The sequence below is a fragment of the Miscanthus floridulus genome, chromosome 7 (assembly GCF_019320115.1).
Source record: "Miscanthus floridulus cultivar M001 chromosome 7, ASM1932011v1, whole genome shotgun sequence".
Taxonomy (NCBI): Eukaryota; Viridiplantae; Streptophyta; class Magnoliopsida; order Poales; family Poaceae; genus Miscanthus; species Miscanthus floridulus.
This window is the reverse complement of record NC_089586.1, coordinates 30121272-30176843: the sequence shown is the minus strand read 5'-3', so window position 1 is coordinate 30176843 and position 55572 is coordinate 30121272. Positions and strand designations below refer to the sequence as shown.

Below are 55572 nucleotides of genomic sequence, written 5' to 3'. Positions count from 1 at the left end.
CCCGCGCTAGTACCGAATCAATCCGCAGTCCATAGCACTATTCCTACAGTCTGGACTTAAGCAATCTAACCCTTGGAACAAACCTTCTTCACAACGGCCAGGTCCCTAGGCACCCACACATGCATTGGTGCAGCTACGACGGCACTGGGTGATCACACTAGCCAACCAGGACCCGTTTCGACCAAGCTAGCAAGCCAAACAACACCTATGACCCTAGAGCCTATCCTAGCCAAAGTTACAGGGGCAGTAGAGCTCGCGGAAGCAGCGACCACGACGCACGGCCATGTGCGACGGTGGCGTGACCACGCCGACCACCCTAAGCCACCATGGGGAGAGATGGCTAACTCAACAGAACCACTATCATACCCTGACTGCTCCTATTGTGACGGTTTGGCCGGGGATAGACCGGGTGTGTCTGGCCATGCACGCACAACAAGCTCCACGGTGGTGGCGGTGGTGCAACCATGTCAGCGGTGCCGGGAAGGCAGTGGCAGTGAAAGTAGGGTGTGCATGGGATGGAGGGGATCTAGGTGGAACTCGTGGTGGAGGTGAATTGGAGAGAGGTGGTGCGGCGGGGAGCTGCCCTCGGTTGTGGCCGGTCCTGGCCTTAATGACACAGCAGAGGGGGAAATGGCCAATTGAAACTCGGTCGGGCTCACTTGAAGGCCAGAGGTGACTGGGCGGTAGTAGGGCTCCAACACTAGCGCCTGGCATGAGTAATTGCACTGATAATGACCATGCATTGTGAATTTGGCTTGGGCGTAGCTCAGTCCCACCTGCCGTCCTAGGCGGCCACAGCAGTGCACGTGAGAGATGCAGGGACGAGACAGCACGATGCGTCATGAAGCCATTTAACAAAGAAGGACATGGTGAGGGAACGGTAGCTCCACGTGTGGCGCAGTGCAAGGCCAGCAGTGGCCTTGGCCCGATGTGCCATGCGTAGGAGCTCCATGCCACAACAACAGGGCACGACTGACCCAAGCAGGGATAGGCGCGTGTGCAAACAAAAGTGGCCTCGATCCCATACTGACATAGCACACATGGAGTAGAGAGATCAGTGCCGTCATGGCACCCATGTGTGAGATGATGTGCACACAGCGGCGCAACACCGACAGCAACTGGCCGAGCAGAGCCAATCAAACAGGGGCGGCCCCATGGCACCAGTAGCGACGCCAGTGGCAGTGACACGACGAGGCAGGTGGCCTGGCAGTAGCAGACCGGCCATGGCATCGGGCCCACCTAGCATAGTGTGCACGTGTGGCATGCGTGTACAGGTGTGTTGGACGGCCGATGCTACGACGAAGAGTGCCGAGGCACGGTGACCGCGCCCAGACACTGAAACCGTCCGGAAACGTGCCATGCACAATTTTTAAAGCATCCGAATAAACCTAAAACATTGATCTAATCAACAAACCACCTATGCAATTCTTAAGAGGGCACATTAGGCTACTAAAACCAGCCATGAAACCACACCACTCCTTAACCCAATTCTTCTACAAAAAATCACCAAACCTAGCTTTGTCAAACCACTTTTCAGACTTACAAAATCGACTACGTCTTGATCGGATTCGCATGAAATTCGATTTTCAAGCTATTAGGTATGCTAGCTAGTGAATTGATTTTTCGACCGCATGTATTTCATTGTCATCTACAAGGTTTGTACTTCTAACTTTATTAAAGTTCCACACATACGTGCTATAGTGTTTTCGTTCAATAAAAATTCATGAACATTCTTACATGATAATTTCATAAGTCATAACACCCTTTCGTTACGCATTTCCGTTGGTCGTTTTAAGTTACATAAATTGATTTACACACTATATCCCATGCATTAACACATAACCATGATGCTCATGACATGTTTTAGAAAAAGATTTTACAGTGTAACACTGAGGGTGTTACACTTGTCGCCCCTATGTTTCGGACAGCTCTAGCCACAACACCGGAGGGGCGCCGGTGGAGGAGGCAACCAAGGTAGCAACAACACTTGGCCGACCGAGCATTGGCGAGGTAGCCAAGGCTCCTAGCGGCAGTGATGGCTCTACTAGCCCCTCTATCTAGACGCTCGACCCCCAGAAGGGGTCGATCTAATTGAGGTAAGTTCCGATCTTTCCCCATGAGGGAAGGCCAACACCGAGCCATCCACCTAGAAGCACTATCTCCTAAGCCATGACCCACCTACCGACCTCCTTCATTGGCCTACCTCTCCAACAACAAAAACTAAGATAAGTCTTGTTCACTTGATCATCTTGCTTTGCTTGTCTCTATAATTGTCTCCTTTAACCCGAGCCACCCAAGTGGTAGCTCGGCTGCACTAGAGCTAACCATCTGCTGACCTTTCTAAAGGAGGACTACTATAGAAGGTCCCCGAGCAAGGCAAGGATAGGACAGATGGAGCAAGAGGACCAGTTAAGGGATCGGCAAGGCGCTAACAGAACGACCTCGACCACCATGTTACTAGCTATGTCATCTTCCCCTTCTCTTATGTCCATTCCATTTTCTTTGCACGATGGTCTAGAGGCCCTCAGAAGGGGCATCATTGAGGGTTCTAAGGCTGGCCCACTGGGCTTCAAGGCCACCCAAAGCATCTAAAGTGCCAGGGACACTCGGGAGACAAGCCCACGTGGCTATAGCTAGGACACCGAGAAGCATCCTGACCGTCTCGACAAGTGATGTCCGAGTACCGACCCCAAGCCGCTCATGGTGACCCATCAAGAAAGGCAGCATGCCCTCGAGTACTAATAGATGGGCTTAGGAACTATATGAGTGGCTTGATCAGGAAGCTAAGGATCCCCCTCTGGGGGACATGACCAGGGCATGGAACAACCATAAACCTAGGGTTCTCACAGACTTACCCGCTAGTAGCACGGGCGTGGTGATCTTGGCCAATGAGGCCATCATTGTAATAGCCCATCCCATTAAGGGACTAAGTCTTTGAGCATGACTCAAGAGCAATGGGATTACAAACGAAAGTAATTTCATTTTATTAATTGGGAACGACCCAATTATATTATACGGCGGCAAAAACCGCTAGAAGGTGCATGGTGCTAACGCCGTGGCAAGGCATAGGAGAAGGCCCACTGGCAACTAGCCATTCAAGTGACCCTACCTCCCCTAGAGGGATTGTCTTCATTGAGACTGAAGGGGAGGTTGGGGTCTCTAAGCCTAGAAGCTCGGTCAGCCACCCGCAGGAGGGGCGGAGCACACTGAGAAGAGGTAGAGATCTCCTAGCTGTAGCTTGGAGATTGGCCTCACCCCCAGCAGCTAAAGTTCTCTAGGGAGCACCATGTTTGGCCTAACCATGGGCCAGAGCTAACATGACATAGCCCACGGATGATGCAAGGTGGCTCAGGCAACCATGCGGCACCGCCTTGCCCCTGCTGACGCCGCCTCTAATGACGAGGATATGGAGATGGCACAAGATGGCAGGTTAGGTGGCCTACCATTCGGCATCAGCATGGGCGTAGCACTGCACTACGAGGAGCCAATGGGCCATAGGCTCGGTGGCCACAGGCCGTGCCCCTCGGCTCGCTTGAGGCCTTCTACCCTTGAAGAAGCAATCACTCGGCACACCAAGATAGGCTCACCTAGAGGGAAGCATTGTACTTCATCATTGCCATCGCTGCTGAAGAGATGGATCTAAGAGGAAGAAGAGAAGGGGCCAAAGGAAGGGGATTGAAGATGCTACGTCCCCTGGGGTTCCCCTTTATAGCCCAGATGATGCACTAAGAGCGGCTCTAGGCCCTCCGATCAGCCATCAACTGCTTGAGGGGTCCTTGGGAAATTAGCCAGGCGTCTCTTCAATCCCCACAGCATGCCTCAGGTGATTGCATGATGATGGTCGCACAATAAAGGTGGAGTCAGGGAACCACTGACAACGAGTCAAGTCTCTACTCCACATATGCCTCCTCATGGGACTTGAGGGGATCTAACTCCCCTCGGGCCCACCGGCTATCATCGATGACCTAGATCAACACGCACCAAGTGCCATGGCTCCTCCTCCCCTAGATTTGCTCCACATGACCCTGATGTTCCATCTCCCAAACAAAGTGGTATGGCATAGGGGTGCACGCCATAACTCCTCCACCAGGCATGATGGCCCAGACGCCATCAACCGCCTACACAAGACGTCAATGAAAGGGATGTGCCTAGAAGCCACTACTCCCACTAATAGGGAGGCCCCATGACAGCCTTGAGGGCTACACCAGCTCCCTAGATAGAGCAACCTGACCCCCTGATTGATGGGTGCTCGGGTGATGCACCCCCAAAACCAACCAACTCCCTAGAGTTGGGGTGGGAGCCATAGAGCAATGGGCCCAATGAGGGCCTCTGTCCAAGGCTTGGTGTACTCCCTATACCCTAATCTATGACCATAGAAGGTCAGCCCTAGAAGGCCGACTTCGAGTGATTAGATGGCCCTAAGCCACAGCCCTAACGCTCTTGATCACCTAACCCATGGTAGGCTCTGGTCAAAAAGGAGGGTGCCCCAGGCCCAAGATTGGCAACTCCTAGATGAGCTCACTAGACCCTCACTCGAGTCAAAGACCTACATGACATAAGCTCACAAAGGGGTCAACACCATCATCGCTCGACCTCAACAGCCGAGCAATGCCCATCACATTAGAGAAGAAGGCCCCAAGCAGGGCATAGCGCTCTTATTAGCGGAAGCCATCCTCGCCAAGGAGGGTTTGGTCACTAGAAGATTGAATTTAGCCCTTCGTCGCCATCACACCAAGTGAGGCCACGAAGGGCTCAGGGGCTCCTGATGAGATCCTAACATATGGGTATATTAAGCCTCGAGTCCAATGGTTCCCGAACAAAGAAGACCCCCCGACTAACCCCTCCAGGATCTCCTACAAGCTTGGGGGCTATACCCATTAGGTACGCTCATGCACACCCTCTGAAGGAGAAACCCTACTGAGCCTAACTATACTGTGACCTCCACATGGGGCTCGGGGGCTTGCCTGAGCCTAGAAGCTCCTAATCTATGCCAGCACTCTAGCTCGGGCCTTAGCTCCTGCCCGACCAACGATGGCAGCCAAGGCCTCGGGGGCTCCCTGGCACTATCATTTGGGCATGGCATTGCCGGCCACTTTTCTGACAAGGTCCTACATAGGGAATGACACAAGAAGACAAAGCTTCCCCATGGCCTCCAAGGGCTCAAAGGGTCCTAGGCCCACACATCAGCCCTTGGAGCTGACCTCCTTCACCGCCAAGAAGACTCTAGAAGGTCCACCTAAGGGGACGGCATTCCAAGCTGACATAGCCTTACATGTAGAGTGCCAAAATAGAGTAGCCGGACAATGCCCAAGGCTTCTTTGACTCCATGGCACCGCCATGGTCCACAGCGCATCGCTGCAAGGCCTTCCTAGACTCTAGTGCATGTAGACCATAGACTCATTCCCCTAAATCGCTATGTACCCGACCTATCTAGTTATATAAGAGATAAGGTCAGACTTAGGAGGGGGGACAATCATTAGAAGATCATTCCATTCCATTCCTTGGCCTTTGCTCAGCATCGGGAGAAAGACAACCCAGAGAGCGACACCGAGAGCTCCTCCATCGCATCTGGTTGTCTTCCTCCTCTCTGACGAGGGGAAGGCTCCCCCGGCGGTAAGGCAACCTTAGGATTAGCACCGAGCTAACCCCCTACCAAATCTCTCTATAACCCTATTGTAACCCCCCCCCAATTTTGGGTGCTTTTGAGTATAAGGATCGTAAGCTGCTGGACATAGGGCACCAATTGGCCCAAACCAGGATAAACCATTGTGTCCTCTCTATGATTCTTATGTTCTTGAGTCCACCCAAGCCATCGAAGACCCATACTCTGACACGGACTCGAACAATAATGCTTGTCGTGGTTCTGACCGTGTGAGTTTAGAAAGGAATCGTACTTGCATATCATTGTATTGAGGAGAATGAAGAGTTTATCATACAAATCTCCATCATACAGATATATACATATCATTGATCTACCTAGAATCTACCATATACTTGTGAAGAACCTATCACACTCATTGTGGATCCTACACTATCACTGCAAAACATAGCCCACTCCTCCCAACCTTCCCATCTTGTGTGGTCGCCGCAGCCTCTGCCTCTGCACTGATGTCCATCCTAGTGACACACCAGCATGGCTAGAGGAGGCAGAGGACTAGACTCATTGAGCGTCGGCCACCCAGCCAAGTCCTATAACACAAACATGGCATGTTGGAGGCGCCATGTACATTTCTCATTCTTCCACATCACATTTGCCTCTAGGCCTGCTTCATCACCTTCGACCTTTCTCAACCACCGCCGGGCAATGTTGTCATTGCTGACACTGCTATTGGACCTATGGATCACAAGGGAGAGAACAAATGCAGCAACATCATGGCCTACCACGGCAGAGCGCTTAGGCATGTCAAGCCGCAGCATGAGCGTGTTGTGGTCTTCCATGAAGACGGCGTGCATCCTAGCATAGAAGCAAACCTCTAGGTTGCCGATGCTAGCAAGCCTAGCGATGAGCTTGGCATAGTACTCATGGTCATAGAACCAGTTCTAGGTCCCACATTGGATCCCATGCAGTAGCACCCACCACAGTGGTTTGCTCTGTCCCACTATGGCGTTGCCGCACACCCTACACATCTACGAATAGGTTGCCCATAGGCTGCCAAGATCTTCCATGGGATCCGCTATAGCCGTAGCAATGCGGCTAGCAATCTCAACAGCCACATCCATCTAGAGCTTCTCCATGGAACGAGGACATGCACAATGGTGGCAAAAGATGGATCCTTGGGTTAGGGAGAGATGTCATAGCAGAGCGAAGCACTAGGATGAGGGGGATCCGAGTGGAGCAAGGTGAGTTCCAAAAAAACCATCTTGGGATTTTATGATCGCTCCATTCTTGAAGGTTCCATGGCACGGGGATGTCGAACGTCTCGAGGAAGTCAATCATCATGCTCCGAACCATGTGAATCGCGTAAACCGTGTATGAAAATGCAACAAAAATTCAGAATGAAAGAATCTTTTCTTACTATCTTATGATTACTAATTAGAGGCGCCAACAGTGTAAACCATGTGAACCACATAAACCGTATATGTAAACCATGTGAACCCCCTAATTTTTTGCATGTAAATTACTCACCTATGTCATTACAAAAGATAATTCAAAGCAGTCGATAAGAATAAAATAGGCTAGCGGTTCGTCACTTCGTCTCCCCCAAATCACATGGTTAGCGCTAGAGGGGCCAAGCCACGTGGACACATCAATTTTCTCTGTCCAACTTCCAACACCGTTCCATCACCATTACTTCTGTCGGGAGAAGAGTGCCCCACAAAGATCGTGCGAGACATGGCCTTGCCTTAACTCCTGCTCTCGCTCAGAACAATTGAAGGGAACTCCAACGAGCGCTTATCTATGGTAGAACCTCCTAAATTATAGGGCCCACGTGCACCTGTCATTGTCCAATAACTTCTGACGACTGTGCATATGTTCCCGGTAACTTAAGAAGCCTGTTGGGTGTCCTTGGGAAACCTGAATCATCCACAATTTCTTCCGAGCAGGATCCATCACAGAGTCATTGCAGTATTACAACAGTTTATTCATTAATATGTATCAGAGTAAAATAGCGGAAGTCTTACAATAACTTAGTTACAAAGCAGTTGTTTCACAAACTAAGTATGATTATTATTACAAACCATAGTAGTGGAGTAGCCTAAGTAACATAAAACAAAACACACAATAAAGTGCCCTGCCCAAGGGCCACACATTTACTTGTCATCGTCAATTTGAAAAACCGTCATGCAGCATGGTCCAAAGCTGACCTATGCATGAGGCTCACCTGCAACAAGGGTTAAAGAACCCTGAGTACAAAAGTACTCAACAAGACTAAACCGACGTAAAAACAAAGAAAACTCAGGAATGCAGGTTCAGGGAGTCAAGGTAAGGCTTTAGCAAGAATCAAAGTTCTTTTATGTAAAAGCTCTCTAACAAGATTCTTTCTTTCAACATATAACCCTCATACAGATCATATATAAAGCTAACATGATCCATATTGAGATCATGAACTTCATATCAAACTCTTTCTCAAATACTACTCAAGTTCCATTTGTTAACTACGATGATGATCAGTGAGTTCAGTCTCCATAATCGAGGAGGAACGATAATTTGAACCGATTATAACCCAGCTAGGGATTCTCTACCACACGACATATGCAGGTCCCTGACCTACATATACCAACCTACCCTCAGATTATCTAAAATAAGAATAGGTCCGCGCCACCCAAGAGCACAGTACTCCACCAATCTAGCCCATTGCCACGTGGGTACATGCTACTCTCGCCATCTCTCCACTCCCAGTGCGCGAGTAGCCATTCTTATAATAGAATAGCCGAGTCTAGGCTTACCAGAGTCTGTGGCTAGTACTACAAAGTCTCACCTCATGCAATTCAACAATGGACAGTTCTTAACCGACATAGGCAGAAAGAACCCGCTCACAAGACATCCATGTTTTGTGGCTCTCATACACCGAGTCTGCCCGGTCTAGAATTATTACTCCACATGATTATATCTCATGCTAACATAAATACCCAATAGTATTCAAAAATCCATTTATATCTTACAGGTGATAGGTAATCACCCGACTTCTATCTGTCTAAGCATGGCTAAGCATAATTAGGCATTCTCGGATTGAAGCTGGAAACAAGGTTGATATGGAAAAACAAGGTTGGTAACACACCTATTAGGTTTCCACTCAACTCCTAATCACTTAATGCAACATTTAATAATAAAAGCGATACAAATTTGTAAAACACAAGGTAGGTTTAAATGCATCTGAGGCTTGTCATGATTGTTGAAAAAGTTAGGTTCCGAAGATGTTCCACAGATATCAAACCCGACCTCAATAGGTGGATTAACTTCCTCAACAACTTGGTTGACTACCACGTTCTCACTTTTGTTCACTACACATAGTAATAATGCCATGTTTAAAATGATGCGAAATATAAAACATGATGCTTGACGATAGATGCAAAAGTTAATAACTTGAATACAACTTTCCTTCGTGGTATAGTTACAAGCCAAAAACTAACTAAACCTTTTTATAAACTCAAACACTTACTTTAAAAGCCAAGGATCATTTTATGCTTATGACCCAAGGTCATCACTCAATCCCAAATTCAAACAAAACCTAAGTCATTAAGAGTTAATATTTGTTTTTATTAATTAACAATTAATTCAAAATTATGAAATAAATCAACTTTTTCCAATTGAGCTCAAAATTTTTTGTGAAGGCTCATCACATGATAACTAAGTGTGAAAACAATTTTCATAATTTTTGGATAATTATACAAGCCTAGAAAAATCATGAAAACTCATTACTTAATTAATTTGAGCAATTTTTATCACATTAAAGTAACATTTAATATTTTGCCTAAAAAGTTTACATCTCAGAGAGGTCACACAAAAATTTTCATAATTTTTGGAGCTCTATTTAATTCTACACAAAATAAACAAATCACAACACTATTTAATCATTTCTTCAAAATAGAAAAATTCATTTTCAAATAAACGGTCACTAACATCGGGGTCCCACCCGTCAGTGAGAGCAGCGTGACGGCGAGCCTCTGACCGGTGCATTCTTGCCAGTGATGAGGTCTCTGATGGTGGGACTCAGACCAGCATGATCTCCGTGACATTACACACGAACCAGTGGCACAGGTTGAAACTCTAGGTCACTAGAGCGACCTTACCAGCGACGATGGTAGCTCAGCGGAGCATGGCCGACGTGCGCCTAGTGATTTAGTACCTCACTAGCAAAACTAAGGTCATCGGCGTACTCAACACCTCCTAACGGACTTAGCCAAGCACTCAATTGAACTAAGACACACCACAACGCAGGTAGCGACGCGCATAGCGGCACAACGGAGCAAAATCTGCCAGCGTCCCATGGTCCCGTGGCTACGGCATAGTAGAGGTTAAGAAGACTGCACAAGCATGAATAGTGGCTCACCTCAAAGCTGATGCGCTCGAGAACGATGGCTGCGGCGAGTCAGAGCTAAGTCATCGACGTTGGGGACGATGGCGGCGGCGTGTACTCATGGTGAAGCTCCGTTCTGAGTAAAGCAGCTGACCAAACAATCAATGATCAAGCTCATGAGCATCACAAGAGAATGAAGATCAAGAAATAGCAAAAGCTGAAGTAAGAATCCCACCCAAACTCCCTGTCCATGGTGGAACTGATCTCGGCGGAGCCTTGCCGGGGTTGGAGAAGATGGGGTTACGCCGGGCAAACCAAAGGGAAAGAAGCTAGGCAAGTGGGTGATCTAGAGGTGCTAGGTGATGGCAATCATGGTGACGTGCTCGGCTAAGACTAGGAGGGCGAGATGGCTCTAGCGCGAGCTCAACGGAGCAAGGCGGCGCTGACGGGAAAAACAGAGGAAAGGAGGAAGAGCGACTGGAGGGCACTCCAGACTTAACAAGTGAGCGAAGAGCGGCAGTGAGCGGTGCGCTTGACATGCCATGGAAGCACGGACACGTCGAAGCCAGAGGTGGCACCTGCGGGCACGCGTAGAAGCCGGTGGAAACTCATCGACGGTGAGTGTCTGCCTACTTGCACTGTTCAAGGTATTTACCAAATTGCCATTCGCTTCATTTCTTAAATTACTCTCAAATTTGTATGTAAACTAAAAAATCTCCAAAAATAAAAGTTGTTTCAAATTCAAAGTTCTACAACTTTGCTTTAATAACCATACCCAAATTCTATCTAGATTTGAAAATGCAAGTTTAAAATCAAAAGGGGACACTTTAAGAATTTATCCCCTTTCAAATTACTTCAAATTTTATATAACAACTTTGAAAACTCTAAAAACCAACTTTGTACACATTGACAAGCTCTACACTTTTCCTTTTAGGCTCAACCCCAAAATGTGCTTAGATTTTGAATTAGATTTTCCAGGGTAGAATTTAAATGATGGAAATTAGGGTTTTGGAATTCAAATTTAATACTAGAGTTATGAACTTGATTCATCTATACAAGTCAACACATATAATCATAAAAGTAAACTTGTTTTAGTGAGTGCATATCAAAGTTTTCACTAACTCAAAAATGATGTGCAATGCATATGATGACATGGCATATTTTAGTGTTTAAAACACCAGAGCTGTTACATTATCTCACCCATCCTTATATAAAAGCGAAGGCTAAGGTGGGGAAGCAAGTACACGATTCCTTTTCCAAACTCATTACACTTACCTATCTTATCATTCCATCTTCTTTGTTCGACGCTCTGCCTCAACACCCCATCTTGCAGATCTCATCTAATGGCGGATCGAGCAACGAAGTGCCTAATGGAAGAGTTGTTGGAGGTTGTCCCTGCTCGTCCTTGCATTCGTGCGATGCTGTGATAGGACAGGGATGGTAGCTCGGCGGTGCCACCACCGGAGAGCTGATCCCTGCTTCTGGCTATCTCCTCCTCCGACAATGGGGGGGATGATGTCCTCGAGTTGATGGAGCAGCTAAACGTGGCCACCTCCATCCTTCATGGGGAGAGCCCAGAGGCAGACCGGCTGCACCTCTTTGTTGCCACCATGAAGCGAGAAATGGCCATGATGGACCTTGCCACCACTGAGGCCCAGGCGCACCTAGCTAGTAAGGCATTTGACACGATATGATCTTGCTTTTTCACTACAAGGGACGTCATGTCTTTAGTTGTAGCATTTTCTTGTCTCCTTTTCAGCCATCTAGGAGCAACTGATCACCGCATAGGGTGAGGAGGCGGAGGTGATCCACCTTTGCTAGGTAGTTGAGCACAATGCTCGTGTCTCCTCCTAGATGGTGGCCGAGAACAACAGGCGCTACTAGGACCTCCACGCGATAGGAGGCAACACCGTCCACATGCTTTTGCCTCCTACGCCTGCTGGGATGACCCTGGCGGACCACCTCTGCATCATGCCACCACGTGTTGTGGAGGTGGCCACATACTACATTTGCCTAGGGGCCACTTTAGCCATGGCCGTCGCCTAGCTTCGGCTAGGTGAGGACCTGAGCATGGTGGAGTTCGGGTTTCTAGGAGAGACGAGCTATCGGTAGCGCGAGAACCTGATCGACGAGTTCTCCACCATGGGCGATGGTGTCTTGGACATGGTGGATGTAGAGGACATCATTCATAATGCTCCCCATGAGTAGTTCGATTGTAACATGCCTCCGCAACTTAAATAAAAATGTTCATAATATTTAGTAGTTATTACTTTGAGTTCATCTCTATTTGTTGTGACTTGAACATTCCATTTGTGTGCCTTAGAGTTCGCAGACCATATGACACATCCATCGTTGGTGTTAACATCTCCCAATCATCATCGCTGATAGCCTTCACTGTCGCTTTCATCTATTTCGAAGCCCACACGTGAGTCCTACGTGTCACTCCCGCACGCATTTACAAAGTTTTGCAGAAATTTGCACTCTCGCATCTGATATAGTTGCTTAACAGGACGCTCCCAATCATATCTTTCTCCTCCTTAGTGTTGTTATTCCTCATCACCGCCCCTACTCCTAGTGCCAAACTGCCCGACCGCCCCTACTCAGCGGCGTGCAAGCCGCCAGTCAACGCTAACAAGCTAATCCTCTACACCGATACACCTCACTAGCAGGTAGACATCATAGATCCACTAGTTATTCCTCATCACCGCCATCACCACTCGAGCTCAATGCCACAAGATCCAAAGGCAATGGTAATGCTTTCACACTTCCCTTATGCATTGTTCTTGGATTTTTATTCCCTTCTTCACTCATATGAGTATGAATGAACCTTCCATCTGATTATTAATGAGCTCACAAACACATCTCCATAGTCGCTCCTTCTCTAATTTAGGCAACAATGCCACTGCTTCCATCGTTGTCCCCGCTCCACCAGATCCTCGTCAAGATGGAGGAGGAGGCCCACAATAAGAGGAACGAAGTGGCCATCCTCATAGACCATGTTTTGGTCCTCATTCTCAGCCGCCTCACTGCCCACCCCTTGTGCAGCTGCAAGCATGTCTATCGCTCCTGGAATAGCCTCATCTTAGGATCTGAGTACCGTAAGGAGCTACCCCAAATTCTTGCTGGATTCTTCTACCACAACTAGAAATGCAAACACAACTTCACCAGCATCAATGGTGAATACCCCTCCTTATCCTTCTTTCCCTTCCCCATTCAGGATGTCATGATGTCAGATTACTCCTGATGCCTCATCCTCTTCTGGTACTCTGGGTTTCTCTATGTTGTCTGCAATCTAGTGACTAAAAAATGGTTGTTACTACCAGGTAGCAGCCATTCTTGTGGTTTAGCTCGCTTGGGGTTCGATCTGTCAGTCTCCTTGCACTTCCATGTGTTTGAATATGGGATCAACGATGATGACTCAGGTGTCAACATCTACTCATCTAAAATTGGAGCATGGATCTTTAAAGAATCTGAATGGGGCAAGGGTATTATAGTATCCACATATGGGCAAGGTGTGTTTGTTAATGGTTTTATGCACATGCTGGAGTCACCCAGATAGTTGCTGTTGATATGGAGGGAAAGACATGGAGGAAAATTCATAGGCCAACTAGTGATGCAATCTCCATCCATGAAGCTTAGGCTTAGTTGTGTTTATGTACTACTGATACTTTGAATAGGTATGAGCTTTCAATCTGGATCCTTGAAGACTATGGTACTAGTAAATAGACATTGAAGCATAAGATGACCATGTTGGAGCTATTTGGAAAGAAGAATATTGAAATTGGTACCGAAGTTTGTGATGTGGCTTATAGAGTGATTGTAGTTCATATAGAACGGAATTTGATTTTTCTTGTTGGGGAGGACAAATCACTCCTTACATATGACATGAACCATAGTAAAGTTCATGTCCTCCCTACCCAGGCCATCGGCTATCCTAGAAGTACCTAGAAACTATTATGTATGAGCGGTGGACCTCACTATCTTCCTTATGTTTCCTTGTTCATGGAGTCATTAGCAGAGCAATAATGGTGCATATGCTATATTTTTGTTGTAATTACGTCATGCCTTTGTTCAGGTAGGTAGTTGTTTTGATTCTATATATAGGCCAATTTGGGCTTCATAACTAAAGGAATGGTGTGTTGAGTATTATTAATTGTGTTGCTTTGTGTAGGTGGAGTTTGAGTGCTTTTGAACAATTTTCCTACATTGGCTAGGAGGAAGAAGAGGGGTTCCATGGTGCATTGCCTACCAATTCAAAGGATGCACTAATTATATTAATTTTTGCCAAGCAAGTAGGAGTGCCACATAGGAGGAGCACAGCTATGTTGTTTCATTATGTAAGTCTATAGAGATCAGTACCTTTAGTTTATAATCTATGTACTGCTTGTCTTAGGACATTAGTTGAGAAAGATATTATGGTAAGCGTCCATTGTTATTGTAAGAGGTAAACAACACCATCGCTATACGTATTATGTGGCAGGGATAAAAGTGTATCACCACCTAATCATTTAGTAACCAGACACCGACTAAACAATCATCAAAGATGGATCATGGTGCAAGGTGACGATGACCATGACCTTTGTACTGACGGTTCATACGCTGAAGCGACGGTGATGTTTACCTCTACAGACATCTCGGTCATCGAAGCGGTAATGAAGTTGCACCATAGACAATCGAGTCAAAGTAGAAGGTGTTGGCGACCACTACACCAGCGGTCAATGTGCCCACACGACAGTGATGATAGCTGAAAGGATCAAGATGCCCAAGAAGGGGGGTGAATTGGGCTAATTCTAAATTTCTTTGCAATAATTAAGTCTTACGGTTAGCCCAATTAACCCCTTGTGCCTAGAAAGTGTTTTTAATGATCTATTACATAAAAGTTTAGCAATTTATGTTCCAATCCTACTCTAGCATGGCAATTCTATGAATGTAAATGACAAGAATTGAATTGCTCAAAGTAAAAAGAGAAGGAGAAACACGGTGATGTTTTGCTGAGGTATCGGAGAGTCACCACTCCCCACTAGTCCTTGTTGGAGCACCTGCGCAAGGGTGTAGCTCCCCCTTGATCCGCGCAAGGATCAAGTGCTCTCTACGGGTTGATTCTTTGATACTCCATCGCGGTGAATCACCTACAACCGCTCACAACTTGAGTTGGGTCATCCACAAGCTCCACCGGATGATCACCAAGCTCCCAATCACCACCAAGCCATCTAGGTGATGGCGATCACCAAGAGTAACAAGCACGAACTCTCACTTGACCACAACAAGCCTAATGAGAAGGATAGATGCACACTTTGCTACTCTTGCTTTCACTAATGAGGACTCTCTTTGGGATTCTCAAATCTCAATCACCTCACTAGGACCTTGCTCTTCTTGGCACTCTCAAAGGTGTTTCTCAGCTGTTGGAATGAGCAAAAGTACCCCCTCACACGAATGGAGGAAGTATTTATAACCTTGGTTGAAAAAACGAACCGTTATGTGCCTCTGCGGGGTGACCGGACGCTTCGGTCATGTTGACCAGATGCTCCGGTCAGTTCTCCCCGATCTCTAGTGTTTAAGTTGTGACCGGACACTGGATAGTGTGCGGTCAGCACTGATGAATGCGTCTGGTCATGATTTTCCCTCTTTGGAACCTTACTGGAGTTGACCGGACGCTGACACCCAGCGTCCGGTCACACACCTCTTAACGTCCGGTCACATCCAGACGATTTCACCTTGATCAAATGAACTGGCCAAACTCTATGCAGCGTCCAGTCACTCCGAAACCAGCGTCTAATCAGCATTTGACCCTCCATTCACTTTCAACTCTCGATCATATGTGAATGAAGTTTGCTCCAATGGATCTAAGGGCTTTTTAGGAGCTACCTAGTGCTAGATTTAGCAAGTGTGCACCACACCCAACCCACTAGACTCACCTATGTCAAGCTACCCATCCATACCCCCCTTAATAGTACGGCCAAAGGAAAAAAACAAAGTCCTAAACTACTCTAAGTGTCTCCTCAACACTAAACGACACTTAGAACTAGTCTATCCTTAACCTTGTCATCCATCCTTTGAAAATCGAAATGATTTTCATCGTAGGGGCTTGACCACCATGATTGCCCAACCGATCTCCATTACCATGACCTAACTTAATTACCTCTGCACAATACACGTTAGTCATAGTAATCATGTATTGTTATTAATCACCAAAACCTAACTAGGGGCCTAGATGCTTTCAATCTCCCCCTTTTTAGTGATTGATGACAATACCACCTCGAGTATGTGAAAGAGATGAGGTTTTTAACATGCTTGGTTCATATAAGCTTTTAACAATAAGAACAAAAGAGTTAGGCAAGCTTATATGACCCAAGCCAACATAATGTACTCCAAAGATATGAAATAAGCATGAGTACAATTAATAAAGCTCATCTGCATCAGAGTAAAACGCAGAAGCAAAGCAAATGAGCATAACACAAGTGATATGACATATAAAAGATTCAAAGTAGAGAGCACACATGTCAAGATATCACTATCACATAAATATAATTTGATGCATAAAAGTAAACACACGAATGCATAATAGTGTATCACACATAAAAACCAAATATAATAGATAAACTAAGCTCTCCGATTCAAAGTAGAGAGCACACATGTCAAGATATCACTATCACATAAATATAGTTTGATGCATAAAAGTAAACACACGAATGCATAATAGTGTATCACACATAAAAACCAAATATAATAGATAAACTAAGCTCCCCCTAAGTTGCTCCCCCTAAGTCTAACATACTCAATCCCTCTCCCCCTTTGGCGTCAAACACCAAAACCTAAGGGTCAGTCGGTGGGGCTGTAGCAAATGAGTCAGGCGCTATGGTGCAAGGAGTGAGCTAGAACTATGTGCCATCATCATCTAATCCTGAGCTCTGAGCAGTCTGACCCTCTATAGCTGGAAGCGATGCTAAAGCAGTCTGGGTCGGATCTATAATTGGCGCTGTCTGCTCTGATGATGCAACTAACAAAGGGAGAATCTCTGTAGTCCTGGTAATAGGTGCAACTATGGAAGGACCTAGGACATGTAGCTCTAGCAGAGTAGGCTACCCTATCAACTTACTGAATGAAGCACTAAGGCTCCTAAAAACTAGGGTGAGCACTGACGAACTCTGAGGCGGAGTAAAGCCCACATAAAGAGGAGTGAACTGCAGGGCTAGCACTGATGAAGCAAACCATTGGGACACCTGCTCTATAGGTGAAGGAAACTATGATGTTGGTTGTCCTTGACTCTAAAGCCCACTGGGCTATACAATTGGAGTCATAGAAGTGGTGGCAGGCTAACCAAGCTAGGCTGAAGGCTATGGTGGTGGAGCCCCAATAGCTATCACTACATGCTGCATAAACCCAAGTAATTGCTACTGTATGAGAAGCTGCTATTGATGCATGGCCTACTACTGCTGCTGTATTGCCTGCTGCTGCTGCTGGATCACCTGCTGCTGTTGCTAGAACTCATCCTGCCTAGTCTAGAACTGTGCGAAAGTAGCAGCGGTCTCCTAGGCCTGGCGAGACTGATCCTGCCTCATCCACTCAAGTATGGCAAGTAGAGTGGGGTCTGTCTGCGATGTAGGTGGAGCTAAACTGGAGCTACTAACCTCATGGTCATGTCATCGTGGAGGCATCTAAGGGATATCACAGTAGTCATCATATGAGCTATCGCTAGGGTCGCTCTCGACCATCCCCTCCTACTAACCATCTAACTACTCCTCTATAGCTACTATGCCCCTGATGGTCTCTGGCACCTCTGGACGACAGCACGGTTGGCTGGGTGTTCTCACTGCACTATGGCGGATCATCTAAGTCATGTTGTATGTAGGGAACTCTATAGTAGCACCACTATACTCTGCTAGCATCTCAGGTGGCCTCACAGTAACTGCCATATGGATCAAGAATATAATCCAGTGAGCATATGGCAGCTGCCTGTGACCCCTGAACCCCTCTACAATAGTATCCTCCATCTCTAACAGAAGGAGATCCCAAATGTCAAACACAGTCTGCTGCATCAGAGAGTTCAGTAGCCATAGCTGTATGCGAGTCAAGCCCTGATGATACCCCATCCTCGAAAGCAGGGTCCTCCTCATAATAGCATCAAGCACTCTAGCAGTAGGAGTGAGATCACTGGGTGTCCTGCTTGACCCCTCGCCGAAAGGCTCTGTGAAGCAATGGCAAACTAAATCTGTAGGAGGCACCATACCACCATGAGGGCATCTGGGAGGTGTTGTCTATCCATAGCAGACCTCATGTAGCTGGACAGGCTGCTCTTGAAGCCTAAGTATCTCTCTGACCCTAGAGCTCATCAGCCTGTAATCTCTACCTCTAAAAGCAAAGTGAATAAATCTGTGCTGCGGGTCAATCCAAAGTATAGCATAGAACTGACGGACCCAAGAAGGAACATATAAGCCTATCCATCCAAGTAAATCTGTTAACCCTGGAAGGTAAGATAGGTAAGGGCGAATATGCTCTCCAGCTGTTGCTATAATAGACTCCATGTTGCACACCCTCTAAGATCTAAATACAGTCCCACTGTTAAGATATGTATTATAAAAATCTTCCTACAGTGGTGTGTAGAAACCCTCTGAAGCTCGGTCATCTCTCCTCGGCGGGAACCACTGCTCAAAGTCCACAAATCTAAGCTACTACACCTATTTGGCCATGGTGGTTCTCAAATCCAAGTGAGTCACTAGAGGCGGACCCTATGGATTAGGCGGTGGACGAGAACCTCTCCGCTGTGTCTTTGACCTCAGTGTGATTGGAGCATGGGTATGACCAGAGTGGCGAAGCTATGGCTAAGGTGCCTGCTCTGTCTCCTCGGCCTGCTCTCCCTCCTAAGTCTACTCTACTGGCTGTGCCTATAGCTATGGCTCCACCTGAGACTGACTCTCATCAATAGCGACACGCTGTCCTCCAACCATGACAGTCCTAGCTGGACCACCATGATGGCGCTCAACTTGCTCAAGTGTAGCCCTCATAGATGGAGAAAGCTGATCTACAATAACAACACCACTCCTAGCACCTCCTCTCTCTACGCGCTCTACGACCTCTACAACTATGGCTGCTCTCGCTGTATCTACATTAGGGTACTTGCACTTCTTTGTCGCTAGCTTCTTCATCGCCTTGCCTTTTGCATCTGTAGGCTAGCGAGCCGGGGGCCTCAGATCCTCATCACTGGGACCACCTCTGACATTCTTGACACGTGCCATCTGATGAAGCTGAGAAGAACAACTACCACTAACAAAGATCAACTGCCAACTATCACTTTCGAGGCTTGGCCTCGATCCGTACTCACGAGCTTGGCCCCGAATTGACTAATAACTGCCAATGTGACCTCAGAAACACCGACTCGCTGCATGTTAGAATAGATCAGATTTATAAATAATCACAATATATCTAGAGATACGAAACCCTAAGAAAGAAAGCAATAGATATGAAATTGGAAACGAGGGCTTGCTACAAGACGAACTAGCGAATCGACGAGAAGAGGAATGAATCAGGGAACCACCAGATCGACTAGGGTTGGGATTCCGGCGAGGCAGTGAGCACTAGATCGGTGAAATAGGTGCAAGAGAAGGCTCTGGTGGCGCTGTTGAGCTGTGGGCGACTGGTGTTGTGGCGCGGCTCCAGTGAAGGCATGATGGTGGTGCTGAAGCAGAGCACGGGCATGGTGGTGGTGCTAGCATAGGGCACAGTGGCAGTGCTGGCACAGGGCATGGCGGCGGCGCTGGGGCAGGGCACGGCGATGGTGCTAGAGACGGCGCGCTGGAGCGGCTATGCGTAGGCATGACAACGAGGGCGTAGGAGCATGGCATGGGTGTGGATGGCGCAGGCACGGATGGCATGGGCACGGCGGCGCGGGGCTATGCAGCATGGCAGCGTGGGAAGATTTGGCGGCGCATAGGCATGGGGAGTCACGGTGGTGCTATGGCGGCTAGGGCAGGAGTGCAGCGAAGTCAGCATGGTGGATATGCGGGATAGGTCACGACGCGGTTATAAGGGGTCCCCCAACGAGATAGAAAAGGAAATGGAGAAGAAGTACTGAACCCACACCATTTCAACGACCAAACGCTCTGATGGCAACGATCGAACGTTGCCACCCAGAGTCTGGTCAATTCCAGAGAGGTCCAAAACCACTGGAATCGTGACCGGACACGTCCGATCACAACTGACCGGATGCAGCCAGAGTCCGGTCCAACATGTCTTCATCATCTTTGCTTGACCAGACGCATGAATGTCATCTGACCGGACACTAAACAGCAGAGTCCGGTCACTCCATCGCAGCAGGTTCACCTCCTATGAACTGACTGGACGCTGGACTTCAGAGTCCGGTGCAGCGTCCTGTCACTCTTTTTCTAGCAAATCTTCAAAGTCCTTCGTGCTGCCTATTCCCAATCAAGTCCCAACTCCAATAAGATCCAAATAAATACCAATTGGGATTGATGTGAGTTACCTCTCTCAAACCCTCAATTTTTTCAAAATATTTTGCCTTAGGCTATAATTCTTTTTAAGAAAATAGGCAATAAAAGGGCAATTAAAGATAAATGACAAAGCAACATTCATGCATATGCAATGTAATACTTGAAAGTAAATCTAGTTGCATGTCAAGTTTGATCCAAGGTTAAGCTTCTTCACTCGCTTTTCAGCGGTTATCTTAACCATGTTAGACAAGCCCTATATGTATTACTAAAAAGTAAACATGTTATATATTACAATGCAATGCAAGGGACAACACAAGCTCATTTTTTAGTGAAGTTACTAAAATCAAGCACATTGAGCTCATTCCGCAATCGACAAAAAGTCGCCTCATCTAGCGGTTTAGTGAAGATATCCGCCAATTGATCCTCGGTCCTTACACCTTCTAATGAAATATTATTCTTTGCAACATGATCTCTAAGAAAGTGATGGTGGATGTCTATGTGCTTGGTGCGAGAGTGTTGAACCAGATTGTTTCCAAGTTTTACCGCACTTTTATTGTCGCACAAAAGAGGTACTTTTTCTAGAACAACACCATAGTCTAGCAAATCGTCGTCCACCGCCTTGTCCCACGCCCATCCTCGCCCTTCATTGAACACAACGTCGTGCGCCGTGCGCACACACTGTGTCTTTGGGTTGAGGATGCGGTAGGCCTTCGAGCCCTCCTGTAGCTGATGAACACTCCCAGAGTGCTCCTGTTGTCGAGCTTGCTGATGTGGCCAAGCTCCTTGGCGAACGCGAGGCAGCCGAAGACCCACAAGTGGGAGACCACCGGCTTGCGCCCATGCCAAGCCTCGTACGGTGTCCTATTGTCGAGCGCCTTGGTAGGCGAGCGGTTGAGGATGTAGATGGCCGACACCACCACCTCTCCCTAGAAGACAACCGGCATCCCTCTCTGCTTGAGAAGGGCCTGAGCCATCCCCACAACCATCTAGTTGCGCCGCTCGACAAAGCCATTCTGCTACAGACTATATGGCACGGAGTAGTGGCGCTGAATACCTTTATCAGCACAGTACGACACGAATTTAGCCGCCGTGAATTCGCCACCATTGTCAGTGCGCAGCACACGCAGCTTGCAGCCGCACTCCACCTCTACAGTAGCCTGCGCGCCTGATGGTGTCCGCAGCCTCTCCCTTGCTGCTAAGGACCATCACCCACATGTAGCGGAAGAGGTCGTCGATGAGCAGTAGGAAGTAGCGTCGTCCTCCCAGTGTGGCCGGTGTCACCGAGCCACACAAGTCCCCGTGCACAAGCTTGAGCCTCTCCTTGGCTCGAAAGCTCGCCCACTGGGGAAAGGGGAGTCACCTCTACTTCGTCAACACACAGACATCGTAGAGCTGCTCTACATGGTCTAGGCATGGCAGGCCCCACACCATCTTCGTGGCACTGAGCTGCTTCAGGGCCTCGAAGTGAAGGTGCCCGAAGCGCTCGTGCCACTGCCACGCCTCGTCATCTCGACGAGCAGCGAGACAGAGGGGTTGTGCCACCTGCACGTTAAGGACGTAGAGTCAATTTGCGCTTCTGGTTACCTTAGCAAGAAGGCGACGACGGCGATCCCAAATCCTCATGACTCCATCCTCAACCACCATGCGTGAATCATTCTCATCCAGCTGTCCCAAGCTGATGATAGAGTTCCTCAACGCGGGGATGTAGTAGACTCCGGTGAGCAGCCTATGCTCACTAGACATGGCGGTGAATGTGACGGAGCCGATGCCCTTGATCTCCACGTCGGATGCATCCCCAAACTTAACGGAGCCTCGGACGCTGGAGTCAAGCTCGGTGAAGAACTCCCGTCGACCGGTCATGTGATGGGTGGTGCTGGTGTCGAGGCACCACCCATCAGTCTTGTTGTTGCCGAAGCCGTCGCCGAGGAGGGCATGTGCTTTTGGCTCATCAAGGTGAAGGAGAGCCATTGCGGTCGGTGCCGCTGGAGGTAGCTTGATGCTTGCTTGTACCATGAATAGAGCTGGCTCCTCCTCCTCCGCCTGTGCGACATGGGCCTGGCCGTGTTGTGGCTGTCGATAGTCCTTGGCCCAAAGGCCAAGCTGGCCACAGTTGTGGCAGGTGTCGTCTCGTGCCGGCTTGTGCTTGTCGACGGCGCCGCCCTGGGCGCCTCCGCGGGCATCATCCTCGGTACGTCCTCGTGCCTCGGCCTGGACGTCTCTGCGCAGCTTGCCACGCTTGCGGCCGCCTATCGCGGAAGAAGCTCCCCCTTCTTTCGGTTACCTTGGCAGGCAACCCACTGCCCTCAAGTGAGAAAGAGCTTCCCATCAATGGTGATGGGCCTTGAGAGAGACTGTGGCTCATCGCTGTCGATGACCTTGAGGCGACCTATCGCCTCCTCGATCGACATCGTGGAGAGATCCAGCAGAGACTCGATCGAGCGAACCATCTGCTTGTACTTCTCGGGGACGCAGCGGAAGAGCTTTTCGACAGCTCTCTCCTCACCGTAGGTGTCATCATCGAACTACACCATCTTCTGCAACAGAGTGTTGAGACGGAGAGCAAAGTCATCAACATCATCACCTGGCTTGAAGGCCAGGTTCTCCCACTCCTTGCGAAGTGCCTGCAGTGTGGACTTGCGGGCGCGATCGCTACCGATGCATGCCGCAGCAATGGCGTCCCAAGCCTCCTTGGCAGTCCGCTTGTTGGTAAGCGAGAACTGCATCTTGGACGGGACTGCAGCGATGAGGGCATCCAGCGCCCGTCGATCCTGGTCATAGTCGACGTCGTCGTACCGGACTGCCTCCCACATGTGCCGCACCTAGAACTTTACCCTCATCACCGCAGCCCACTCGACGTAGTTGGTCTTAGTGAGGGTAGGCCACCCACCGCCGGGGCCGACATCCCTGACAACAGCCTGGAGCCCGTGGTAACCACGGTACCGATCCAGGGAGAGAGAGAGGCACGCTGCTTGTGAAGGTCGCCCTCTCCATCGACCCGTCCGCCACCGTTGCCATGCGCGCCTCCTCCAGGAGCGCCACCGCCGTGCGCGCCTCATCTAGGAGCGCCGCCGGCGCATTCGCACCTGTCTGGGTTGCCGTCGCGCTCGTGGGTGCGCGCGGCTGCCCACTACGCCGCCCACGCTTGCGCTGCCTCCCTCCCAGCAGCTCGAGGTCCGCATCGGCGTTGTCGTCAGCAGAAATGGAGCTGCTGATGCTACCGCGCAGAACCTCGACCTCCGCTGCCGCCGCACGCGCTGCATCCGCCGCCACCGCCGCTTCCGCCTCCGCTCTGGCTGCTGCCACTAGGACGCTATTGCTAATGTTGCTTATAGGATCAACATAGGAAAAGATTATGTCATCTTAGCCTCTTAGGAAACACACTACGGAAAATGAAACACAGTGACCATCTATCATTCTCAAATTAGCCTTTTGGGGTATTCTTATTTTCAAATCTATGCCTACCACCATCTCATATGGTTTCTGTAATTTTCCAGCTGATGGCATTGTAGTGAGCGGTGGTGACAACACTTACGGACAACTGGGTAGGAAGGCAGGGCCGCCCAAATTTCTTCCTGTCGGCATGAGCTACAAGCCATTCTCCATGTCAGCAAGTGTCGGTCACTCTCTAGCATTATGCCATACAATGACTGAGGGCACTGACGGCGTGGAAACTGGCCTCCTCTCATGGGGGTGGAACTGCAGCTCCCAGCTCAGACGGCCTGGTCAAGAGGACATCCCTGCACTGGTGGACTGTCTGAGCACGGAGAGGCTGGTAACAGCCTCGGCTGGTCGAGTCCATTCAGTTGCTCTCACGTCCAAAAGTGAAGTTTGGACCTGGGGATCAGGCAGGAATGGCAGGTTAGGTCTGGGCAGCTCCATTGATGAGGCGGAGCCGTGTCTTGTAGATACCCTGGAAGGGGTGGAAGTCTTGCAAGTTGCAGCAGGGATGGACCATAGTCTCCTCCTGGTCTCCGAGTAGGTTGGCATGCTGGTTCACTGAAAGATACTGTACTATAATTGTTAGTTGTATGGGTATCCATAATCTGTCTGAAGAAGCTGAAAGTGGCGCCATTTTCTCTTTCTCGAAGGAGTATGGCCAGTTTTCTCTCCTTCGATTATATCCAGGCCGCAGCGCTCCTCTCTCAACGGCCCAAGCTCAAAAGGCTGAGATCTCACACGTAGAGCCCATTCATCGGGCGCGCACGCACGCCGCGAACAGCCGGAGCGGTCGGCGACAGAGACGACAGAGCCCAAGTCGAAGCGAGCGGCTTTGCCGGCGGCGGCGACCGGAGGATGGGGCTGGGAGGCCGGGGCGTGGTGGGAGACAGGTGGTCGCAGCGCATCCTAGGGATCTGCGCCCTGGGCAGCGCCATGAGTAAGCGCCCGTACCTAAAAGCCCTACCCCCTGCTATTCTGCTCCCATTCCGTCGCGGTCTTCTTCCCCTAACCACTTCTCCCCGTTGCCGCGGTCTCGCTCCTCTGGTGTTTCCGTACAGGCCTCTACTTCGTGGCGGTGGAGAGGCAAGCGCAGAACCGCGCACGGGCGGTGGCCGAGGGCCTCAAGGCCCTCGACGGCGCCGGGGATGACGTGTGACAGAGGTGGACGCTTCCGTGCAGAGTCACATATTTTTTTCTGCTTCACATGTTCACAGAACCTCGTAGCGTTGCAATAATGTACTAAACATCTGTGCTCAGTCTTTGTAGAAAGGAATGTTGATCAATGTGAGTGTTCTCCTGTTTCACATAATTCATCTGAGCCTCTATCACAGAAATGTTGATTTGTGTCATTATGTGAGTGTTTTCTTATTTCACACAATTTGTCCATTTAAGGATCCATATGATGTATTCTTAAGAGTGGCATAGCCAGAATTTAACAGCTGGGTATTCACTGTGCTTTTTATTTGACCAATACAATACATACCACAAAAATATCAACATGAAAGTGAAGAAAAATTACTGTGCTCTTATTGAAATTCCTTTAAGCCTGAACCATGGAGTAATATTCTGGTTTTTATACATGTATTAATACTACATGATATATGCTAAATTTCTATATAAAATCATGGGTATTCATGTGTTCATGTGAATACACATGAATACCCCTAGCTATGACCATGGGACTGAATGCATTATGTAAGCGAATGCAGTATGCAAGCATGGCAAAAAGTCCTCTTTTAGGTGATTCTGATTAGTGTCCCGGTGCTATCATTGCTGTGCTTCAATGAAGCTAAAAATTAATGGTAAGATTATACTTTGCATTATCTTTGTGTTTGAGCAACTGAAACTGAGCACTAGTGGCCAATAAGATATGCATACCTCCATCTTGTGTATTCAAGAATTCAGAAAAGGTAGGAGTGCTGCAATGCCACTGCAAGTGCATTTCAGTATCTCTTTTCATATGTCTACCTCTCAAAAGTGGATAACCGACTCTTCCTTTCATACCCTTGCCCCTTGGTGTGGCAAATGAATATTGGTATTCTTTCCACCCCAAATCATTTCTAGGATTTCATCAACTAGTTCTTCTGAATTGAGCTAGGTTTATTCGAGTTATCCTGTGTCTACAGTGTATACATTCAAATCCTGCTGCGAATTAGGGCTGCCATGAAGATTGGAATATCACATTATATGGGAAAATATGTTCTTCTGCATGGGCACAGAAAACAGCAGGCACTGATGACAAACATAGTAATCGTTTAAGCACAAAGTTGATTCCAGACCCTTGCAGTGAAAGAATCAACTACTTTAGAAGGAATGCCTTATAGATATCAATGTGGTTAGTGCTTCGTGGTATCATTGATTTATGTGATGTCCATGGGATGTTAATTCTCTAACCTGTTGATTCTTCACAGGTTGATTCTTCACCTGTTAATTCTCTAACAAGTTGATAATTTTTTTTCTGACTCACCAGCGTGCCTTGAAATGAGTTTGCTATTTGCATATGTGATGTATTTTCTCAAGAACTGAAGTTTTCAGTTGTTTTCCCCTGATGAGCAGTAGATTTCAACATATATGATTATCTGAAATGGTTCAGTTTAAACTTTAAAGTACTGTGGTCACTGGTCAGTGTATTTATATCTGAACAGGCGGTTATTATTTGTTCGTGGATCAGACTTATAGGTCCTTGACTAAGCCAAATGATAAACCTATGCTGTTGTTGTTTACTCATTTGTTCATGGCTATTATTGTTTACTCAGAGTTGAGGCAATAAATAATTTACATATGGAAATATACTATTTGCTTTCTGATTTCAGTTATGACTTCATGCTGCTAAAACCTTGTATATAGGATCCAAATTTTTTATATCTCCACATATGCCTTATTTTCTCCCAAAGGCCTAATTTTAATAGGTGCTGTCTTTCAAGACATGTTAGCAAATACCTTGTAAAATATGGTCGCTAGGCTAGTAGTTTATTGATAAGTGTAATAGCACACCAACTCTGAAAGTTACATTGTTTATTTGTTTTGACAACTTTTCATTATCTAAGTGTTTTCTGTTTAAGTTGGTCTGTATATTGGGTGAAAGTTGTAACTTGTGACTTTACACAGTCATCCAAAGAAAAGGTAGATAGATGGCTGGGAACAGTGCAAAGTAATGGAATTTAGGAATCTGCTATTGTTATTGAATCTTCTACTTGTATCAAACTAAGTAAAATAAAATACTATGATTCCAGAATTATTATTAACTACCTGCTTTCAAGTGTCCCATAATTGTTTCAGTTTGCACCGAAGTTTGATCTGATCAATCTGTATGCCTGATAATTTCACGTAGGCCTTGCACTTTAATAACCACTGTGATAAGATTTGGAACTTTTGTTTCCTTTTGTCTTTTGCTTAACAGCCCCCTTTATTTGATGCCTATGTGCATACCGTTTGCTTAATGGCAAGTGTTCACTTAAATAATTGCTATATTGTAGGCCTAATGATCAACTAGTTGTCCTCTTATTTTGCTACTATGAAAGGTTGAAAATGTGAGGAATCTTCCATGCGTAGAGCCCACTAATGAAGGGAGGTTACAGGATTGTGATGCAAGAACCCATCATCCTTCTTGGTCATCCATAATCTTGAAAAGTACTTTTCTGATCACAAGATGCTGTTTTTTTCTTTGATGCATCTGTCTCGAGCTTTATTGACTAGTTTCCATGAATAAGCTTAAATATGTTTGTGCCTGAAAGACTATCAGTTGATTTGTTGTCTTTGCATTTCTTTATCACTACCTCTAGTGTCGGTGTTTTGAACAGCCGACTAGTAAATTTGTATAATGTGCGTCTGACCCGGATGGTGTGATAAGATGACACAAGGATTATACCGGTTCGGGCCGAATGTCCCTACGTTCAGTTTCGAGCTGCCCGTGTTACTAGCACTGAGTTTGTAGTAGGGGGTTACAAACTGGCGAGAGAGGGAAGAGCTCTCAAGTCTCTGTGGTTTGATTGCTCGATGCTTCTAATGCTCGATCTATCGGTCGATTGATCTATCTCTCTGAACGGTGCCCTGCCTTTCCTTTTATAGACCAAGGGAAGAGAACAGGATACCAGAGATCGAGAGAAGGGAAGAGGGAAAAATAAGGCTCCCGGGGGTGTGTCGTCCTCTTCTTCACGTGGGTCCCGTTGACCCTGTAGATCGTGGTGGCAGCGGCGTTGCACCGGGGTCCTATTGACCGCTGCAGCATACTTGCGGGCGTTGTGCGCTGTTCTTGTCTTCCATCACATCCGAGCGGACGGAATGGTCAAAGGGTCCCATGACAGAGGCCATACGGGGGGCTGGCGGTACAGTGCCAGTCAATTAACGCCGGTCGACTAACGTTGGACGGTGGTCAGACAGGGAGTTGGTAGCACAGTGATGCCCCGTTGACGCGGTGGGCGACGTGAGTCTCCTAGCATGGCCTAATGCGACCGCCACTCGCATCAGGACGCGCCCGAGACGTGCTCCAGGCGTGTGCCTCCACGCCGTAGTGGTTGAAGCGGCAGTGGTCCCACCCTGGGGCCACTACTTTTGTCCGGTAGCAAATCCGACCCCCAGGAACGGGCGAGGCGGAAATGTCGCCTTGGGGGTTGGGCGAGACGGAATGCGACCCTCGGGGGTCGGACGAGGCGGAGCCCTCCCCATGGGACCGGACGAGTCGGAGCCCGCGCCCTGGGGTCGGAGGAGTCGGAGCCCACGCCTTGGGGTTAGACGAGGCGGAAACATCGTCCTCAGAGTTGGAGCCCATGCCTTGAGGGGCAATAAATTATGCAATTAGTGAATGGAAAAAAGAACAATTGAAGTGATAAAGCTTAGTGCTTATTCAGGAAGTTCAATGTTCAGCCATTTGCCTGTGGGGCTAGACTCTAGAAGGGAGGATAGATTCTTAGTGTGAACATTTTCATAGTCGTAGCTTCATAGGTCTTCTATTCTCCTTGGACCGTCATAAGCACTGTCTAGGATATTTAATCTCTCTTATATTTATTTGGATATATGGAGCCTACAAGTAGGGTGATGTTTAGCAATCCACCCATTCATTTCTTGCATAAATTGCAATATATTGTCGTTAGTACTGATGGGTGGCCAGGCGTTAACCATGTAAAATATTCTATTGATTTCTGTAAATGCCCTAGTTAGTAACAGATTGTAATCCAATCTTTACACAAAATTTATTGGTGTTTGGTGGTCCACCTTTGCCTTGAGATATGATATGTGCCAACTCTGCACAACCAACTGTTGGTGCAAATCCTTAGATGTGCATGATGTTTTCTTCATTGTCTTCTTACTTCTATATAAACAGAAATCATTGCCTCACGTTCAGTATTACTTGAATCATTCTTTCCTTCTGAAAGTAATCTTTGCCGATGTTCCATGAACAATGTTCTCTACATTCATTTTACTCCTTTTTGTATATATTTTTTTATCTAAAATGATATGCTTTGACTTGATCTGAAATGTTATACTTTGATTAGCAAGACTTACTGACAGTACTGACAGTAACTTTTATATATATATATATATATATATATATATATATATATATATATATATATATATATAGAACTACTATCCTGTAGCTGGCTACAGAATAACTTATTCTGTAGCCACTTTGAGTTATGATAATTACTATGTTAATTTATGAGATTATAGTAACTCCTTACTAAGTGGTTTAATATAATGTTATGGTAAATATCCCCATGTGTTATAGTAACCCAACTATCGTAAATATGTATTGACATTATGGTAAATTAGTATATAAAATTATAGTAAATGGAGGTGACTACAGAATAACTTATTTTGTAGCCGGCTATTGAATAGCCTCTCCCTATATATATATATGGAGAGTATATTCAGTAGCCAGCTACAAAATAAGTTATTCTATAGCCACCTCAATTTACGATAATTTTATATACTAATTTACGATAATGCTAATACATATTTACGATAGTTGGGTTACTATAACACATGGCGATATTTACCGTAACATTATAGTAAACTACTTAGTAAGGAGTTACTATAATCTCGTAAATTAACATAGTAATTATCGTAACTCAAAGTGGCTACAGAATAAGTTATTCTAGATAGATAGATAGATAGATAGATAGATAGATAGATAGATAGAGAGAGAGAGAGAATGATCCAATAACTTTTCTATGTTGCACGCTTGCACACTGCCTTCCTACTAGTAGAATTGAAAAATGTATAAGCAGGCAAGATGTTTATGTCTCAACCAATCCCAAGTCGCCTACAAGTTGAGGAGAAATTTATTCATGGGGTACTCATTTGTTTAGAGAACAAGATCTTGGTTTGATCTATGTCAGTCTTCAAATTGCGAAAGCAGCTTGACTTTTTTGTCCTTTTAAAAAAAGGATCGGCATCGGCATCTTCTTTGTTGTTTATGCTAAATCACAAGTCTGGTGAAAGTCATCGCAAAAGAATAAATTTTTCATTTTTATTTCCTGATACAATCTTAGTTTAACTCTGATTCTAATGCTATTATGCATGGTACTGCAAACTTAAATTTATTTGTTTTCTAGTGTTTTTCGGGGCTCAAACCAAAATGGTTTGCATGATTGCACAAGTTCCTGATTTGCCATAGACATGCCCGGTCTAATAAGTTAAGTTTGCATAAACCACTTAAGGAGAGGTTCATGAATCATGGTTTCATGGACATAGATAGACATGGAAAAGAGTCAAACACCCTATTCGCTTATGCTGAAATTTAGTTTATGCTAATGCTTATGCTGAAATGTTACGAGAAGAAAACATTATTTCAGAACTGAAAAGTAGCTTGTATTTATAATTGCAAAAAGGAGGGAGTGGCTGCAATGCAATCAATCTGCTGTCATATCCACCTGGCCACAATTGTACCAAAGTGCATGGTTAGCTAGCTGTAATTTTACAGATTTGACCTGACTTGGACTTTGGAGAATTTTAATCTGGCCCTATGGAATGGGAAGCTGTAGACCTGTCGTTGCCCTGCAAATTACACAGCTTTTGTCTCAACGTTGTAGCCGATAGGTCAGATCCAACGAATTCTGGGACTGTACCTTGCGTGCCTAACTGCCTGTCACTACATGTTCCCTTGCTGTGCCCCCCTATGATATGATGATTTGCTAAAACATGGCTGCCGCTTAAACAAACATGCTGTCATCTGGTTGTATATACTAGGACCCTAATAGGTATGCTATTATATGCAGTCTGTTGTTGTATTAAGGGAATATAAGGGCTATGTATCACTTTACAGAGTAGCTTGTCCCTATGTTCTCTTGCTGGACTCTTTTCTGTACTGACTATAGCACTGTTCTGCAACCAAATGAAGTTCAATCAAATAATTTACAAATACTATTTTTGCAGGTAAAATTCTCACTGGTTTTATGTGTGAGCTGAACATTTTCTCTCCCTTCTGCCTATCATTCTGGTTTAGTATGTCAGTGAGAATTCAAGTTCTATTGCTAGCTAAGATTAATTGCAAAGCCTCTCTTGCTTACTCCTAGCGTCTGTCTGGCCGTAGCATTAGTAAACCTACAATAGCAATGACATGACTAACTTGATTATCACAGGATCAATGAGGACCACAGGCCCCCACTTTTTAGAGAAGTTGCGGTTGACAAGAGGTCGAAGATAGTAACAATACTATATAAGGCGTAAGGCAAAAGCTCACTTTTGGACACACTTGAGAAGGTGGTCCTGCTAGCTCGGGAGAGGGACATAGAAAACGGAGGATGGACGGCAGGCGGCACACTCAAATCCACAGAACCTTGGTAGTAAACTTTAACCCAGCTTCTTTCATCCCTAGTTTTCTTTTCATGGCATTATAAATAAATACTCCGATGCAGAATACGGAGTGTGTCAGCCAAATGTTTTTTTAGCTTCGGTTGTTAGTAATAAAAGTAAAGAAGTCACATATATAGATTGATGCTGCTGGGTCCATTAGATAAAACACATCTATAGTGATGTATCATGATTTCTGGTTTGAAATTGCATAATCTCATAGAAGATTCCCCTCAGTTTGTCACCTTGGAGACTATTGATATGCATATGCTAAAGGGATGTCCTTGAAACAACATGCTTTTGGATCAGAGGAGTAACAGGCATCCGCCCCTTTCATTTTCGTATATGCCTCCAATCCATGACCTGGTTGGAGGATCATCCTTTAGACCTTTGACCCTTTGAGTGCCTTGGAGAATATGATCAGGAAGATTTGTGTTTGACTTTTGCATGTTATATGTCGTGTTGTTGGAACTTGGGCAAGAGTAGTTGGGAGTGCCAAATGGGACTGATTGGTAGTATAGTACTGTATAGGTATAGCAAAGGTTCTGAAAAATCAGCGTGGGGCTGTTGCACCAATTGTACTGCCCAATCGGATCGTCCATTTTATTATATATATATATATAAAGGACCGCATGAGAAAAAGTCAATAAAATAAATAAAGATATCGATGGCAAAAAGGTCAGCGAGACAGAGCAACAAGCAATATTATTATTAACTACTACTGTCTCATCTTTGTGTTATCTAATGCGGTGGCTTGGTACTATAGTATCACACGGCTCTGGCCCCATGTGTCCTACTGTATGTGCTCCTACAGTCTAGATATATGGGGCACATGAACCAGAGGAAAACAGCTGGTGCTAATTTTTCCACACAAAAAAAAACAGCTGGTGTGTGTGTGTTCTTTTTTAAAAAGTATTTTATTCTTGCAGGCCTGAACTGGCAGCAAGTATTTTTAAAAAGAATTTATTAAGCCTAATTAATCCATCGTTAGCATATGTGTTACTGTAGCGCCACGTTGTCGAATCATGAAGTAATTAGGCTTAAAAGATTCATCTCGTAAATTAATCGCAAACTGTATAATTAGTTATTTTTGTCTATATTTAATACTCTATGCATGTATCTAAAAATTCAATGAAACGTAGAGTAAACTTTAGGGGACTAAACGAGACCTAGGCCCTCTTTGGTGCAGCTCCGATACTGTTTACATCCTGTGCAGACACTATTCATCAGAGCTGGTTTTCTCTCTCTTCGTTTCCTCTCTCACATAGCCGCTCTGAGGTGGAGAAGCTCATTTTTTTTTTTACCTCCTCCGGCTCCGGCTACCGTGTCGCCAAACGGGGCCCTAAACTGAACCAATACCATCCATGAATCCATGATCCATCCAGGCTCCAGCTCAGCTCTGCACCTGCACTCCTCTACCCGCTCCTGCCGTACCGATATTCCATTTGCTTGCTGCTAGCTGCCTACCTACTCTGTGCGCGCTGTACCGCTATGAAGATGCCTCTCATCCGATGCGATGCGAGGGCTCAGTGATGGGCTCTCCCTCTCTCTTCTCTCTCTCTTCTCATGATTCATGAACACATTTTTTACAGGGAAGCTTCCAATGGCTGGAGCTCAGAGATGGAGAGCGAGGCACGTGAATACTACCAGAGGAGGAAGCGGATGCGGAAGGAGATCCAGGGCCAGTTTGGTTACTGAAAAATTTGGCAAAACGCTACTGTAGCGTTTTCGTTGTTATTTGGTAATTAGTATCCAATTATAGTGTAATTAGGCTTAAAAGATTCGTCTCGTGGATTTCACCTAAATTGTATAATTAGTTTTATTTTTTATTTATATTTAATGCTTCATGCATGCGTCCAAAAATTTAATGTGACGAAGAATCTTAAAAAATTTGGCATTTTAGAAAGGAACTAAACAGGGGCCCCAGCCAGCCATGGCAATGCCATGCACAACAGGACAGGAGGGATGATTGCCAAGTCGCCCCCTGTCTCGTCTCTGTCGCCCATAGCCTTTGCCTTTGCGTGTGCGCGTGCATGCAGGGACGCCCAGAGGTCACAGATGGGTGGCCCGGCTGCCCCGTCACGAGTACGCGCAGCTGTGTGCACTGGATAGCTGGCCTGGAACCGGAAGAACCATGCTGCCTGGGTAGGGGTGAGTGCCACTCCGTTAACCGCGGTTCAAACTCTGCGGCACTGGCGCCCTCCTAAAAATGATACAGTTCAATGTTTGCTTTAAGTAGAAAAAACTTAAATTTAACCATCTCATAAAAAAAAGTATCAATATTTATAATACAAAGTAGTTATAGTATAAAAATATATTCTCTAACAATATTTATAATATAAACTCCAAATTATTTGATTCCGCGCCACTAGAATTGTATTCTTTTTAGAACCGAGGGAGTATGGAGTAGCACATGGAATGAGCGATTGTTCCGTTCAGTTTGAAGGTTCATGTCATCGTGTGTGCTCCATCGGTACCAAAAAAAACACATATCGTTCTAATTTTGTGCTAAGTAAAAATAATTTTTGACTAAATTTATATAATTTTTAATATGTATGATAAATATTATTAGATTTATCATAGAATTATATCCGTAGTATATCTGTCTGGTGTTGTAAATCTTTATATTTTCTTCTCTATAAATTTGGTTAAGTTTAAAGTAATTTAACTTACAACAAAGCTAACATTGCAATATTTTTGGATAGAGGTAGTACCTTAGACTGTAGTGGCAATAGTAAAATTAAAAAAAACACCCTTCCAAGTCGCAACCCGACCTTTTTATTCATCTTTTATTTTGTAATTATTGTATATATGGAATTGTTATAGAACCCGAAAAGTTAGAGCATAGTTGGTAGAGCTCTTTTCTGCTTCTGTTATTTTTTGTGGGAAATGATTCTCCTAGAGAAGTATCCTCCCATGTAGGAAGTAACTACGTGTGAATCAAGTTAAGCTGCGGCCCTGTTTGTTTTGCTGAAATTTGGCTTATGTTGATTTGTTGTAAGAGAAAAAAATTATTCTTTCTCTGAAAAGTACTAATGAAGTAGTGCTAAAAAGTATCGTTGAAGTAGTACTGAAAAGTACCGCTAAAATAGTTTTTTCATATCTCAACCTCTTAGTTTACTTTAGAAAATTACTTCACGTAATCAATATATATAGAATCATTTGTATATGAAATATTGTTGAGCCCTTTTACAATGGTTTAAAATGCTTCCTAACGCTTGCTAACGCTTCCTGATGCTTACCCAAAATAACTATTTTTGTTGATTTTATTCGTCCAAGGGCATTATGGTCATTTCACACATCTCCCTTCCGACCATCCCGTGCGTTGACGACGAAGGATTCCGGGGCGGGGGGGGGGGGGGGGGGCACGGGGACCCACCTGTCGTCCGGAGCTTGATCTGCAGGCCCGCCGTGCGGTTGGACCTGAGCACGGAGATGATCTGCGGGTCCGTGTGCTCCCCGAACCCCGTCATGCCGCAGTCCACCGGCGGCAGCAGCGGGCAGGGCGGGTAGTGGTTCACGCGCACCAGCTCGTCGCTGCCTTCCCGCCCCACCACCATCGCCCTCGTCAGGGACCGGTCCACGCCCAGGTCCTCCGCTATGAGCTCCAGCACCCGCCTGCACACCTCCCTCACCGCAGCCGTGTGCTCCTCCAATGCCGCTCTGCATGCCCATGCATCCTGTCCGCTGAGTGAGTCGACCCAGGTGTGCGTGCACGGCGAAGACGAAGCAAGATCAACAGCTAGCTAGCTTACCGGAGCGAGGGCGGCAGGGAGGAGACCTTGATGGTGTTGGCGCTGACGGAGAGGAGGAGGTACTCCAGCCACCCGACGTCGCCGTTGGAGCCGATGCTCTTGCTGCCGTACCCCATGGGGCGGCCGGCGCCGGACATGTCCAGCTTCTCCTGCATAGGCAGCGCGAAGAACGCCATCGTGCGGGCCTCCAGCGCCTCGGCGATGCGCGCCGGCACACCGTGGTTGGTCGCCCTAAAGAAGCCCACGCTGCGGCACGCGTCGGCCACCGCCGCGGCCGCGCCCGGCGCCGACAGGTCCACATACGGGATACGGGATGGCCGCAGCGCCCGCCTGCTGGATTTACTGTTCTACCATTGATTAAAAAAATAACTACGAAAAAGGAATTGCCACTCTTTTATTTGAAGCCCTAATCCTCTTAACTTTGGAGGTGTTGGGAGGCGTTACGGCGCATATGGGCCCACCGACCATAGACACATCCAACGCCTCCCGACACCTCCCTCATTGACGCCTCTCAATGCCTTCCTTCGTATAGGCCCACCAATCATTGACACAGCTAACGCTTCCTGACGCCTCCACAACCATAGTAAAAAAGTTCAATATTGTTTGGTGAAGCCTCTCTGGCTTGGCTGCTCTAAGAGGGTTACCAAACAAATCCTTATTTCATAGAAAGAGCTACTATATAGTACATAGAAAAATATTCAAATGGAACCCAAATAGTGAAATACCCCCATATTAAAAAAAACGTGTTGTCTTAGCCCTCTTTGTATCTTGACAATCATTTTGTTTACTCACTTATTCTTGTGCTCAACACTAAAACAAGTATTCTAGACCGTAGGTAATCCCCGTGCTTTATTTAAATACATACTCCTATTAATTAAGCATGTTGTCAAAACTAATAATTTAGTAAATAAATGAAATAAAAACTGTATAAATAAAGTTCCAGGACTAGGCCCCAATCCGAACGCATGCGTTTGCATCAGGACAAAAGGTTCTTACATATCCTGCAGTTTTAAATAAAAATAAAATCACGCTATATCTTTGACAAAATCTGTCACAATACTATAATTTTGATAAATGATTTTCTTTGCATACAACTTCACAGAAACCCACCTTCCTGCCGTTTCAAAAGCTCACTATGATTTATTTATATATATATGTTTGTCACGAGTCAAGATACTTAGCTCACTGAATACTGACAGTCCGGATAACGTGACAATCTCAAGAATGTATTTTTTCCTTTTCAAAAGGCCGGTTGAAGATACTTATTGAAAAACGAGGCATAAAAACCGGTAACTGCACGGTTCATTCATGAGAAATTAGCAAAGCATTCAACTAGAAAAGTACTTAGCAAAACATTAAACTAGAAAAGTACTACAAGTAAAAACAACTGCTTAAGCGTGGAGCTAAAGAAGACACGTGTAACTAGACTAGAGGCACAACAACAACGACTTCAGGACACCACCATGGTTTTCTACCTCACAACGAAGCCAACGCGATCACGAGGACCCAACTTAATAATCACTGCAAAGCCCGTATCCATGTAGTGGCTCTAACTTCTCACATTAGACAACAACCAACCAGGCCATATAGCATGATATTTAGGGCTCTTTTAGCAAGGATTATATACAACTCCGTCTCCTTATCGTAGCAACAGAGGAGTCAAAGTCGGCGAAGCCAGGCTTCATCGGCTCCTAGTTCATCTAGAAGAAGAGAGAGAGAAACTTCTTCTATATAGCTTTTACAATGATATGTCAAAAGGACACTAGTAGAGAAACGACTTTTGATCCATGTTGAAATTTGGCTTTAGTCCCGGTATTTTCCGCATCCGGGACTGGAGATACCTTTAATCCCGGTTGGTAGCTTCAACCAGGACTAAAGGTCCCTGTCCAACGGCTACTGCAACAAACTTTTGCTGCAGGGGACCTTTAGTCCTGGTTGGAGCTACCAACCAGGACTAAAGGTTAACTTTTACTCCCGGTTGGTCTCTCCAACCAGGAGTAAAAGTCTACTCCCGACTGGAGGCTCTGTCCAGGACTAGAAAGGGACCTTTAGTCCCGGTTGTTGTCTCCAACCGGGACTAAAGCTTGAAACGGCCGGGACTATTGCAAATGGAGCTAAAAAGAGAGCTTCTTAAACGCGACACGACACCAGATGTTGCAACTGTAACATGCAGTCTTTTGAGCTGACACTGACAGGGTGCACGTTAGCATGGTAGCCTAGCCTAGCTATTGTGGCTGTTGTTTGTGTTTGTGACCACAAGTCTGTTTGTTCGGCTACTGTGCCAGTGGGGGCTCAGCTATAGCCTCAGACCGTCACCAGACGCATTCACGGCTGCTCTATCTACCACATGCCGAGAGATCTGCAGACACATGCAACATGCATGGGTCCAATGCAACTGAACATGACCAAATCAATTAGTCCCGGCTGGTATTAGGAGCCGGGACTAAAGGTCCCGGCTGGTATTAGGAGCCGGGCCAGGACCAAAGGTCTTTTAGTTCCGGGCGTTTACAGGAGCCGGGAATAAAGATATTACCAGAATGGGCCGGCTCGATCTGAAGCCCACACATAGGAGAGAGCATATACCAGAATGGAGCGGCCCAGCACGCAATATGCTGGAATTACTGGCCAGTCCCACCTATTAGCACCACCTCGCTTGCTCAGAAGAGTGAAAGCTAACATAAAAGCTCAGCTCTGGAGCCATGCACCACGATCTTACTTGAACGGGATCTGTTCTATAGGGTCGTACTGCTGCATCCTTGGTCCTTCATACTTTAGTTTGCACAAAATGTTCAAACATTATACGTGTAGAATACGTATATTCTAGCAGCATAGAATACGTATTCAAAAGCCAAAACAAATCATCAATTAAAAATAGAAACAAAAAAAAGAAAAGAAAAAAATGAAAGTCCCGGTAGCAGCGTAGATTGCGAACGAATCATCAATTGAAAATAGAAACAAAAGAAAAAGAAAATAGACAAAAAAAAAGAAAAAAAAACTTTAGTCCCAGTTGGTAATACCAACCGGGACTAAAGGGTCAACCTACGTGGCCAGGCCGAGAGACCTCTTTAGCCCCGGTTGGTATTACCAACCGGGACTAAAGGTGAACCTTTAGTCCCGGGCGATAAACCGGGACTAAAGGAGAGGCCCTTTATTCCCGGATTCGTGCTCCTGGTTGGAAAACCGAGACTGACGGGGTTTCCCAACCGGAAGTATAGCTTGTTTCTCTACTAGTGGGAGCCGGAGCTAGAAACACATTGAAGGGACCGTGACGCCTAAGAGGGGGGGGGGGTGAATTAGGCAACTTAAAACTTTAACTCTAAACTATGGCCTCTCTTTCTAACCTTAGCAAAACCTATGCAAAAGATAAACTATCTAAATGTGCAACTACGGTTTTGCTAGTGTGTTGCTATCTCTACCGCAAATGTAGTAAAGTAATCAATGTTAATGCGGAAGCTAAAGAGCAAGGTAGAGATATGCAAACTCCCGTCGACGACTCCGGTATTTTTATCAAGGTATCGAGAAGCGCGCAAGCTTCCCCCTAGTCCTCGTTGGAGCCCCTCGCAAGGAATCCCTCACAAGGGCTAAGCTCCTGGTCGGGTAACTCTGTGGATAGTCTCGGGTCTTCCCCACGCGTAAGTGGGTCTCCGACGTGCCTTCTGGCAAGCCCCTTCCGGATGCTCCCCGCCGTCTTCACTATCAAGCTTCCGGCCAAAATATCGCGGGCCTTGTTCCCTCTAGTACACGGTGGCGGCCACACCACAAACACGGTTGGTGTGATCTCGCAAGACTTCAAGCCCCTCCGATGTACAACACTTGTGCTCGCAAGCACGAGGTGGCAAGAGGTGTGTAAACCTCACTAAACACTAGGCAAACACCTAGAGCAAGCGCATAAGCGATGGTCTAATCAACCTAAGCACTTCACAAAGCACTTATGCTAATCACCTAATAAAACACTAAGCACTATGCATGTGGAGATCACTAAAATGGTGTACCAACACCCTTGGTATATTTCCTCAGCTCCACACTACTCAAATGGCCGGTTGGGGGTTGTATTTATAAGCCCCACTGAGAAAGTAGCCGTTGGGGTCGAATTCCCGCGAAACTGCTACTGACCGGACGCTGAATCGTCCTAACCGGACGCATCCGGTCGTCCCGACTGTTGAGCCGGCAATATGCTGATCGGACGCTGGCCAGCGTCCGGTCGCCTAACACCGGACGTGTCCGGTCGCAGATATGCCGCTCTGTAACCTCTCTGTACTCGATCGGATGCTGCTTCCCTGCGTCTGGTTGGTTGCCACCAGCGTCTGGTCCATTATCCGGTCGCCTGTCTACCGAGCCACCGGTCCAGTGTCCGATCGCGCTTCCAGCGTCTGGTCCAGTGTCCGGTTGCCTCTGCGAGCTCGTTTCTTCGCAATCTTGCGTATGGCTTGGTTCCAATCTTTATGCTTGGACTTTGCTTGATCTTTTGGGTCTTCTCTTGTGCTCCTAAGGTCTTGCTTGAGGTGTTGATTATTTGATCATCATGTCACCTTCGTCCAAGTTACGTCTTGCACCCTATTGAATTATAAAACAAACACTTACAAATTTATTAGTCCAATTTAGTTGTGTTGGTCATCAAACACCGAAATCCAAAGTAAATGGGCCAAGGGTCCATTTTCCTTACAATCTCCCCCTTTTTAGTGATTGATGCCAACACGACCAAAGCAAGCAAATAATAAGAATTTGGAAGTTAAAAACTACCTACTTGCTAGGATGCAATGTAAAGAGCAAGGTTATATGATACTAATTGATAGATACTAATTGAAACTTTACTTAAAAAGCATGTCTTGCCCTTACTAATGTCCCCATGTGATATTATGGATTAAAGCCTAGTTTTTTAAAAAATTCCCATTACTTAGACTAATCCATAATTCACTTTCCTCCCTTTCTCGGACCATTACCACTTGTAGACATCAACTTGATGCTTGCCTTTGGTCCTTTAAATTCTCCCCCTTTGGCATTAAACACCGAAAAGGAAGACATTAGTAGCACAAGGGAGGGTCAAATTTCGTGATCCTTTGTGTATAGAGTGAATTGGATCACAAAACTTGACTCTCATATTATATAGACTAAGCTCCCCCTAAATATATGCATACATATGGTAGAAAGCATAGCATATGCATAATTAGCAAATTATTGTATAAGAGAGTTTAATCTATATAATGCATGGAGAAAGCATGTAAATATGTAATGAAATCAACATAATGATACTAATTGAAGAATGATGCTTAACTCCGGGGACTCCAATTTCCTTACAATGAGACTACTACACATGTGATAGGTTTGAAAAAAATACTATTTGAAAAAGTGTTAGTCTCAAGGCATCCAACTTGTAGATAAAGCTCCCCCTAAATTTATGCACATAAGAGTTGAATACTTATGAAGTTTGTGCACATTGATCAAAATACCACTTGAAAGATGATATTTTGGAGAGATTATCTATAATTTGGACTATGGCACATATTAGATAAATAATTGTAAAGCAAGCTATGTGCCGTGCTTCTAAATAATTTTAAACCATGTAGGTTTGCTCCAAGGGTTGAGAATGAAACCGAGCAAGCCTACCATATGATATACCTATTGAATGCATGACAAAAGATTTAAGTATGTAAATGCAAACATAGACATGAAAGATAACTAGATGCTTTAAGAGTATATCATTTGAAAAACAATACCAAATGAAATGAATACTAATTGAAAGTAATAACATCTAGTTACCTAACATGGGAAGGGGAATTTGGGTCCATAGTATTTACTAACCTACTTGGCAATGACTTTGTCCATCATGATGCACCCCATGAAATGCACCCAATACTTTGCCAAGTCTCTAAATTCCCCGTTGTCCGATGGACTTCTCACTTCCCTTTCAGGATCCAAACCTTCTTGGTGCTTTTCATGTTTGAAATGATTTCCTTTGGCACCCAAAAGCGTTTGACCCCATTATTGACTTGCTTGTTCACCTTGATGGCCACCACCTTGTCATTTTTCTTCTTCTTCAAGAGATAAGGTGTGGAGGCCTTCTTGTCCACCTTGTTGGTGTAGGTGTTGGAGAGCTTGCTTGTTTGCTTTTTCTCCTTCTTCTTTGCTCCTCCCCCATTCTTCACCTTGCACTCATAGGACTTGTGGCCTTCCTTGTGGCACACGTAGCAAACCACGGTTTGTCCTTCATCAAGCTTCTTCACTCTCTTGATAGTGTTATCTTGATGAAGTTGGGTTTGCTTCGCCTTGCCTTTCACTTGAGTCAAGTCCTTGGTGAGGCGAGCTACTTCTTGCTTGAGTTGCTCATTCTCCTTTGCAACCTCTTGTGTACATGTATCTACAACAACTTTCTCAACACAAACTTGGTTGCACAAAGGTGAGTCTAAACATAAATCATTACAAGAAGTAGAGACATCCTTTTTAGACATGTCAAAGATAGAACTTTTCTTTTTAGATGCCTTGGTGGGGGTTGTGCTAACGGCTTCAAGATTAGCAACTTTATTAGTTAGCTCATCACAATGTTTGCATATGGTTTCCATTTTAGCAAGCAAACTATTATATGCTTCTTGTGAGCTAGCTAACATTTCTTTTAATTTTTCATTTTTCTTTAAGAGTTGCTCATCATTGATTGTGCATGCATTTGTTGTTGCACTAGTCTCAAGTTTCTCAATTTTAGTAGATAGTTTAACATTGAGATTTGCAAAGTTTTCATATTGTTTAAGCAAATTCTTGTATGCTTCTTGTGAACTACCTAGCTCTTCTTTTAAATTTTTGAGCTTCTTTTGTTGACTAGTGCAAACTTTAGCATATTTACGATTTTGTTGCACAATTGTATTATAGAAAGGCAAATCATCATCACTATCGCTCTCACTAGAGGATGAGCTTTCATGACCTCGTGCCATAAGGCACACACGAGAAGAGCTTGATGATGAGTGCTTGCGTCCTCGCCTCTTGTGATGAGATTCTTCTTCACTTGAAGAATCATCCCATGATCTTATTGAAGTGAGGGCTTGATTCTTGCATGCCTTCTTCTTTGTCTTAGGTGTGGGCTTGTTTGGACAAACTTCCACAAAGTGCCCCAACTCACCGCATCCATAGCATCCTCTCTTTCTTTGCTCTTTTCTTTGATTTGTGAAAATAAGATCTTGAATTTGGATGGGCACACCCTTGACATTTAGCTTTTGGATCATCTTCTCCACCTTGTTGATCAATTTGATTGATTCTTCATCAAGATCGGAGGTGGAAGAGGAAGATTCATCATCATCACTTGATTCATCATCATCATCATCATCATCATCGTCCTCATCTTCTTCTTCACTTGAGGAGCTTGAGCTTGAGCTTGACTCAACTTTCTTGCCCTTCATCTTTTTCTTCTCGCTACAAGCTAGAGCTTTGCCTTTGCTTGATGAAGAAGCTTCTTCTTGACCCATCTTATATGACATTTCAAATGCCACTAACTTGCCGATGGCTATGCCCAGGGTCATGTTACTCAAGTCCTCCATGTTGTGAAGGATGGTGATGATGCTTGCATATTTTTTTGTGGTAGCACGGAGATGATTTTCCTCACGATGTCCGCATCATCTAGCTTTAATAATCCTATTGAATGGAGCTCATTGATAATTAGATTCAATCAAGAATGCATATCACGAACAAGCTCGTCATTATTTATAGCAAAGGAATCATAATTTTGCTTGGCTAGACAATATTTTTGCTCATGGACATTACTTGTGCTGTCATGGAGCTCTTGGAGTTTTAACCAAATTTCATATGCCGTATTTAAGGTGAACACTTGGTTAAACACGTCCATGCTAAAAGATTCAAACAAGCAATTCTTAGCTCTAGCATTGAAATGCATTTCTTTTTCGTCACTCTTTGTGGGCTTTTCGGGATTCTTAATGGGTTTCATCCCGTCACGAGTGACTCTCCATACACCTAAATCAACCGCCTCAAGGTGGCAAGCCATTCTAGCCTTATACTAGAGGAAGTTAGTGCCATCAAATTATGGAGGCCTAGCGGTATTCATCCCAACCACTCTACAATAGCGTCGGCTCAACGGCGGTTAAGCCAAAGGTCCAAATATGAGCCAACCTGGCTCTGATACCAATTGAAGGGACCGTGACGCCTAAGAGGAGGGGTGAATTAGGCAACTTAAAACTTTAACTCTAAACTATGGCCTCTTTTTCTAACCTTAGCAAAACCTATGCAAAAGATAAACTATCTAAATATGCAACTATGGTTTGCTAGTGTGTTGCTATCTCTACCGCAAATGTAGTAAAGTAATCAATGTTAATGCGGAAGCTAAAGAGCAAGGTAGAGATATGCAAACTCCCGTCGACGACTCCGGTATTTTTACCGAGGTATCGAGAAGCACGCAAGCTTCCCCCTAGTTCTCGTTGGAGCCTCTCGCAAAGAATCCCTCACAAGGGCCAAGCTCCTGATCGGGTAACTTCATGGATAGCCTCAGGCCTTCCCCACGCGCAAGTGGGTCTCCGACGTGCCTTCCGGCAAGCCTCTCTCGGATGCTCCCCGCCGTCTTCACTATCAAGCTTCCGGCCAAAACATCGCGGGCCTTGTTCTCTCCGGTACACGGTGGTGGCCATACCACAAACGCGGTTGGTGTGATCTCATAAGACTTCAAGCCCCTCCGATGTACAACACTTGTGCTCGCAAGCATGGGGTGGCAAGAGGTGTGTAAACCTCACTAAACACTAGGCAAACACCTAGAGCAAGCGCATAAGCGATGGTCTAATCAACCTAAGCACTTTGCAAGGCACTTATGTTAATCACCTAATAAAACACTAAGCACTATGCATGTCGAGATCACTAAAATGGTGTACCAACACCCTTGGTATGTTTCCTCAGCTCCACACTACTCAAATGGTCGGTTGGGGGTTGTATTTATAAGTCCCACTGAGAAAGTAGCCGTTGGGGTCGAATTCCTGCGAAACTGCTACTGACCGGACGCTGAATCGTCCTGACTGGACGCGTCCGGTCGTCCCGACTGTTGAGCCAGCAATATGCTGATCGGACATCGGACATGTCCGGTCGCAGATATACCGCTCTGGAACCTCTCTGTACTCGATCGGACGCTGCTTCCCTACGTCCGGTCGGTTGCCGCCATCGTCCGGTCCATTATCCAGTCGCCTGTCTGCCGAGCCACCGGTCCAGCGTCCGGTTGCCTCTGCGAGCTCGTTTCTTCGCGATCTTGCGTACGGCTTGGTTCCAATCTTCATGCTTGGATTTTGCTTGATCTTTTGGGTCTTCTCTTGTTCTCCTAAGGTCTTGCTTGAGGTGTTGATCATTTGATCATCATGTCGCCTTCGTCCAAGTTACGTCTTGTACCCTATTGAATTACAAAACAAACACTTGCAAATTCATTAGTCCAATTTGGTTGTGTTGGTCATCAAACACCGAAATCCAAAGTAAATGGGCCAAGGGTCCATTTTCTTTACACACACGATGTGTAATTCTAAAATAAATGAGACCTTATTGGCATGGATGGTGATGAGCTCATGGAACATCTCGTGGCGTGCAATTCGTACTTCAAAAAACCGCACTTTGGCCCCGTTCGCTGGTCTGAAACTTAGCTGAAACTGGCTGAAAAACATTGTTTCGGCTGAATTGTTGTGAGAGAAAAATACTGTTCCGACTGAAAAAAGAAGCCGAACAAACCATTTTTAAGACAAGCGAACGGGGCCTTTCTTTATGGTGTATTGTTCATCTACCTCACTAACTAATTAGGCCCACTCTGAGACATAGTACTACTTTGTAGTAGATTACTAGCTCTGAGTCAGAGCTTAGATTCCCCTAACACTACTAGAATCTCGCTTTTTTCTGTGTGTGCGAAAACACACAGAAAAATACGAATACCGTCAGAAAAATATTTTTCTGACGGTGTACCCTCAGAAAAATACACACAGAAATATAATGACAGAAAAATCAAATTTTTCTGTGGGTTCACCGTCAGAAACAATTTTTCTGTGGGTCTCACACGCACAGAAAAATTGTGTTCGCCCAGATTAAAACTAATTTTTCTGTGTGTTAATCCACATAGAAATAAACGCATAAACGCACAGAAAAACACGTTTTTTTATGTCGGTCTAGGTGAACTCACAAAAAAATTCATTCCGCCCAGATTAAAAAAAATATTTCTGTGTAGCCAGCCTCACAGGAAAAAAGAGTTGAACACACAAAAAAAATATTTTAAAACAGTAGCAACAAGGTTTGCATTCAAATAATACGGTACTTTCTGTGCATGACCAACAAGGTTTCATTCAAATAATACACAAATCAGTAGTTCATCATCAATTGTGTCTAACACTTGTGTCAGAAATAGACGACGACAGGCTGCCTCCGCCTACCCGCTGCCTGCCTGAGCCTGAGCCTGACCTCGGGGACAGGAGAGGGCCACCGGAGCTCTGCATTGCCAACAACAGCCCAGTCACAAGAAGCACGCACAATGTATTCTGAGTTCATTCACGCTCGCGTGATGTGATTTACCTCGCGTCCTCCTCTTGCACTGCATTGTTGTACTTGATGGCTAGGTTCAGCATTTCCTAGACAAGAATAGACACAATGCCAATAACAAAAGAAATACTCAAGTATAAAGCATCAATAAGGAGAAAAAAATCATCTCAGTATACAGCTAAAGGAAGCTGGGTAGTATAGGCACCTGGACAGTCTGCTCGTTGGTTTTTGAGTGAGTGTCAAACCTCTTCAAAATTAGCTCATCGGTCCATTTCTTTTTGTGCAAGTTCAGCAACATTTTCTCCTCAAGCTCATTTTCCGGTAATTGATTGCAATTGAGTAGTAGTGTCTGTTCAGCCCATGGATAAGAGCCTGATAAAGAACAGAAATGGTCAAACTATTTATAAAAAAGGAAAAACAAGTCTATGTGTATTACTAGGACGGCGCGCCTGGGAGGGGCCGCGCGCTGAGAGGGCCACGCCTGGGAGAGAGACGGCGCGCCTGGATCCGGGAGAGGGAGGCCGGATCTGGCCGGGTGAAGAAGGGGGAGGGGAGGGGCACCCGCCGGGGAAGAAGAAGGGGGAGGGGAGGGGCTCCAGCGGGGGAGAAGAAGGGGGAGGGCGCGGATCTGCTCGGTCGTCGGCGGTGGCGACGGATCCGGATGCGGCCCTGCCTCGTCCTCGCGCCACCGGTGACGCCGGATCCAGCCGCCTGGGGACGCGCCCGCCATGGATTTGGCCGGATCCGGGGGTGAAGGAGAGGGGCCACGCCGGCCGCGTCGATGAAGAGGGAGAGGGAGGAGAGGGAGTGGCGGCGCTGCTCGGGGAGGGGCGCGGCGCTGAGTCGCAGAGGGAGGGGTGCGCTGAAAGGAGAGAGTGAGGGAGGGCGCGCGGTCGCGTGAGAGGGTGTTTGGGGGCGCGGCGGCCGGCGGGTTAGGGTTAGGATTTTTCTGTGCGTGTACATATTTTTTCCGTGTGTTTTTAAAGAACCGACAGAATAAATTGTATTTTTCTGTGAGTGTTGATTTTTTCCGTGTGTGTATTGTCACGTTAGTATTTTTCTGTCGGGATATTTTGGAACCGACAGAAAAATCGTAATTTTTCTGTGCATACCGAAAAAAACGCACAGAAAAATTTATCACCCACAGAAAAATGCGAGATTCCAGTAGTGTAAGATCTCCCTAATCTCTCTCTAAATAACACACACTAACTGGAAGAAACAGCTTGACCATTCTCACTCGAAGTGCACTGGGTGCAAGAAGAATACAGATGCACCTTGTTGCCACCTTTCCTCTCGTCTACTAGAGAGAGAAAAGACACCTCAGTTTGCCAAGTCCACACTCCACAGCCGTTGCTAATCTCTCTCTCTCTCTCTCTCTCTCTCTCTCTGCACAAGCACGCGGAAGCATCTCTGTGTTGTGTGTGTGTCGATCTGAAATCTGAATCTCATGTTACTGCAAGCTGAGCATGTCCTGTCACAGAAGCTGCTGCCCCTGCCCGTGCACATGCTACCCGGCCGTCGCAGCTATTAACCCGCCCGAGCCATGCGCCCTTGCGCCCACTGCGCCCTGACGCCGCCATGCTCGGCGCACCCGGCCACGACGCCGCGGCGCGCGCGCAGGAGCAAGTCGCCGCCGACGACGACGCGCAGCCCTCGTCGCCGAGAGGCCTCGTGCTTGCGAGCGCCGGCCTCCTCCACCGCGGCGACGTCGACGGCGCCCGGCGCGCGGCGGACGAGGTCCTGTCCACCGCCGACCCGCGGGGCGACGCGGCCGACCGCCTCGCGCACAACTTCGCCCGCGCGCTCGCTCGCCGCGTCGACGACGACAAGGCCGCCGCCGGAGGAGACGTCGTCGCCGCGGCGCCCGCGCCCGCGGGAGGGGCACCGCCGCCGGCCCCTCGGGGGGCGCCGACGGCGACGGCGTACCTGGCGTACAACCAGATCGCGCCGTTCCTGCGGTTCGCGCACCTGACGGCCAACCAGGCAATCCTCGACGCCGCCGCCAGCGCCAGCGCCAGCGGCGGCGCGCGGCGGTTGCACATCGTGGACCTCGACGCCGCGCACGGCGTGCAGTGGCCGCCGCTGCTGCAGGCCATCGCCGACCTCGCGGGCCCTGCGGTCGGCCCGCCCGAGGTCCGGATCACCGGTGCTGGGCCCGACCGCGACGTGCTCCTCCGCACGGGCGACCGTCTTCGCGCCTTCGCCGGCTCCCTCAACCTACCCTTCCGTTTCCACCCGCTTCTCCTCCCCTGCACCGCGCAGCTCGCAGCTGACCCGGCGACGGGGCCGGAGCTGCACCCGGACGAGACGCTGGCCGTCAACTGCGTGCTCTTCCTGCACAGGCTCGGCGGCGAGGGCGAGGTCGCCACGTTCCTGAAGTGGGTGAAGTCCATGAACCCTGCCGTGGTGACCATTGCCGAGAAGGAAGCCGGCAGCGCCGGCAGCAACGACTGCCCGGCGGACGACCTGCCGCGGCGGGTGGCCACGGCGATGGGCTACTACTCGGCGGTGTTCGACGCCCTGGAAGCGACGGCGCCGCCGGGCAGCGCTGATCGTCTCTTGGTCGAGAGAGAGGTCCTCGGCAGAGAGATCGACGCGGCGCTGGCGCTGGCGCCGGGCCGCGTCGGCGAACACTCCTGGGGGTTCGAGGCGTGGGCCTCCGCCGCGCGTGCCGCTGGGCTCTCGCCTCGTCCGCTCAGCGCATTCGCGGTGTCGCAGGCGCGGCTGCTGCTGCGGCTGCACTACCCGTCGGAGGGGTACGTCGCCGAGGAGGCCCGCGGCGCGTGCTTCCTCGGCTGGCAGACGCGGCCGCTCATGTCGGTCTCGTCTTGGCAATAGATCGTCAAACGGCCGGCCAGAGCTGACTGTTGGACCTTGCCATTCGTGCGTGGTGTGCTCTTCTCCTTCTCCATTAATGGCTTCGATCTTGCTGGCTACCTAATCTGGATGGGCACACCACTGCATTGCCGGCCACAAGCAATGAGCCTATGACACTTGTGGATCGAGAGGCAAGCTGATCTCGTGGTTGAAGATATTGTTTGGTAAGGATTTTGGATGGAAGAAGAAGACCGCGCGTGCATGCGCCCATGCAAGGATCTAGGGGGGAAATGAGCAGCTAGCCAGCTGAGCTAGCTGCTTGGCCACCATTCTAATCGATGATGGCCAATGGCGGCTAGCTGCTCAAACTTGCAAGGTTACTACTTTTGGTATAGTGCGAGTGCAATGGACGAAGGAGGAGGAGGAGGAAGAAGAAGATGCGTTGGCGTGCGTGATGGACACGTTGCATGGAAACGCACCATTGGGAGATCCATGCGAGGATCTTTGGCATAATTCAATTCTTCAACTTGGTAAGCCTTCCTTCTACCAATAGCTACTACCAATTCTTCTTTCAAAAAAAAAAAAAACGCTACTACCAATTCTTTTGCTTTTTTTTTTGCTATATACTTTTTTTATTTATTACTGGTCTCTCTCTCTCTCAGTCTCTCTCACTACACACATATTGGTGGAGTTGTTATGGTTCGCTGATCATTTTGATATGGCTATCTAATGTTGTCAATATTGTAGTGGTAAAGGGATATGTTCATTTGCATGCTCCTGAGAAAATTAGGCCAGGTCGTATATAAAGCTGATTTGTTGAATCCCAAATAATGAAGAGGATCTTGAAGTTCCTACACACCTCAGTGGATTGGGTCCATCTTTTTAAAAGTTTATCCTGAAATTTCGCTTGCTCTTCTTGCTGTGTGTTGCGGTTGTTTGTATTATAACTAATCATGCTTTGGCCTCCACTGGACATAAACTAATGCACCATTTGGTTGGTCTTTTTATTTTACTCGGGGTAATGATCACTCTTGTGTGCTACGAAAGGCCAGCTAGCGTGCATTCCCAGTGCATACATATAGGAAAAATACAAACTAGTACTCTCTTGCATGTTAGCTAATACTATATGAAGCTAGGCTACACAGTTACAGTATATATGTTGAGATGTATGGTCATCTAGCTAGTGTATACTACTATTATGTTCTTGCAAAGAGAGGCACGGTAAAAAAAAATACTCATCTGTCTCCCTTCCTGCCTGAGGAGGAGGAGGATGTGGTTCTTGTTTTCTGCCTCTTGTCCCAGATATGCTGGCATGCTGTCCTGTCCTTTGGAGAGCACAGCACACGTTGTAGGATCTGTTTGTGTCCATGTGGTGTGAGTGCGGTGTGTGTGAGTGTGTGGTGTTGGTGTTTGTCTGTCCATGAACAGTTACTACAGTTGTATCTAGATGAGAGGCGAAAAAAAGCACAGCACACACAGAAATGGCATGCATGATCCCATGAATCAGTGACCAGTACGTGCTGCGTGCCCTAATTCCTGCTCACTGTCCCCTCAAGCAAAATCATGGGTCTTCTCAAAACCAGGCACCCCTTTTTGGTGGCCAGCCTGCAATCCTGAATCTCTCTCTTGTTGAGTTGCCTCCTCGTCCTCTAGCTTCCTCTCTCAACAAAGATCATTCTCTTTTGGATGGGCCCATTAACTCTCCTAACTTTTTTCCTCTCTCTCTCTCTCTCTTTCTCTCTCTCTATCTATATATATATATATATATATATATATATATATATATATATATATATATATATATATATATATGCACGTACATATCTGGGATCTTTCCGTGCACGCCGTGTTCATTGGCACCGAGCTCTCTCAAGGAGGGCCATATATACATGAAATGCAGCACTAGCTAATAGATGTACTTTGATACTACTAGATTAGTAGCTGTCTGGCCATTTGGCTTTCATGCTTTGATAGAATATAGAAGACGATCTTGCTAGCTAACACGGCTCCATCATTCTTGTTGCATCACGGCCACTGCATTATTTGGTTGGATGAAAAGGGAGAGCAAAAAGGCGACAATTATATTGTCTCTCTTATGCTTTTGAATGCTATTTAGTTCGAACAATATATAGATGACAATTGCATCCTTTCGTTTTCTTTGAAACGAAAGAGACTAATGGAGTTTGCTCTAGGCAGCAAAATACACTTATGTTACTTAATTAGAACATTAGAACTTTCCTTTATTAATTCATGTTAGATATTTTGTAGATGTTTCAAGCATCATTTCTTCACCCGAATCAGTCCACTAGCAAACTTTCAAGTTCCTGGAATAGAAGTTCCAAATTTTATCAAAATTCCAAGATCGGGTCATGTTACATTCTTCTTCATGATAATGAAATAGAAAATAGGGAAATCTCAGTTTATTGTTGTCTTCCAACAGTGTCACTTTAGTTGGTTTAAAGGTATCACCAGCTTAATTAGTTTAACAGAAATTGATTACTAGCTAGTAGCTAGATATCGTATATAATATTAGAAAGACCGGGGAGATGATTCTAGCTGGTTGCTATGATTCTGATCTCACCTATTAATTTCTTTTTTTCATGATTCTTTTTCATTTCTTTTGTAGTGCCCCAGCAAGCCAGCACTAATAGGTAACATTGATATATTTGCAGTGCACTTTTTGGATTGCGCATGCATTAGCAAACGTCACATTTACCTTGTTCTTTTGTTTGATTGATGCATAGTTTGCTCCATAGATTTTCGCTTATGAGTTACTGCATGCTTTGACTTTTTAGGATGTATTTTAGGAATTCATTATGTTTGCTCTGGTTCTTTTTCATGTACTTCATATATAAGATTCAGTAGGCCTTTTCATATCGAGCTTATTAACTTGAATTTCTCCTAGCAAAACAAGCCAACAATGCTGTTTGCTTTAAAGGTTATATATATAAGTGATAATACAGAACCATATGCAAATATATATGTCCCTATCATGAGTAAGTCATGAGGCATGCAGATCTTGTTGGTTTGTATACTTTATTACTTGATTGTGTATTATATTTTGAAAACATACATAGTATAGCTATACATGTATTTAAACCAAAGAGTATGGCACGAGAAAATGACGGGAGAAAACGAAAGCAGCATACATATAGTTAGCACAGTACTTACTATTAGCTTGCTTGCTAGCTATTCAGTTTTGGCCTACGTAATGTTCAGATGTAATATCACATCAGCGGCTGCTAAACCTAAATGTGTAGCTAGCTCGTTCTATCGGCATCTGCATCGATCATACAGGATTGTTTATTAGAGTGAGCAAACAGTACGTGCAATGCATATATGATGCTGATATATATTCACCCTACGTACAGTGTGCCTCGTGTCTTGCATTGTTGCTAGCTTACTAGTAGACTCCAGCAGTAGACTATATAGCCACAGCCATCTAGGGTTTGGAATTTGGTTATTATTGACTCAAACTGTTGATCTTTTTCTGCTGTTCGGTTTTCTGAATTATGGTAATTTACTACATACTTAAACTGATCTTTATGTATTTACTAATTAGCTACTAGGTAGTCATTCTTCATATATGATCTGTCAAGATAACCAGTCAAAATTAAAGCATGATTATCTTTGGTACTCATTCATGCAATCTATAGCTTCATTTTCTATACTACTCCTTGATAAGCTAGCTAGTCTATTGACTTTTATTCCTGATTATCTTGTTTTTGGATGCAATGCTAATGCCGCAATTTCTGCATGCAGGGGCCGGCCGGGCACACAGCCGCATGACGGCATGACTGCATGTCTGCATTCATTCGCTGATGAACAACAGTGGGGTGTTCTGCATCGGAACCGATGGGATACAAGAATGCATGCGATTATACTGTTGGGCTTGCCCACAGCCCACGAGACAAGAAGCCAAGAGAGGCTTCTGGTAGCTAGATAGCAGGCTGCTGCATGCTTTGGCACTGCGTTTCTGATCTTCCTATTGATTTATTGGCATCATGTCATTGTGCATATTTGTTGTTGCCGTAAGCGATATGCGCAATGGCTTGAGCGTATATTATTTGCTTCAAATATCGCCATGCAAAAATATCATACTAGCTAGCTAGATAAATTCTTGTCCTCAAGTGGGTTGTTAACTGGGGCAATTAAGGTGGTAACATTCTTTTAATTTAATTTACTTCATATATATGTATGGACACGTATTTTTTATGGGCATATATCACTACCGGATTCAGCTTCTTTGCCGAGTGCCTGACCGATATACACTCGGCAAAGCCTTTGTCGAGTGCTAATCTGGCACTTGACAAAGAAAAGTCGCCGTGACGGCGAGTGCCACCGTGACGGCGGCTTTGCCGAGTGTTAAGGTCAAGCACTCGGCAAAGGTCGTCGCTTTGCCGAGCGCCGTTGACTCAGACACTCAGCAAAGGTGGCCACTATGCCGAGTGCCACCAGCAAGACACTCGGCAAAGGTAGCCTATTTGCCGAGTGTCCTGTCAAGACACTCGGCAAACAGGCGACCCCTTTGCCGAGTGCCTGGCTCGTGCCACTCGGCAAATCTGTGATGTTTGTCGAGTGCAATAGCCTTTGCACTCGGCAAAGCATGTTCCCAGGTAGTCACTTTGCCGAGTGTCATGGCCATTGCACTCGGCAAAGTGACTGAAAACAATATTTTTTATTTGTTTTTTACATCCCATCCAAACAAACAGAAGATATATATAACAAACATCACCAACATCACATATATATCATCAACAACACATATATATATCATCAACACCACATATATATCACAAACGTCACATATATATCACAAACGTCACATGTCTCACAATATATCACAAATAAGTTCACAAGTAATCCAAGTGCTCCATCATCTACAACCACAATTGCAAATAGAAGTACCATTAACAACCACAAGTATTATCACCAAGATGGCCAATGAGACTGATTTGTTGAAGGATTCGCTGAAGCATGAGGATCGTTTGATGCCGCCGATTGATTCTGCACAAAGAAGAAGAGATTACATGTGTGAGACAAGATAAATATATACCATACATGAATACAACTTTCATACCCCACTAGGTTTGACCGAAAGCATGAACATACAAACTAAAACATTTATACTCACAGGAGTAGAATAGTGAGGAGGTGGAGGTGGAGGTGGAGGTGGAGCGAATAGCGAAGGTGGCGGAACTACACCCGTAGCGGCGCCAAGACTTTGAATGTACTGAAGAATCTCCACCATCCTCTGCTGCTCGGCCTCCCACTCAGCCTCCAGCCTCTCCATCTTCGCCTGCATCTGCTCCCGTATCCTCCTCTCTTGTTTCAGCTGGGCCTACAATATATTCACCCCAATGTTACAATAATGCAAAGGAAAGGTATGAAAAAACCATTGAATGACGAATAAACCAAGAATATAGACATCGTCTCCTGGTAAGACAGAATCCTGTCGAATTTCGACTAGCCCAAGATTAGAATATGTCCGTCTCGATACTTCAGGATTAAACCAATGGCATTTGAATATGACAGGATTAAAAGGTTTGGAACCATAAAACTTGAGTTCGTATATTTCTTCAATTCTTCCATAATACTCGACCTCATCAACATCGGGCGTAAAAACTCTAGAACTTGTGGTTCTTCGATTGGGCCGACTCTGCTCGTAGCTTGTTGTGCGAAAGCGATATCCATTCACGTCATAACCGGAAAATGACCTGGCCCTATAGGCAAAGCCATCGGCAACCTGTCTCAACTCGACACGCACAGACGCATCCATGCTCTACTCGTATCTGAGACAGAATTTCAGCAGCACCTCCCCGCTGTTCTTCAAATACACATCCTGCCAGGGAGAGCGTGTATCCAGAGAACAACAGGGAGATGATGCCGAAACTCTATCTCGGATCGGCGCAGACCATGGAAACTAACCCCACCTACGCATCCGCGGGCTATCCAAAAAACATGGACAATTCAAAACAGATATAGTTTTAGATATGGAAATATCTACATATTTCCAACCATATCTCTTTCGAACGGGAGACGCCTAACTGGATTACGTGATCTACGACCATGATACTGAAAGAGGGGTTATACCTAGGGTGGCGGTGGAGTCAGGCTAGCGGGGCTATGGCGGGTCGGTGTAGTGGCGACGCGACGCGGTGCAGGCAGACCCGCAGCGGTGAGGAAGGCGATCGGGGTCGCCGAGGTACTCCGGCTCCACTCCGACAGGCTCTTCTCTACAAAAAAAATAAACATAAAACTGTCAATACAAAATTTTGGCAGCACCTCCCCTGCACGATGAGGTTTCCAAAACCTGCAAGAAAACTAACGGCACGATGGTCGACATGCACACATATATGAACGGCACGATGGCCGACATGCACAAGATTATATACAACCACATATATATATAATAATGTCACAACCACTCCTACGACTCCTACGACTACCACCACTGCTACTCTACCACTACTACTACCGCAACTACTAGTAATACTACGACGACGACGACGGTAGGGCATACCTAGTGGGCGTCATAGGGCGGCGGTGGTGAAGGGGCCAGGGCGCCGATGGACAAGGCGACGACTGGGGAAGCATCGAGGACGTGGCAACGGCGGCCAGGGCTCCTCCTCCTTCTTCCTCCTTCCTCCACCTTCTTCCTCCTCTCCTCCTCTCCTCCTCTCCTCCTCCTCTCTTTCTCCTCCTCCTCCGGTGGCGCGGCGCGGGGGGCGACGTGGGTGTGGGCGGAGCTGGTGCGGGCGATGGCGCGGGCAAGGGCGGTGGCGCGGGCGCAAGCGGCGCTGGCACGGTCAGCTACCTACGTACGTGTGTGTGCGTGTGTGCAGTGTGTGTGGGCCGACTGGGCCGGCGGGGTTAAAT

At 46.4% G+C, this 55572-nt stretch overlaps 2 protein-coding genes and 1 pseudogene across 2 annotated transcripts; 2 read left to right on the top strand and 1 right to left on the bottom strand.

The window, feature by feature from the left end:
- The first annotated feature begins 23417 nt into the window (after positions 1-23417).
- On the top strand, positions 23418-24383 carry LOC136465292 (ultraviolet-B receptor UVR8-like). The gene is made up of 2 exons (XM_066464086.1): positions 23418-23514; positions 23899-24383. Exons 1-2 carry the CDS (start codon positions 23418-23420, stop codon positions 24381-24383), a joined length of 582 nt encoding a protein of 193 aa, XP_066320183.1.
- A 10547-nt stretch (positions 24384-34930) lies between these two features.
- On the bottom strand, positions 34931-46606 carry LOC136465291 (gibberellin 2-beta-dioxygenase 3-like; annotated as a pseudogene).
- A 797-nt stretch (positions 46607-47403) lies between these two features.
- On the top strand, positions 47404-52858 carry LOC136462955 (protein MONOCULM 1-like). Its single transcript, XM_066462007.1, has 2 exons — positions 47404-49223; positions 52456-52858. Exon 1 carries the CDS (start codon positions 47455-47457, stop codon positions 48712-48714), a length of 1260 nt encoding a protein of 419 aa, XP_066318104.1. The 5' UTR covers positions 47404-47454; the 3' UTR covers positions 48715-49223; positions 52456-52858.
- The last annotated feature ends 2714 nt before the right edge of the window (positions 52859-55572 follow it).

Excerpts from the sequence above, each read along its gene's own strand:
- LOC136465292 (XM_066464086.1), top strand. The coding sequence starts at position 23,418 with ATGCGCGCCTCCTCCAGGAGCGCCACCGCCGTGCGCGCCTCATCTAGG. Across the intron at positions 23,515-23,898 it reads GGTTGCCGTCGCGCTCGTGG|CTGATGGCATTGTAGTGAGC; the intron begins GTGCGCGCGGCT and ends GTAATTTTCCAG.
- LOC136462955 (XM_066462007.1), top strand. The coding sequence starts at position 47,455 with ATGCTCGGCGCACCCGGCCACGACGCCGCGGCGCGCGCGCAGGAGCAA.